Source organism: Salarias fasciatus, chromosome 23 (assembly GCF_902148845.1).
Source record: "Salarias fasciatus chromosome 23, fSalaFa1.1, whole genome shotgun sequence".
Taxonomy (NCBI): domain Eukaryota; kingdom Metazoa; phylum Chordata; class Actinopteri; order Blenniiformes; family Blenniidae; genus Salarias; species Salarias fasciatus.
In genome coordinates, this window is record NC_043766.1 from 21,717,570 (window position 1) to 21,774,991 (window position 57,422).

General features: G+C 42.0%; 3 protein-coding genes across 5 annotated transcripts in view; all 3 read left to right on the top strand.

Moving 5' to 3' along the window:
- The window catches only part of pias4a (protein inhibitor of activated STAT, 4a), an 18,109-nt gene extending 12,855 nt beyond the window's left edge, over window positions 1-5,254 (top strand). Inside the window, exons 10-11 of the mRNA XM_030083488.1 lie at window positions 447-592; window positions 1,729-5,254. Coding sequence (XP_029939348.1) covers window positions 447-592; window positions 1,729-1,991 — 409 coding nt within the window. The 3' untranslated portion in view covers window positions 1,992-5,254. The remainder of the gene's footprint in view (window positions 1-446; window positions 593-1,728) is intronic.
- Window positions 5,255-8,851: 3,597 nt separating this feature from the next.
- map2k2a (mitogen-activated protein kinase kinase 2a) lies at window positions 8,852-25,563 on the top strand. The gene is made up of 11 exons (XM_030083111.1): window positions 8,852-9,501; window positions 9,672-9,882; window positions 15,523-15,669; window positions 15,835-15,912; window positions 16,549-16,600; window positions 19,616-19,740; window positions 20,320-20,533; window positions 20,717-20,781; window positions 20,870-20,931; window positions 21,534-21,579; window positions 21,686-25,563. Exons 1-11 carry the CDS (start codon window positions 9,413-9,415, stop codon window positions 21,794-21,796), a joined length of 1,200 nt encoding a protein of 399 aa, XP_029938971.1. The 5' UTR covers window positions 8,852-9,412; the 3' UTR covers window positions 21,797-25,563.
- Window positions 25,564-29,116: 3,553 nt separating this feature from the next.
- Window positions 29,117-49,840, top strand: zbtb7a (zinc finger and BTB domain containing 7a). 3 transcript variants are annotated; one of them, XM_030082671.1, is made up of 4 exons: window positions 29,117-29,260; window positions 38,475-39,038; window positions 39,732-40,624; window positions 42,663-49,840. In XM_030082671.1, the coding sequence occupies exons 2-4, from the start codon at window positions 38,553-38,555 to the stop codon at window positions 43,096-43,098; spliced, it is 1,815 nt and encodes a 604-aa protein (XP_029938531.1). In that variant the 5' UTR covers window positions 29,117-29,260; window positions 38,475-38,552; the 3' UTR covers window positions 43,099-49,840. The 3 variants fall into 3 exon arrangements, with proteins under 3 accessions (XP_029938531.1, XP_029938532.1, XP_029938529.1); XM_030082672.1 differs by lacking the exon at window positions 29,117-29,260 and adding an exon at window positions 30,411-30,515; XM_030082669.1 differs by lacking the exon at window positions 29,117-29,260 and adding an exon at window positions 35,318-35,456.
- The last annotated feature ends 7,582 nt before the right edge of the window (window positions 49,841-57,422 follow it).

Sequence of the window (57,422 nt, forward strand, 5' to 3'; positions counted from 1 at the left end):
AGTATAGTTTATCCATTTTTGTTTACAAAAGGTTGCACATGATAATGGTTGTAATTTGCATGCCAGGCCACTAGCTGGCAGTACGTCTTGTAATACCAACACGTGCAGACACAGTATAATGTAAACAGTCAAGCTGATTTTAGCTTTGATCTGGCAGTGCATGTCCATTATGGACTATTTTCATCCACAAGGTTTGTGTGTCTGTCGTTTGAAAATTCTGTACAAATGTCTCAGCTATGGCCTTATTTTCACAGAGACTGAAAGCAATTGTGCTGCGTTTTGGCTGCGAGGGGTTTTTGCGTCCTTTAAAGTCTGCCTTGTGTGAAAATCCCCTCTTCAATCATCATTTTTATAATGTACCAAAATATAAAAGTACAGAAGTGCCCAAAATGAGCTGTGCAAGATCTTGTCTGCTGTGTTCACCTAACCAGTGGTGTTTGTTTTAGTCTCTTAAGTGAGATTCTGACGGAGACAAATGAAGACATCGAGGAGATTGAGTACTTGACTGACGGCTCCTGGCGACCTGTCAAAGAGGAGAAGGAACGTGAAAGAGAACGCAGCACCACACCGGAGTTTCCTCTTGTCGATATATGTAAGTTATAGTGTTTTTGTTTTTTTTGTTTTTTTTGTTTCTTTTTTGGTTCCCTGAAGGTGTCTGGCGGTCTGTTACCTTTTAAACACGTCATGTTCATCGCTGTGTTGCTGGCAGAAACTATACTTTACATATTTGCCACGAGTACAGCTTCTCTCCTGTTTGCAGCATATATTAGAGGTTGGTTCCCGGGACTCCGGCAGTATGATAATTCATTCATGCCAGTTTTTCCAGGCATATCACACGTTTGTTCACATTAACTTGTAAAATACACAGTAATATTAGGAAAGCTGCTAGATATTCTGAATTGGTCATCTTGGTCAAAGGGTCTCGACCACCTGTTGAGAGTAAGAGGGGACAAACATTGATACTGTCAGAATGTGCGGCTTCTGTACCTGGCCTGAATGCAGGAACAGAGGCATAGTGGTTCACTCCTCCACTTTATGGTGCAAAGTAAAGGTTAAAGACAGAATGCTACAGGAAATAAACTGAATTTAATGCCACCCGATTATGGTACGTTTGATTGTATTTGAGAAAAATATTACACCCTGAAAAGTTTCCATACTGCCAGAATTTTTTTTTTTCCAGAAAGTTGTTTATGTTTGTTCAACATCTTCAAGCCAAACTTCTAACTTGATGCCTAATCTTAAACACGTTCTGCGGTCCTCTTTCAGCCTCCCTCCACTTATCAAATTCATTCAGTTCTGTTTTTGGGGATCTTCTACAGTGGGGTTTTTTTTTTTTTTTTTTTTTTTTTTTCTCTTACATTGGACATTCATGAAGCTCACCAGTGGACAGCAAAGCAACAGTCCCCCACCTAAAATTTTATATTTTCATTTGAAGTTTTTGCTTCGTGGCTGTTGTGAGTTCATTGAAAAATTGTCAACTGGAAAACAAGAAGAAAAAAAAAGGCTACACAAAAAGACTAATGCTTTTTTTTTTTTTTTTCCTTTATTTTAAACTTTTAATTGAGTCTTTGGAAATTAAAACACAATGCAGAATGGGACAATGCATGAAACAGTAATGCCCAAAATATAATTAAGTATTGTCCATTCACAAAGCGCGACACTGGACATTGATAAAGTGATTGTTTTTCATTACTTCTGGAAACTGAAGGTGTCCTTTTCCCTCTGCAGGCAGTCCTGAAGCTAATGGCCACTCTCCAGCCCACAGCAGCTCCAGTCTGACGGGCAAATCTGGAAGCAGTTCTGTGGGGACAACGGGAGGCGGCGTAGTGGTAGACCTGACACTTGACTCCTCTTCTGAGGATGACGAGGAGGAGGAGGACGAGGAGGAGATCAGGGGTGCGACAGGAGGAGATGGTGAGGACAGCACCGGCAGTGCCACCCCAAAGAGGCGCAGATCCAACCATGACAAGGACCTGCTCACAGTCTACTGACCCCGCTGTATGTCCCCTCATAGACTGACACAAACACACAGAGACAGGGGGCTTAAAACTTGAGGAAAAGATCACAGTCATCCACTAAATGCAACAACCTGACTTCATGCCCCGGAAATTCAGAGCCTTTTTAGAAGCTCTGGGTTATCGCCTGATGATAATACAACACCCAATCGATCACTGTTAGTCAGTCTTGAGTCTCAAGTGACTTTTCTTTGCTGTACACCACTGGAAGTAACTGTTTTTTTGGCCACTCATCACCAGACAGTGAATATCTGTACATCCTTCAACTACAAAGACTGAATGGATTGGCACCGAACAACCACCACCACCACCTCTGCTCCTCTCTTTTCAGACTAATCCAGCTCTACCACCCTGTCTCCTTCTACGTGTTTTGGAATTACTGGCTCTTTTAGCCATGGGACTCCATTGTTTGCATCTCTTGATTATGGTCTCATCTGTGATGACTAGGCAATTTGTTATGGAGGCTTTGCAGTTTTGAAGGTTTAAGTGGAAATAGAAATATTTTGGGGGGGGGACAAGGCAGACATACTATTGATTGCAAATTTAAATCCCCTCTATTGTGCTATTTGCTCACACGCGTAAGGGTGAAAGGCTGTTTTCAGGTTTTTACTGATGACATGGCAGCACACAATACAGGCCTCAAAGTGTAATGCTTTCCATTTCATTTTGTCCTTTTGATAAAGAGAACCTACCTCAGTCATACAAACTTAGCAGACCGATCAGAGTTGCTTTGAATAGACGTTGGAGACAGAAGAACAGAGATTTCTTAGCCATTTTCACACGGGAGACGGCGTTTTCCTGAATTCCATTGCGTCAACTAAATCCTCAGTCAGAAGTGAGCTAGTTTGTGGATAACAGACATAATTGTGGGCGTGAGTGATGCATAAGCTTGTGGTGTTTCTCAGTGTATTACGATCTTTTCTGATGGGAATCATTTTGGCTCTTACGACAGAGTTTCACTGAGCTAACTGTAGGGCAAACGGAGACCTCTTCTTCAGCGAGCAGGAAATGAGTTTGAGGTTTTGGTGCCTTTTGTTGAGTGGTGAAGACCAGTTAGTTTTATTTTCATTTCATTTTTAGCTGATGTGTGAGTGAGATTTATATTTCATTCATGACATGAAAGCTTTTCCAGTCACAATTTAGACAAATAATATTCATGTTCTGTCATTCCTTGATCCGATGCTGTTGTGTCCAGCTTTTGCAGCATATTTATTTATTTGCTTCACATGTACTTCTCGGTTGTTTGTGGTAAGTCTTCAAAATCTGTCTGTAGTCCTGTACGGACCGTAGCTGTTGATTTGCGGATATCAGGGCACTTCTGCTGCTGGGACTTGGGTGTTTAGATACAAGTTTTGGCTCAACTATTTTTGAACGCTGCTTTCCTTTCCCCCTGAATTGAACCATCCTCGGTCAAAGCACCATTCAAAATATTCTGCTGTGCAGCACATTTAACCCAACAAAATCTAATTAGGTATTTGTAAGGCCAACCCTTCTGAGTTGTCAAGAATTATTTTGCCAGTAGTCCCGTCTGGAACAAGCAGCGCTTCGCCATCCAGCGGCCCCTCTCAGGCTCTTCTCATTGAAGATAAAGTCGCATCGTTTTTGCTGGGAAGGAGGTGAACTGAAAGTCACTACTTGCAGTGTAGGCTATGAAATAACATCGAATCAAACTTTATTCATTAAGCAGTTTTCGTATTAAAAAAAAACCCCACACACAACAAATTTTCCACTGCATCTACACTATAGTATTGTCAGTATGTGATGGCTGCTTGTCATATGGGGACATCAGACTGGATCTGCAAGCCTTAGGCCTTCAGGCTTCAGCATTTGTTTGATAACAAAAATTTTGCAATAACTGTTTGCACTTGATCGATATTTCAATAGAATCCCATGACCCTTTTTTCAATTTGAAAGCCCTCCACTAGTGAGTATTAATACATTCTGCACATCTTTTGTGTGGGCCTGTTGCACCTGGAGGGCAATGTGGAGGATTTTTTTTTTTTTTTCCCAATGACGTAAACATTTCTTTTCTGGTTGGGGATTAATCAGGACAGATTCTGGTTTTCATGTGCTCTGCTTTGAGACAATTAAAGATTAGAGTTAAAGATTCATGTTGGGCTTCAGATTAACAAATGCATCCACTGTTAGGGCTTAAGATTGACAAGCTGGGTTAAGTCAGATATTGTCTTCCATTTTTCAGCTTTTTTTTAATTTTTTTTTTACAACTTGAAGTGATACAGATTTAAACAATGGTATAAAACATTGGCAATCTGCTCAGAACTGATTCAAGTTCAGCCAGTGGTACACTGGTTTGTCCCAGGAAAGAATGTTTATCTCCCGAAATTAAAAACTCGCTAATGTTTATTTTTTTTTTTAGAACTTACATGCCACCTGCATTTAACAAGGCAAATTTTTTTTGTAAGTAACTTCTATATGTATAAATAATTATTTGGAATAGCTCTTTAAATGATTTCCCTATACCTCCCTTATGGGTTTAAGAGCAGAGCTGGTGGAACTGAGCCAGCATGTGCAGGATGTGTCAGGCACTAGAGAGAGCTGAAGGCATGGATTTATTTTTGTAGTGGCATCTTTTTCCCACTCTCACACAATGGAGAAAGTAGCATTAGCAGAGAAATACAATTTGTTATTTTGGAGAGGTGGGTATTTTGTTTTTGTGTATGTCTATTAAATATTTTTTGAGCCTTGAACTGTGTGACGTGTGGGTTGTTGCATCCTGTACCTAATGCGCAGAGCTTGGGACACATTTTAACCCTCTATGGTATGACAACACACTTTTTTCGGCCTGGTTGAATAATGCCACATAAAGAGAGAGGAAAGAACATAGAGAACCAACAGATTGCTTTAATTTCAAACATGACTTTAAGGAAGCCATATTGGAACCTTTTTATTCAGACTCTTTCAATGTCGAACACTTTTGTTCCACTAATTGCGCCTGAAAAGTTTCATTTCAACAGGAAAAGAAATATCCATTACTGTGTGTAAAGCATGATTGGTAGATTTTTTTCATTACTTTTATTTGCTTATAAAATAATTTAAACATTTTAAAAAATGCAGCAGTGCACCTTTATGGAATCACCAAGACAGCATGCAACTTTGGTAGTGTGCATCATTGTATATAAAACCTTTAAAAAAAAAAAAAAAAAAAAGTCATGGCATTCATATTCTTTTAGTCTTCACAATTCTAAGAAAAGACAGTTCTATTAATGCCCATGTATTGGTAGTAATGATTGCATATTAAAACCACTATTGTGACCCACAGGAAAAATTATTTTGACCAAAACAGCCCAGTTCTGCATGAGAATAGCAGCCTACGATAAAGGTGATTAAATAAATAAGCTAAATATCTAACTATCTAATACTTACTTTCTTTTTTTCCGGAAAAAAAAATCTCACTTTTACATACTAGAGACTAACGATTGGTCATGCCTAACAATGACAGACAGCACAAAGGTCAGTACAGCAGGCTTAAATTTGAAGATGAAGTGGCGATTTTGTCTATGCAACGAGAGGAAGGTTCTATGGAAAAGGGGTAGACTTTCAAATGAGGGAGATCTCTCTGAAGAGATGCGCAGAGGCCCAACTTGAAACGTTCCACACTGACTCCCATGAAAAGTGAGCAGAAAAACCAAAAAGACTGCAATGCGTGTCAAGTATAAACACACTGACAGGACACGTGAAATGAAGTTAAATAGAATTGAAAAACACCTTACATTGATGCTAGTTTCTTGTTTTGCAAACGGTTTGTCTTTGTTTTGATATTGGATGATTCTGGGTTGTTCCACAGTGGATCAATGTTGTCTGAATGCAACATTCAGACAAGCCTTTTTAAAAAGGCTGCTTTTTTAATGTTTTTTACATTTAAAATGAGATGTATTGTAACCTGCTGAAGCTACTAAATATTTTACTCATGTTTATGAGATAAACGATGTTAAAATTTGAGGAAAACTTTTCTTATTCAATCATCCATTATGTTATAGTGTTACCTACAGGCAACAGACCTCAAAAAGTTCCACAAAGAATATCTATAAAACTCATCCAGTTTGTGTTAGATTATTAAAAAAAAAACACTCCAAATATGTTATTTCCTGATTAGCATCATAATGTGTACCATAGAGGGTTAAGCCTGTTGAGGGCGAAACTGTAAAATTAAGAATCATCATATTCTAACTGCTGTTATTGACGTGTGGAATTAATAAAAGTCAGTTTGTTTAAAAAGTTTTGCTTGGCTCGACATGTTGTCATTTTGTATGCACCTTGCCAGTTTGGCAGGTGTGTTTCTGAGAGCATCCCATCTTCTTTTTTATATTAAGTTGACGCTTTCCATTGCATAATTAATCCTTGGTCTGAAAGCAAATGTACCAAACCAACTTAGCTTCTTCGTCTTGGTTGTTACTTGTCAATGTTGCCACAGCAGAGTGTCACATGTGTGTAAATCACATCTCAGGTGATCCGTTTATGAAGTGAAGGACGTGAAGATGGTGGTTCAAACTACTGAAGATCGGTAGAAATGTTTGTCAGTACGTGAGCTGAGGACCAAGGAATTGATTAAAAAATACTTTTTCATTCTTTTCTTATTTTGAAACCAGATTACCAATACAAATGTTTATTAAAGTATGAAAAGATCTCCTGTGGCACTCATTGTTTAAAAACTGTTGACTCAAAATACCTGTTTCCACAAAAGGTTTATTTCTGAAGTGTTTCAGATCTGCTTGTAACAAGGACAATTTGATATATTTATAAATTGGGTGATGCTTTCCATGCAAGAGAAAAAAATGTTTTCCAACACATCCATTTATCAGTATACAGTGTCCACAATAGATTAAAAGAAGGAAGAGGAAAATGGTTTTAAAAGATGAGAGAGGGGTCACACTAAGGACCAAGGATTTAAAAGTGTGTTGAGTGAGATATTCGTGATGTGCAGAAGTGGAGAACAAGTGAACTATACACAAAAACTCTACACAGACTTGAACTGCAGATCCTCTTGCTGTGAGATGAAAATGCAAACTGCTACCGTGTGACTCATCTGTTGTTTTATTTACATGTGAAATATTTGGTTAAACTGAATCAACCATTAAAAAAAATATTTCTTTTTGCTTGCTGTGTCCTTTTGTATGTTGTACTTGTTTTCTTCAAGAACCCTTGTCTGGACGGATGTCTGCTCATCATACCACCCTTTGACACTATACTATAACACTTTTTATTTTCTTAAAGGTGTGACATATTCAGATGTGTTGATTTCAACATAGTGGGATGTGGGTTGGTGTTTCCTTCAGTACCTTCTTTTTGCCAGTGGATGGCAGTGATGCACTGTGCTGCAGAGGCTGGACGAGCTGGAGTTAAACTGGGCTCGTACTTCATTAAAAGCAGCATACCTGAGGTGTTACCACAGACTGCAGATGTCGTACAACCCCTTGTGAGTTTTCTGCATATCTCGTATCAACTTGTCAGACAGTCTCGCGCTATTTAAGAGGGGCTCTCACTGTGGGTGTCATGTTAGGGTTGCCAGGTATGTGGAACTGGGCTACTTTTAAAGAACTGCTGTGGATTATCCTTAATTTTTTGACATGTTAGACCTGTAAAGACCTTTCTTGTATGCATGTTTCATGAGTGATATTTATTAATAAATGGTCACACCTAGCTTGTGAGCTTGACTATCTCAGAAAGAGAGAACGAAATAGATTGATTGATTTGGACCTGCTTGACATAACTGTTGGGGAAATCTGTTCCGCACTGGGCAATGATAATGTTGTCCGTCTTCTATGCTGCTTTATCCTGTGCAAGGTCACAGACTGCTGGAGGCGATCAGAGCTCATAATGGGCAAGGGCAGGTTTCACCATGAACATGTCGCCTTTCACCACAGGCCAAAAACACAGAGACAGACAATCACAGGCTCACACCTATAGGGAAATTTAATTTCACCAATTAGCCTCACATGCATGCTTTTGATCCATGGGAGGAAACTGGAGTACCCAGAGGAAACTTGTGCAAGTAGGGAAAACATGCAAACTCCTCTGTTAGAGTTCATGACCTCTGTCAGGTGAGAGCACTAACCACTGCTACACATTAGAGCCCTAATAGTGTCATATTGTTATTGATTTCATTCCTTAACATCATCTTTAAATGACATCCAGAGTAGTCTCAAAAGATTACCCCAAATCTTTAAACAACCGTACTCCTCAAAACAGACCCAGACTCAGACACCTACCTGAGACGGGCTTTTTAAACTGCCTGTGGATGCTGTAAAATAAACTTGGATTGTGAACTTCAATTAAACTCCTTAGGATTCTCCAGACAAGAGCACTACTCTTCATCCCCTTTGCTCTTAATGTAAGACAATCCTTTATTTGTCTCACAATGGAGAAATTTGCATTGTTGCTGTAGCTGGACAGAAGAGTGATGGATAATACGTCAAAAGAATATGAACAATCAGCATTCGATGATAACAATAACAATAACAATAACAATAACAATAACAATAACAATAGCATGAAAACAAAATAACAATGAAAATAGTTTACTTGTTTGCACTGTGATGTTGGTAATATACCAGAGATCGTGTGATTCATTGTGTCAAATTATCCAGGTCTGTATAGACAGAAACTATTTAAAATAGGCTTTGCTTCTTCAATTCAAACTTGGATTCTTTAAAGCTGAAACTAACGGATTCTGAAAACAGACTTTAAATCCAGCATCACTCCTCATGTGTGCGGGTGATTGTTTTTTTTTTTCTTCTTTTTTTTTTCTTTTTTCTTCCTTTGCCGTACTTTTGCCAGTCGGATCTGGCAACCCGGTGTCACACTCGGGTTCTGATGCTGCAGGCAGCTGCTGCTTCCTGTACTGAAGAGCCAGAGCCTTCTTTCAGCCCCACACCCTGAACCGACACACGGAGGCTTTCACCGAGCGGACTGTGAGGGAAGCCGGGCCTGTCACTGCCCCGCTGGAGGAGACGGTGTGGTACGGAGGAAGCAGCGGCGAGTGGCCGCACTTTGAGGCTCAGAGACAATTTTTCACAAAGCTGACGCTAGCTGCTGGTGGCTAGGTGGCTAATCGCTAGTAGCAGCAGGTAGACACGCCAGACACAGAGGGTTAATGGAAGGGTCTTTACTGCAAATCTCATAGATGTACCGGAGAAACGACTTGGCGCTGGCGGGTCACGTTGTTTTACCTGTTACACACTGTGTTGAATGAGCTGATTTGACATGCTACCCAAAGTGTAATAACTTTGCTAACGTTAGCTAGCCCAGAGACCTGCCACCAGGAGCTGATTTCAGACGTTTGTGGGGGGAAACAGAGAGGAACGGATTGAAGTAGTACCTGCCGAACCTGCCACAGATCAGTGCTTTCGGACAGAAAGTCGGATAGAGTAGTTGCAGAAATGCCTCCAAAAAGAAAGCCCGTTCCCCTCAACATTAAGCCCATTGGGGAGGGACAGGCCACTTCAAACACCATTGATGCTTCGTCTGAGTAAGTAACATCTTCACTTCAGATTAATGAACCTGTCACTGTCTGTTCACTGACACCGCATCACCTTAATCATGTGCGCTCCCATGTGAGAGCAGACATCAAATGACACCCAAATAAAACGTTTCATCTGTCGAACAGTCACTTTTGAACCATCTGTGCCTTCCCACCAGAGCCAACCTCGAGGCCTTACAAAAGAAACTGGGTGAGCTGGACCTGGACGAGCAGCAGAGGAAACGACTAGAAGCTTTCCTCACCCAGAAAGCTCAGGTCGGGGAGCTGAAGGAGGAGGATTTTGACCCCATATGTGAGCTGGGTGCCGGAAATGGTGGGGTGGTCAACAAAGTCAGCCACAAACCCTCGGGCTTGGTCATGGCTCGAAAGGTAACCATTAGCTTGTCTTGTTTTGGTTTTAGTGCGGATGAAACTGTTTTTTTTCCTCATCAATTAAAGAGTGTATAGTTTAGATCAGTGGTTTCCAACCTGGGATGCCTGAGTTCACTTGATTGCAGGGACCTGAGATATTGTCTCCTCTGAGGTGCAAAATTAGATTTGTTGAAGAAAACCATAATAACACACTTAACAGTGGAGCAGACCTGCAGTACCATGCATTGTTTTTATTTTGATTGCCCCTGTGCATATTTTGTGTTGCTTGTGGCAGTTTTACGCTGTGTGATTTTGGCTGGCTCAGACAAAGACATTTAAATCTGTGGTCCTGTGCAGTGAGAGGAGTTTGGGAACGAGCTGTGTCACAGTCCTGCGTCTAAAGGCTGCCTGAGATGTCAGAAACTTTGCTATGCCACACAGTGAGACTGCTGCTGGAAGCCATAGCTGTAATTATTCAGTAAATGACAGGCAAAGGGACACCAGCACGATTGTTATCAGAATCCCATGAAGCTTCACCACTGCTTCATTATCCTTGTGCTTCCATGCAGAGTTTCTTTATGTATGTATATGCTGCTAGAGCAATGGCAGCAGCGCAGTGCTGTTGGGTTTGCTTACTTCCTGAGGCCACCGGTCGTGCTTGTAGATGTTATACAAGATGCTGTTGCTGTTCCTGCTTATTGAAGTATGTTGCAACTGTTGTCCGTTCCAGTTAGGCGGAAGGAGCGGCATCGTGAGGTAAAAATTTTAAATCCTCAAATTTATAAATTTAGTCATGCGTTGTTAATTGATGCATTTTTTAAAACCATGCCAAATCTTAAAATTTTAAAAGTAGATAAACATTTTGACTGATGTAAATGTAATGAAGACAACATAAAATATAAAGCAATAGAACCAATCATGTAAATTATTGCCTTTCTATGTATATTAATACTTCAGAAAGCATTTTTTTTTTTCAGAATTGCAGCCCTGGCTTGCGTTTCTTGTTTGAACACAGATCGCCACAGATTTCTGAGAAATTTCTTGTAAGCTTGACTAAAACCATAATTTGTTGTGTAATGTACTATTTTAAAGAATATTGCTTGAGTTTATATTGCTTGAGTATTGAGTTTCAATACACGGGAGTTAGCAGCTGAACAGCTGCTGGTCAAACAGTTTTAGGCCCTGTTTATATGACAATGATCAACTGGTAGTGTCATCTTTTCATTTTAAAAAGGTTTAATGTTTAGACTGCGACATTTTTCCTGTACACACAGACATGCTGAAAATGCTGAATGTCACGTCACTAGTTGGTGTTGTACTTTTGGACTACAGCAACCCAATTAGTCGAGCAGAGAACAGTAACCTGCACAAATTCAAGCAACTTTGAAACTTTGTTTCTTCTTCTTATTGGTCTACTCCATATCGGGTGTATTTACATTTTATTGAACAAGCACTTTTAAATTCAAAAGTGAGCAACACATGAACACAAACACTCTGGACTCCTTTACTGTTGATCAACGTGCACGAAAACTATCGGCTGCAACCATAATTTGTCCGTGAGATAGCACTTGTCTTGTTTACATAGAGACAGAAACGTTGCATTCTGGAAGCAACTTTCAAAAAGTGTAGTTCTCAGTGAATGGAAATGGTATTGCCGAGTAAGTAAACAGCCAAAACGCAACTAAAATTTATTTCTGTGCGCGTCTCTGAGGGTAGGAGGCTTTTCCTTCTTGTTTTCTGTCATTGTGCTCAGATCTGTTAAACATATGGTCCGTGGGCCAAACCAAGGACACCAGAGGGTCCAGTTTGGCCTATGCATATACTTGGGAACATTGTTACATTTGTAGTTGCAGCAGGATTACAAAAAGAGCTTTCACTGTATTTTTGCACCAGGATGCAAAATTCAAAATTGGCAAGTTGTTGAAATAGTTTATATTTTGAAAATATTACATTTTTCATGCATGTATTCCTTTTATTTGCATTTAAACATTTGGTTTTATGGATGTTTGTGCATCATTGTGCTGTCATGTCAATGGTTAGGCCCAATCCAATTTCTCCCTGAACTGAAGTGACGGAGTTGACTTAAGCACACAAACATATATTTTTTTAATGCTACTTTAAAAGACCATTTTTCTGGAAAATCCACGTTTTTTCTGTTCTGCTGTTGGTTAATAAAAGTGCCTGTGTTGAAGTTTGTTAGCGACTTTGACCCTGCATTGTATTTTTTGTTAGGGTCATTTCAGCCATCCCTCTCCTGTACGTATGCACACACTGTTTAGCATCATATTGCTTCTCTGATTGGCATCCTGAATTGTAATGAATTGTAACCATAGCATTGTCACCAACTTTAAGCTGTTTATTAGTCTGACAAAAAAAATCTTCAATTTATTAATATCCTCACACTGATCTCTATGAATTTAAGAGTAGTTTTATCCACGATCTTGCTTTTGGTTGCTACTTGCTTCAGCTAAGTTCTGCATTGGACTTTTTTTCAAGGTAAGCAACAAACGGTACTGTTACGTTATGGTACAGACGGAGAGAAAAAATATTCAAACTCTTCAGATTAGACAAAAAATAGAAATCAATGCTATTCTGTCACACTTCTAGAAAGTAAGTTGGTGTTAAAAATTTTAATGTTTGTATATTACACATGCCGTAACATTAGCTTTCAATTACTGTTGTAGTTTTCCTGAATTGTACTGACCTAAATTGGTGAGGCAGCCGGAGACCTTGTGGCCAGTTTGCAGCTGGGTTGTTGCTCGTGATGCTGAGTAAGAAAGCTTTTCATTTTTATTTGGTTGACAGCGGTTCATGTATGACGGTGTACTATAGTTTCCTCCAGTTATGCGTCTGGGTCTGACTTTGGCTCAAACATGTCGGGCTGCTGTGTTGTTTTCAGTCCCACACCTATATTTTCCCCACTGAAACATGGTGACTGACATTGAACAGTGAAGGTTTTCTTGCACCACTACACTCACCGACAGAGGAGGGCGAGACAAGCTGTTCCTTATTTACATTCAACATAACCTGCAGTCCAACACGTCAGCCTAAGGAGGGTTTGATGTGACATGGTGAAATGTTGCTGTTGAGATTGATACTGGTTGGTGTTTTGGTACATTTTAATGCTAACATTCCACGGACTGCAGTGGCTATTGGAGAGGATTAAAAAAAGCACAACAGTTTGCCTTCAGTAGCGACAACATGCACTTCTCACAATAAGTTAGAGATGGTTGGCTGTTAGGTGAGATTTATGGAAAATGTAAAAAAAAATAAAGTTCACGCTCCACTGATAATATATCATTGAAGTAAAGCATTCAAATAAAAGCATGCCATGATGCTTTTCTCATCTCAGTCTCTTTATTGAAACAAAAGCCAACAGTCATGTTGGTTTACCTTAGCATAAAGAATACTAAGGTCTCAGTAACTTCCCGTGTGCCCTTGAGCATTGATTAGAGCTTGACTATGTCGTCTCATGCTGTTCTCAAGTGGACTTATATGCCTGCTGAGGCACAGCGTCCCTCTCTCCTTGTATTGTGGCCCTCAGGTCCTTGAGGTTGCGGGGCACAGAGTGAGAGCGTCTCCACAGTGACTCGGCTGATTCCAGAGGTTTTCTCCGGGATTCAGGTCTGGAGAAACTGCAGGCTTCTTCATGTGAGGCGCTTCGGTCTCCAGCAGCCGTGTCTTTAATGATGTGACCTGGATGAGCTGCAGTGTCGTCCATGAAGATGAAATTAGGCCTGTGTTCATGCAGGGGGCCCTGACTGGATGCAGGGGGGCCTCGACACTGTTCCATTCAGTTCTGTGTTACGAGACAGCCCCGCCCAAACCGTAACACCATCTGATGCTTCGCGCTCTCCTTCATGTCTGCTGCACTGTTGGCGCCCGACGTTGATCAGAGAACAGCACCGAGGCCCACTGGTCCCTCGCACAGCGTCGGTGTTCCCTGGACCATCGAGTCCATGACGTCTGGTCAGGCACCCTTGTAGGTCGTCCCGCTGACCACGCTGATGGAAACGGTTTCCAGTGGCCTGATGGGAGTTTCTGAAATATGCCTGGAGTTGAGTGTAATTCATCGTCTGGGTCTGCAGGACTCTGTTCACAAGGAAACGGGTTTCAGTGCGATGTGGCCAGAGACCCTTCCAGTGTCTGTTTCTCTGTTCAGCCTGCTGACGACTCTCGGCTCAGCGGCCTCTCTCTGTCTGAGAACATCCTGTTTTCTCAGTGTTGGACTCATGATGTCAAAATGTGAACAGCTTGAAGAGGAGGACGGTTTTAATACCAGTTCATACTGATACCAGTCGATTCATGGATCAAACACCTGTTGTGAGTTTTTGCTGTGAAGCTTCTTGTTGGAGAACAGCGAGTTGTGGATAAAGTACTGAAACACTGAACTGTTGGACCTGAACGTTCAGGAGAGTCGAGAAGGTCACATTGAGGTCACCTGGAAAGGTTGTAGGGCATTTCATCCTGAAGTTTCACCCGAAAGATCAATATCTCTCACTTTCAATGAGTAATGTGTGTGTGTGTGTGGGGGGGGGGGTAAAAGTAGAATTATTGTAAGTAGAGGCTTTGCTGAAATGAAAAATCTGCAAAAATGCTTTCTGCTGCATGACTTCAAGTTCTGTTTTTTTTAACACAGCCATGCATCCATCTCTTTTCATTTTTGTTTTTTTTTTGTTTTTTTTGTTTGTTTTTTATTCTTGTGCCTGAAATACACTGACAGATTTACAGACTAAACAAAGACAAAGTTAGCAAACTTGTTTTGACACTGGAGTGAGAAGAGTACAAATGTTTATGGTGAAATGTGGTAAAGTATGAAATTACTACCCGAAGAACAGACACCTGAAAACTTGAAAGTGAAGTACAGTAATAAAGAAAACGTACTATTTTTTCCACCTCCACTAATCTAAACTCACCGGTACTCACTACAAGTACAGGAAAAGGTGTAAATAGGAACTTTGAGGACGGTCATTTATTTTCCCACCAGCACTTTGACAATAAGAGGTTTCGCTATGCCATAATTTTGTTTTGAGTACAGCTTGGAGCCTTACATTGCTTTGATCCCCACTGGAAAATGTGAATAGCTATTGAATTCACTGCATTTATCGTCTAAAGCTGGACAGTAATGTAATGTAATTCATCGTAAAATACGAAGAAGAAAAAAATCAGTGAAATGCCAACAAAAATGTCAAGTATTTCACCTGTAATTTGATTATTAGAAAGTGTTGAAAAGCTTTTTTTTTTACACTGTTCATTTTGTTATAAACTTTAATACTGTCACATATGTGCAATAATTTGCCATTAGGAAGCTTTGCTTAGTGTTTTCCTTGTTTTTCACTGAACAGTTCTCTCCGTGGTTATTGTTAGGACTCTGTACAGACGCTGCTGTTGTAGCTCTCACAAGCTGAAGCTTGTATGCTGTGAATTCTTTGAGTGTGTGCTGACCTGCCGGTTGATTTGGTACTCACGGTTTGGCAGATTATGGGAAGCCGTCTTGAAATGTGGGTGCTTGCCTTTGCGTGTGCAGATCGACCCGTGCGCTCAGACATTCCCAGCATTATGCTGAGGGACGCCGGGCCATCCCATATTGAATTTGTACCTTGATATATTGTAGTGTCAGTTAATGATATAAATGCATCTCACTTCTTGCTTCCTCAGTTGATCCACCTGGAAATTAAACCTGCCATCAGAAACCAGATTATCAGGGAACTGCAAGTGCTGCACGAATGCAACTCACCCTACATTGTGGGTTTCTACGGGGCATTTTACAGCGATGGCGAGATCAGCATCTGTATGGAGCATATGGTGAGAGACTGCCGACACGATCCGCATCCCAGGAACACAGAATTGATGTACTTTCAAATAAGTAAATTGTCTTTGATTGATAACAAAAAGTGCTTCAATTAAAAGCTTAGAAGATGCAGGTGTATGTCTATGCCAGCGTTAATATGAGCAATCTTGTTTCTTCAGGACGGCGGATCCTTGGACCAGGTTCTCAGGGAAGCTCGAAGAATCCCAGAAGAAATCTTGGGGAAAGTTAGCATAGCTGTATGTAGATTACTTATGCTTCCTTTGGCACAGTCATTCCTGTTTTCCTTTTCTTTTCTTTCGAGATATTTTCTTTCTCCAAACAGAACCACAGACATGAAGATATGCATGTCCTTTGCACAAATTGCTCTTCATGGGTTTTTCTCGCTCTCTCTCTCTCGCTCGCTCTCCCTCCCTCATCCCCCCTCTCTCTGCCCCTCTGCATGTGTGTGTGTGTCCTACAAGTTGTGTCCTGTTCTGTCTTCTATCAGAAACAGCACACTTTTTCTACACAACTCAGACCCCTGCATCAGTGTCATGGTAAAATTGATGTGTGTAAATGGACATCACAAAAACTTTAAACTTTGAGAAGTTGCCTTTTTACATGGTTTAATAAAGACTGTGCAACTTCCACCTATTTCTGATTCATTAAACATTAACTGATATATTTCATGCCTTTTTGGTTCAAAATTGTAGCTTAAAAGTGAGGAAATAAAAAATAAGTAAATATTTATGTCAGATATTTTTTATCAGAGGTCATAAATATCACTTTTAGAAAATTTATGATGCTCAAAGTTTTTTTTTCCCCCTGTGTTAATTTAATTTTGAAATGCAACTTTGTTGAATTGTTTTGAAAAATTTGCCTCATGTGTGCAGGTGTTGCGAGGACTAGCCTATCTGCGGGAGAAGCACCAAATCATGCACAGAGGTAACTACATTCTCCTCTCTTGCTTGACTATTTGCTTGATTGCTGTCAATCTCTTCCCCAGTTATGCAGTTTCATGGTTTGGTATGCATGGTCTTGGTTTGGAGTTCGCTACGTTGGTAAATCACAGCAGCGAGGTCGGCTGTGCCATTCCTACTGCACCTCAGCTATTGGACACAGTGAGGAAGGCATTTCAGAGTAGGGCTGAGCAGTTAATCAGATTCAAAGTCAAATCACAATGTGACACATTCACTATGCAAATATAGAAACAGCTTTTATCTTTTGAGTGATTAAATATTTTAACCATTTTATTGAGTGCTTTTTTTTTTGTAATTGCTAACCATTCGTCCGCCATAGCCCAAGCCACATGTGTGTCTGCCCACATTCTGTAGAGCTCTGTGAGTAATAAAGGCATCTGCAGGCCGTGTAGTGGAGTTGTTGATGAAACAACAGCATCCGCCTGCTTACCAGGACACCGACCGTGTTTACGTCAATGAAATGGAGTTTTTGCAAACTGGAGTGAGAGCAAAACTAAACTGTGGGCCGCATAAAAGCAATAGACTGCAGATCAAATGCTCCACATGCTGCAGGTTTGAGCTGAGAAGACTCCCATGAGCAATGCAGATGACTTTATACATGCACAGCTCACTTCAACACAAAATAATATTGATGTATTGATTGATGTGTCATTTTCAGGCTTTAATTGCTCAGAACAATCAAGCCATTTAAAAGAAACAATATTTCTGATCTGTAATCTGACCGTGACACTCATGTCCAACAGTCATGGAAACATTTGTTAAATCTGAGGTTTTTGACATTTTTCCGTCGGATCCACTTGAAATTGCTCACAGTACCTCTACCAGCTTCATTTCAGTCCCTCGCACTCGTTCATTCAGATTTGAACATTTTTCATGTTGTTTCCCTCTATATATGCTGCATCACTGTCTTCAGAGCTTGACCACATTCGCCACAAAGCAAGCCATTGTTTGATAATGCCATGAGTTCCCAATCATACAGATTTGCTGCATGAAGCATAAAGGGCTTTGTTAGAATCATTATCTCTGCATTCAGACAAAGTCGCACCACAGCAAGGCGAAGGCAGATGCATTTTTCACAGTACGGTCGAGAGGAATCGCAAATGTGTTGTTGTGAAAAGCACTGGCAACGGGATCGGTCTGTCATGTGTATAGGACAGGACAGTAAAGTTTGACAGCGCTACAGGGTCGGTGGTACTCCAGGACAGAGTAGTGTGTGAGCTCAGGTGGTAATTACACCCCCTCAGATGTGATTACAGGGCAGCCGCGCCCTGCTGACCCCTCCTTCCACGTTACACTACATCATTCTCCCACTCTTGGATGCCATCTTTTTCTCAGTCACTCGTCACATGTCCTTGGTCCATAGGAGGGGGACAGACACCGCAAAGGACATATTGCAGTGCTGAGTTTCGCTCCATGCTTTTTCAGGATGTTTTTTGGCGATGAATTGAATGTGGAGGACAGATTCTGTTTGTAGTCATGGCTCAGCTAGGACGATGTAGATGCTATCTGCACGACTTGTATCCCTCTCTGGAGAGACATGAACACTGTTGGCCTTGTCAAAATATTTGCCTCAAAATAATTCTATATTGAAATTAAGATTTTCATTACACGTCTTTTGCACACACTTTATTGAATCTCATACACGCACCTCATCTATGGTACTGTGCAAAAACCTCAAGATGTTCAGAATGATTCTTGGACTTGGAATACGACACCGACCAAACACCGTCATGAACCCTAATTCTCTCAGTAATCATGTTAATTTGTTAAAGCAGCTATATAGCTTGCATTAGATGAGTACCAGAGGTGCAGCTCACAATGTGCTGGAGCAGTGCATTGGAGCCTTTTTTATCTCACACACAAGACAAATACGAACAGATCTGTCGATTATAACTAACTTTAGTACATCGGAGCGTTCCCATGACTGACCCCTGCTGCTCTGATTTTAGGTCTCTCCTGGTTTTCACAATCTTTGTTTTATTGGAGCATGCAAGACTGTACGCCGAGTTATTTCCTTCCTCCCCATTCTTATAAAAAAACATCTTTGGGTTCCAAATTATAACTGTAACCATTATTAAAGAAAGAAAAGTATAGAGAGGTGATGCTCTGTCACTGCAGTAACACTGAACAAATACATGCAAGTCTTTAACTGTTAAGCGATGTTGCCTCCAAAAGTAGGTAAGGGAAACTATGTGTCCATCCATTCTGGTGCAGGACAATAATCCCCAGCAGCCACAGCCAGGATCAAAATAAACAAGAGATGATCTTAACCACATACGCTTAGTTGGACGTTTTCAATCATAAACAGTGACAACTCATGCATGTCAGTATATTACAACTTTCCTTAATTCAATGCATATTTTGTATTTTTCAGCTTGTTTTGTTTTTACAAGGTTGACGTTTGTTTTTTATTAAACAGGAGTGCTACATAAAAGAATTTCCTACCGCAAAGCACTCAAACTAGCGGATATCGGGAATGTTTCTGTTATTGTTGTGTATTTTTGTATTGTTAATATAGATGGAGCCATGTTGTTCAATTTTATCCACTATTCATGAAATATGTCACCCTTTAACCTTAGAAGGACCAGTCTCTCCCTCAGATAAATCTCATGGGCAATTTTCGGCTGTTCTTGTTTCAGAGCATTTGCATTAAGCCAGGTTCTACATACTTGGTGCTAAAAGACAGATTTGGAGCTAGTCTGCTTCTTCCATCATGATTACATCCTGAGATTTTACAATATGCACCACAGAGAAGTTGTTTGGAATTTCATGTCAACCAATAACTTTTAATATTTATTACATTTTTTGACAAATGTCTGTTTGCTGCTTCTTCAGATATCGTTTTCTGTTGTTGCAGCAGTTGGTTGTGAAATTTGCAGCAGCGTGTTTACTCAGTTTGAAAGTCAGACGGAGTGCAGAGTGACAAGTTTGCCTGACAAAATAACGTACGTTTCGTATCCGTGTCACTTCGGCCTTATAGATGTCAAACCCTCCAACATCCTGGTCAATTCTCGCGGGGAGATCAAGCTGTGTGACTTCGGTGTTAGTGGCCAGCTCATAGATTCCATGGCCAACTCCTTTGTTGGAACACGCTCTTACATGTCGGTGAGTCAGCTCTGCACGCCCGCGCCCCCACCCCTTTCCCTCTGGCCCTATCCCCACTTTCCTTCTCTACTTTTCTCTCGTGGCTGTTGTTCACCGGTCCCGCCCTCCCCCTTCTCTTCCTCTGGCCCTCCCTCACTCCTCTGCCAAGAGCCCGAGAGCTGTGCCCAGGACCGAACTGTGCTCGCTCTTTTCGTCCTTCTTTCCTGACGCTCCTAGACACCTGGTGGGCGCAGAGCTAAAAGCTACTTCTCTGTCCTATCATATTCACATCCTTTGCCTACGAAGTGCCACTGGAGCAAAGATATACACACACACACACACACACACACACGCACACACACCTGTCCTTGCTCATCCTTTGAACTACTACAGTCCAAAGCTGCTCCTCTCTCCCTGCCAAACCCACCCATCCTCTGTCCTTTTGCCCTAACCACTCCCACCTCTCCTTGCCACAACACCGCCCCTCTTTTCCTCTACTTCCTCTGCTTTCTCTGCCCAGCCCTGTGCTGGACCCTCGGCCCTGCCTGGTGTCTTGGCTCTACCTGCTCCCTGTGACGTAGTTTGTGTGTTTCTCAACAGCCGGAGAGACTGCAGGGCACTCACTACTCTGTGCAGTCTGACGTGTGGAGTATGGGTCTGTCCCTGGTGGAGCTGGCGATTGGCCGCTACCCCATCCCCCCACCAGACACCAAAGAGCTGGAAGCGATCTTCGGACGGGGCATAATGGACGGGGGAGAGGGAGAACCTCACACCAATATGCAGAGGCCAAGACCACCTGGCAGGCCCATGAGCGGTACAAAAAGCAAAAAATATTTACAAACGTCTCTTTAGAATAACACCAAGTCTGCAGTGAAACTTTTACATTTGTACTTTTTGGATGAAACTTTTCTGGTATATTTGGAGATTTAAAAACTCACTGACCGCCTGATATTAATTCTTACGTGTACTCAAAAAGCAATTTTTTTTTTTTCCACAGGACATGGGATGGACAGTCGACCTGCTATGGCCATCTTCGAGCTTTTGGACTACATTGTGAATGAGGTATAAAAAAGAACTGTTTGAAACAGAACCCACAATGGCCCTTTTAATTTGTTTTAATTTTCATCTTCAATTCTCCTGTCCCCTTCAGCCACCCCCTAAACTGCCTCATGGTGTCTTCACCAGTGACTTTCAAGACTTTGTGACAAAAAGGTGAGGATTGAAAATCTTGTTGCCAAAAGGAATAAAAAAGTGCTTTCGTTTTCTATAAGGAATTGTGAGTTTGCTGAGTTAGCTCATGGATGCAGCAAAAGCCTCGTCGCGTTGTGTCATTCTGGTGTGTCGAGACATGAATGTAGCAGCTGATTTGCACACCATTCCCATTTGTGTTTGCAACATCCACCTGAAGGATCCACATTACTCATTCAAAAATAAACAACAAAACATAGATTGTAATAAAAGTTTTGGATTTGTCTGAAGTTAAAATAGGCTGCACTCACCTCTCTAAAGTGTAAAAATGTGACTAGTGACAACTTGAAACTTTCATTGCCATTTATGAGATGGTACTTCGACATATTCATCCAAACTGCATAAAGACTGATTTCCATAAGGCCTGAAGACAAAATCCAGTGTGGGCCTGTCTGAAACTGAGATGTGAAGGTGAACTCAGAGCAGTTGGAAAACATCTGCTGCACATACATTGTGCCGTAAATTGAATGGCAGAAATCCAAAGAAGGTAACAGTGAGCGAATGGGGATACTAATAAGAAAAGCAGAGGTGTTTCATTAACCTTTTTTTTATTATCGTGTCTGCAGTTTGATTAAAAACCCAGCTGAGAGGGCCGATCTGAAGATGCTTATGGTGAGTACCTGAAAGTACATTTTACTTTGTCAATTTGATCCCTGTGTTGCATTTTCTTTGCTGTTTAAAATGCTTGCAAAAGCAGTAACCTTTTGGTTCCCTTCAGAGTCACACATTCATCAAGCGATCAGAAGTGGAGGAAGTGGACTTTGCCGGCTGGTTGTGCAAAACGATGGGCCTCAACCAACCCAGTACTCCCACTCGTGGCACAGAGTGATCGACGCTCCACGCCCCACCCATGCTGCCGTTGATACATTTCTGGGTCTCTTTCTGCACACACACACACACACACACACGCACCGTACATGCATGTACGCAAGACATCACACTTACTGGCACCTTCTTTCATCTTGCTCTTGGTTAAAACAGTTTTGCTTCCCCCTTCCAGCCCCCTATGTATTTCTTCACCAGCAGCAGAGCCCATTGAGTCATTGTACTGTAATACCACAGCTTCACCATGTCAGTGTCAAGAGCTCAGTTTTCCACACTGCTACAGGGGATATAAAGCACTGAAGGGCTGCCTGTGTGTCAGCTGAATTTGCATTGACAAACTTCTTTTGTATTGTTGAACATTCTGTATTAATATTTTCTATGGCAACAGTTGTGGGACTGTATTTTGATAATTAACCTGCTGCATAGTTTTGTTGGGGAGAAAATAACAGGGAATCCAAATATTATCTACTCACAAGCTCTGAATGTGTTTGTTTGAAGGTAAATGCAATTAGTTTGATTTAAAATCATGTTTGCAGTTACCTTCAATATAACAATCAAAATTTTGGAATAGAGTGCAGAACAGATGAAAGAGTAAAAAGTCATTTGATTTTTTTTTTTTTTTTTTTGAGTGGGGGGAGCAGAGCGATCTCAAGATCACCTTGTGAACAGTGTCACAAACCAAAGAGGGTACTCACGACTACTACAGTTTTTGATTGGTTGCTCATCTTTTTTTTACTGATATAACATCCATGGATAGTACTTTGAATGTTTTTGAGTTTTCCCTAAGTGATTTACACCAGGAGTTTTCAAAGTATGGAAGAGTGAGCCCCCCCCCCCCCCCCCCCCCCCCCGAGGGAGCACAATGCCTGCCGCACCCCCCCCACGCACACATGCGCACACTTATCACCGTGTACTCCATTTTTTTTCTCCATTCTTTTATACTTGGTGTCACTGGATGAATCTGTTTATTTTGAGGATTTAAACAATGGTATAACAGCCCTCCAGTCCATGTAGCCTGTGTAGTTGCCGTGGCAGTTCGCTGAAATCCCTGTTAGGTCTATAAAATTCGCGGTATGATCTGTGGCAACTGCCACTCCGTGTTGCCACTGCCACAATTTGCACCGCCGCAAATTTTTCATACCGCACCTCCCCTGAATTGCTCTGGCGCCCCCCAGGGGAGGTGCACCTCCCACTTTGAAAACTGCCGATCTACACAGTGATTGTGTTCACATTGTTTTGTCTGTGTCAAAGGAACTAAACTGATGAAGCCACTTGGATGATGGGTCAAGACATACAGTTGTGTTCAAATTACTGGGGATAAATAAATGGGATTAAGGTCTGTGGATTGGCTTGGCCGCTTCATAGCTTCAGTATCTTTCGCCCTGGAATCAAGATGCTGCTCACTTTTTGTTGTGTTTGGAAACACTCACTTTAAGGGCATTTCCTTAGGCAACATGATCTCTTCCAGTATTTTGATATGTGCAAACCAATCCATCGTCCCTGCTGCATGATAAATAAGATGGACACTATAGCAAGAGAAACATCACAGGCTTCTTTTCTTTCCTTTCCTTTTTTTTGAAACAGTTGCACTTTGCAGAGGCTTATTGTTGATAGATTAGCTCCACCCAGCCGTCTTCTGTCACAGTACTCAGTCTTTGATGGCTCTATAGCTGATCATTGGCTGAGTCTGTCCGTTCTGGCTAATCTTTGATCCATGTGACTGTTGGTTAGGTTTGTGCCGATGTCAGATATTCATACTTCAGTTATGGCAGATTGCCAATATTGCTATAAAAACAGTTTATAATTGTAAATCAGAAATCAAAATACCTTGACAAGGTTCTGTAACATAAATCATTTTCAACTCACATCTGTGAAATAGGCTGAAACTGTAATCTCACTAAAATCTTAGAACAGATGCTGCAGTCAGTGTACATTTTCCCAAAGTTAAATTGTGATATTAAAGTAAATGTCCAAACACTGAAACAATATTTTGAGAACACAACCGTAAAAAAACACTTGTATACAAGTTTGTTTTTTGTCGTTTTTTTGTTTTTTGCAAAGTACAAACCAACACAAGTCTTGTAATCTCGCGTCATGAAGTACCTCAATCAGAAATATCAGAACAATGACTGAAATGTAACTTGTTTTTGCACATTTCCCAACTTAAATCAACTTTAAACCACACACAAAACCATGACTAGAAGAAAATAGATATTGACTGGGGAAATTGGACCTATACCAGTATTTGAAAGAAAAAAAAAAAGACTGATCTCAAAGCTGATGTATCATGCATTCCTATTGGTGCTCTTTTTTTCCCCCCATCGCTCTGGCTTTGCTTTCCATTTTAAAGCACTGGAGCTTATTTTACTCAAGCAGCCTATCATTTTCTTCACTTCTCAGTCTGTTTTCCCCTCTGCAATCAATGTTGAAATCAAAGCCTGCTGTTCTTGTGAACAATCTCTGGAACGAAGCATATTTCTGAGATCTTCAGAGAGGGATACTTGGACTACATGTGCTGGCTTCATCTTTAAATAAGGGCCACCAGATTGAAAGCTGTTTTTTTTTTTTTTTCTCCACAGAATGAGTGGCCCTCTAACCGAAAACCACATTGCTGTTAGAATGAACATGCCCCTTGAAATGTATTAATTACAGAGTCAGGAGAATGCATATCATGAATGTTGGGTTTGTTGCTTTTCAATTACTTTAATACATCCACTCGTGAATTATTTGCTATGTAGTAATATAATTTCTATCAAAACCATCGATGGCGATTATCTTGTTGGACTGCAATTATTTTGAACACAACTGTATGAGCAGGTCCAGTTGACCTTTATTCAATTGTTTTGAGATGCCTCCTGCCTAGACGGTTGAGAATATGCATAGACGTTGTTTTGTCTACATTTCAGTTCACATCCCACACTGTATGTCTCACATGGGAAGAGACTATATGCTGTGGAGGCCTGATATATACCAGAATGTCTCTATTGACCATGAGAAAATGATCAAAATGTATTCATGGGATGATATAGCATGATTTATTATCTTTCTAATGTTTGTGGGTTTCTTCTTTTTTTTGTTTTGTTTTGTTTTGTTTCTGAAGATCATAATAGAGACAATTAGCTGGTATTTTTTATCATAAGCCTGAATCTCTGCAATGTTATAAAAATTTCAATCACTATCTAATTTGATTTAATTTTTTTCTTTATTTGTTGTTGGTCTGTATTTTCCTTGACGTGTGTTTGGTTATAATTTCACCCTACTGCTACATGTGGTGCTCTAAGCTTTCTGTTGGGACACAACCAACCTAGAGTCTTGCTTTGGGAAAAGAAGTGGGTTAAAATATTTCAAATACTTTTTCTTGTGTTATAACCCAGTGATTTTCCTAAAAGTACAAATCGGGTTCAAGCAGAACTTCGGACCTCTTGAGCTGTACAAACAGAAGATTTTAACCCAGGTCAGTGTTGGTCACATGGTGGTGGTGGTGGTGTAAATTGCTAGCCTGCCGTCTTGCTAGAGCTCTTGTATTTTCTCTGCTTATGGCTGCCCTTTCTTATTTCCCCAATATGTGCATTCTTTGAGAGCAAAATGAATGCATTGTCACTTGTATGTGTACAAAGCTATAAATTACAGGAGTACTATTTTGCAGTCTTAATTTACAAATTTTTGATTTATGTAAATGACAAGAAGAGTCATGTTATAATATAAAATTTTGTGTTCGATATGGTTTTGATGTATAAAGAAAGATAAAAATAAAACTTATTTGTGAATGTACTTCAAGTTGTGTATTTTGTCATTGCAGGTATAACAATCTTCATCTCATATCTAATTGCTACTCAACATACTCTTGATGGGGGTAAAAGCATACATTTAAGAGGGATTGTACAAGGTAATTGAGATGAAATTAGACATGTTTGTGAATCACTGAGGTTATCCATGGAGATGGGATGTCACCAAATGTTTTCATTGGGAATTTGTATAATATGACAACACTAGTTTGGACATTTACTTTCAGCAATGCATGATTATTTTCTTGTATGCTTCAGATTTGGTCAGTACAGTAAACAATCTCTTTGCTTCAGTACCATGAATTTTTAAAAGCGAAGGTGCAAATCGTACTGAAAGTGTGATCCAGTGCAACTATTGTGCTCTTTCAAAACATGCTCCAGTCACAAGCCATTCAAAGTGTTAGTTACACACTGACTACACTGTCAAAAGCAGCTTTTATGATTTGATGTATGTGGATAAACTTTGTGCAAATAATATTGACTTACATTGTCACATTTAAAGATAAAAACTACAACTCTTCTACTCTCACTGTGATAGAGGGATTTATTTTCAAATAAGCAGTACATCATTATACATTCTTTACTGTGGTTGTTAAGCAAAAAAAAAAAAAAAAAAAAAACACAACAAAGTAAAAGAATGGTCTATATTGATTCAATTCCATTCCCTCCTACAAAAAAGTCAGTAATGTTTGTTTTAATGGCTTCATTAATATTTTTATCCTAAACATTTATTCATTTTTTTCTGAATTTTTTCTCAGAAAGTGGGAAACGCCTTGAGCCACATTTTGAAGACCTGTGGCATATGACAATTTGTTTAATAAAATCACATGAAAATGATTATAAAAAAAATTCTATATTTTTTTACTTTTTGTCTGTTTGCTACGGATGCTGCTGCAACACCAGAATTTCCCAGTTTGGGATTAATAAAGTAACTCTACTCTGTACTCTAAATGATGAATTTTTCTGTTATTTTTAAATGCTGTTCACCTCTGACAGGTTAACTGTATCACTCTCTCTGTCTCTCTCTCTCTCTCATATATGTCTTTTTCTTCTTAAACACTTTGCACCTTTTGTTCCGTTTCGCCATTGCATCATCGCGTATTGAACGTGCAGGTATTTCCTGCGTTCTGATTGGCTGACAGTTAAAGCGGACTTACATCATTCAGAGTTCAAGTCAGGTAGCCCACGAAGACCGTATTTAACACCTTATTGTCCTTAACAAGGTGAGTAATATGAGAAATTGTGAGCTGAATATGTACAATTCTCTGAAACAGAAATCAGTTTTCTGACAACACGTGCGACTGTTTAGCTTGATGCTAAAACTGACCAACTAACCTTTACTAGTTACTTTTAGGTTGTAGTCTCTCTCAGTTATTCGGTGTTAAATGGTCTCGTGTTGCTCTAGTGCCGACAAACTCGTTACTGTTGAGAAATATGAAAACATTTAAAGCCTGCTTTCTAGAGAAACTTCTCATGAATCCTGAACTCGCTCTGTATTCTCTACAGACACATGAAATATGTATGATTGTAAAAAATAAATGCAGCTAACAAGTTACTCCTGACAACCAGGTGTTTCTATTTGCAGACTTTTTTTTTTCAAATGATTAGTTATTTTTTGTTAATATGAAGTTTGTTATTACTCTTACGTTTTTAATGTCAAGCAATCTGCAAGTACACTGGTTAAAGTTATGACTTGGAGAAATGTGTCTCTTGTTTTAGCACAACCAACCAAACACCTTCTGTGTATTCAAAATGGGCAGTAAAGTAATCAGCAGGTTATCTGTGTGACCTCTTGAACTTTCTTCCATACATTTCTGACTGGCTGCTCATCAGAGGATCGATCCTGTCTTCAGAAATAAAGGTGGATGTAAAAAATTATGAATGATAACACAAGAAAACAGCATTCCCTTCAGCAAACATTTTATTAGGTGCAGCACAGAAGTTGAAAGAGGAAAAAAAATGGGAGTAAGTGTGTGTGCATGAATTAGTATGAGCTTGCAGCCTTACAGTTCTGTAAAAATGTAAGCCTTCAGTGGCAGACACATTTTCACACTTTTTCCTAAATACACCACTCATTTATATAAGCATCTCATGGTCATGGTATGATGGTATGATGTTTGTTGGCTGTTTTTTTTTTTTTTTTTCAAAAGAAAAATCATTCAGACAGTAATGACAACTGCAGATCTGATGTGGGATGGCTGGCATTGGAGAAGACCAGTTTATATTGGACCGAGAGGCGACATGGCTATAAAAACGTCTGACATCAGCTCAGACTGCTCCCGACTGAGAACTACTCACTTTAACTGAGGGTAATTATTGCAACATTGAATAGAAGGCAACTTGTGTAAATGTCATGTACTCACACTCACACACACACACACACACACACACACACACACACACACATATTCTTTTTTTTCTCTCAGTTGGGCTAAAACATCCACCTGTATCCTCTTCATTTCACTTAGCAAATTACAGCACATGATGACATCAAACACTTACAATTCCTGTGTTTTTCTGAAGTTTCAAAGCTGCCTTTTCTCTAGTGAGTCTGATGCAGGTAAAATGCTGATCTGCTCAACAGTGCCCTCTAGGCAGACGGCTTGCTGCTGCGTCTCTTGGGTTAAGTAGCCCTCATTTGCCCCGCGTCTTTGTCTGTGAGGTGCCTGGGTCATCGTCAAGCCTCGCTACACTGTGGGATTCCTGTGAGACTGAAAGCAAGAGACACCTTTTTGCACACAGCAACGAAATATAAAGGCTGTCTTCTCTTGTGAATGAGAGTTTGCGTTAGTGACAGGTGTGTGGGGAGGGTTTATGGAACAACACAGCTATTAGACATCTCTTATTCTCCATGCCACTCTGTGGCACAATGGCTGGCTTGCGCTCACTGAGAGGGTGTATTGGTGGGCGGTTGGGAGTGGCGCAACATCAAGTATGTGCAGTATAAAATTTACATGTGGGAAAAGTGCCATTCTGCACAGCCACTTTTCGCCTTAGTAATGTCTCCTCTGATGCCTCACCTGTTGGAGCTTGGCAGGTATTATGTACAGAGAGTGTGTATCAAGGGGGTTGCTGGCAGCCCCTACTGTATGTGCAGGAATGTGCCAAGACTTGCTTTTGGGGTGGGACACCATGACCTCAGGCAGTATGGGTGGGTGCGACTCAACTTGCATAGAAAAGGAGAGGAGCAAGAAGAGATGAGGCGGGTGAGGATACACGAGCCTCTCCGCTCGTTTTAAAATTGAAACTACACTTTTCAAGTCTTCATTGAGGAAAGACTGGGTGATGTTAACTGTGAAACTCTTCAGCAGAAAAGCCCGGGTTAATGAGCTGTGTCGCTTCTGATTGACCTAATGGTTTTGCCTACTGCCCCTTTTTTATTGGACAGGAATGTCCATTTTTACTTTTTACATCACAGAAGAGCGAGGGAGAGGACACTGAGAGGGGGGGAATGCTGTTTCTTTAAGAGAGAGAGAGAGTGAGTGAGAGAGAGAGAGAAAGGGAGGGACCTCTTTGCCCTCCAGAAACCAGGAAGGGAATTGAGTTGATCTGCTGCTGCTTGGTTAGCGCATACGGGGCTTTAAGCTGCACAACAGTGAGAGGGAGAGAGAGAGAGAGCTCCGGAGAGGAGGAGAGGAGAGGGCTGAGCTAACCCACAACAAGCACCACCACGGCCATCGCAGGTGAGCTAAAGGCACCCATGCCATCCTCCCTTCTGTCTGCCCTGGGCCTGTCGAAGAGAGCAGAGCAGGGCAGAGGAGGAGAGGAGGGAGGAATGAAGGAGGGGGCCAGAAAGGAGAGTAGGGTGGGGGGGTTGGCCGGAGAGGAGAGGTGGGTCGCAGCAGCAGTCCCTAGTCAAGGTTCCTCTTTTTTTTTTTAATCCTCCTAAAGTACTTCCTCTGTGCTGCTCTGTACCTCTGGGGAATCTTGAGATAAAGTTTATAGGATGTGTTCAAGGCATTAACTTTTCAGGCAGGTGGAAGCACTTAGAGGAGGAGGGAGCAGGGAAAGGAGGAGGCGGCAGCGACAGAGGGGCGGGGGGGTTCTTGAGAGAGAGGGTGGGGGGTACTGATCAAGGAGAAGGTAGACCCAAAAAGATCATGATTGGAGACGGTTCCAGCAATGGCAACAACTTTCTTTGGGACAGTGGAGCAGTCCAGTGCAGGGGAGGTTATGCGCTGTGTGCACAGGGCATGTTGTGGTGGCAATACACTGTTTCAAAGAGGAGTAAGTCACAATTTAGGTCAGGAGTTTTCAGTGTGTCTGAAATGTCACTTGAGTGTGTGGTGATGAAATAATCCACCTTTAATGCTTCAATAAAGCTGTGACATCTGAGTGTGAAATGTGTTTTTTATTTATTTTTTGGTTGCAAAGCTCTGCCCTGTTTGATGGCTGGTCTGTACTTTAATACCTGGCAGCCTGCTAGCAACATACTGTAGTGTATAATTCAGCCCTGAGTGCTTACGTTAGAGCAGCCTTGGAGATAGTGGGGGTGGTGTGGGGCAGTGGGAACTGGGATTCGTAGTCTGCAGTGGGGGCTATAAACAGGTCAAATGGGGTTTCAGAACTATATATCCCAGAGTGCCTTGCCCTTGGCCATCCAGGAAAGGGAACAGCCGCCAGCCTATCCTAGCAAGGAGGTGTGGTGAGTGAGCTGCTGTCAAGCCAATGAGAGAAGGGGATGCGGAGCTGAGTTGTGGGCTGAAAATAGAGGGGGTGGGGTGGAGGTGGTGTGGTTGTGGTGGTGGTGGAGGGGCAGGGGGTGGGGGGTAGGTGTCTGTTTGTGTGGGATCAGGCAAGGGCTTGCCTGTATGACTAGGTCCACTCACAAGTTTCCTGTCTGGTAATGCTCTAGCCCTGCCCAGAGACGGAGGCAGCAGAGCTGGCCGGCAGGCAGGGGAGGCAGATAGGGCCCGGGAAACATTTTCTGCCTATTTGGTAAGCACTACAAGACAGCCACATACTCACACACTCTTGAGTCTTCCAACTGTTAGACCAAGAGAAGGCAGGAAAGCAGAGGAAATAAAAACACATGCATGTTATGAGTGGAGGAGAGTGATAAAGCAGGGGCTTGATGGAGTTCATAGTTCTTGACCCACTTGCAGATGAAAGAGCGAATAGCAAATAGGTCAGAGCTGAGTGCAAGGTGCTGCACATTGTTCTGGTCAGGGAAATTGTCGCAAAGTTGGTATTTACATTGTGCTAACATTTTATCTCTCTGCTTTTATGCTTTTGTGCACTGTGCCATCTTGCTTCACACTGTTCTTTTGACGCTTTCCTCTACTTCAGTGATTAAATGGCACTGCAACTATTATTAGTAGAGTATAACATGAAGACAGTTGCACATCCTGTAGTGCTGCTTCTTTAGTGGTGTTGAAGTAACTCCACACAAACCACCACATCAGATGTTTGCTAGACTGCGGCCGGGCAATCATGCTGATAGCTGACAGTGTGCAGGTGAGGTGTTGAGTAATAGTTTGGTTAGTGACATCTCTCCTTGCTGACGGGCATGATATGTGACACATCTCGTGACAACTGAGTTTCACTGTCAGGTGAAGTCGGCTAAGCTAGTTCTGGGCAATGATAGGAGAAATGTAGGCTCTAGTAACTTTGTGCAATGTTCTGAGGGTCTTGCTGATCGATTGTAGTTGTCCTCAGACAACGGTCCATCTCATGACTTTGTTTTCTTTAAGTCCACTCGCCAGCATCTTGTTAAAAGCTGATTCTAATCTCGCCAGCCATGTAATGCTTGGCTGTAGCCCGTGGTTTGAAGCCTCTACACCAGTCCTGACTGCCTTGCTCGATAACCAGATGCATATTTTTTGGCTGTGCATACTTGTTGAACCCGTTTTTAAACGTGTGGGCACGGAGAGGGTACAGAAAGCGCGCACTGCATGAAGACGCCCAAGTGCTGGGAAGGTTTGTGGAATGCCTCTCAAAAGACAGGAGAAGACAAGCTTGATGGCAGCTTTTATTCAGTTTGATGTCACAAAACTATTAGGTACAGCAAGTGTTGCCGTGATGCTGCCTGCTTAGGTAGCACTGTGAGTGAAAAGTATAGTTATTTCAAGTAAATTCCTGCTAGAGGTTAAACTAGGACGCCATATGTGTTTGTATGCGAGAGTGTGTGCTGCGTGCACGCATGCGCGTGCGTCTGTGTTACCAACAATAGACTCCAGGGGAATTGCAGGGGACTTCGGTGGCTGTGGGCAGGTCCAAGACACCACCCATCAATTTGGCGGTGAGGCTGAATACAGTTTGATATTCCTGTATGTTTGTGCCTACACCACCATGGCCTGAAACTAGCAGGTTCAGACAGACTCAGAAGACAGGTTGCGTGATGTCGCCGTGGCAGTTTGAGGCTTTATTTTAGGGTGAAATGTTGGCCGTGTACGGTATATGATATGTAACCTTCATTATGTTTGCTCCGAGTTTTATTCATGTGGTTAGATGATCTACTGGTGCAGCCACGGTGAGTTTTGTTGTGTGTGTTTTTAACTGAGCAGCATCATTACTTCGCAGCTCCTCTGACATTTCTCTTTAGCTTCCATTGTATAGGTTTGATCATTTTTCTGCAGTTTGAATTGTTTCATCAGCCTCTTCCTTCGTGAATGGCTTCACTTCCCCCTAATGTTTGGTTCCCCTGGTCAGCTGCTTAGTATACCACAGCTTCCAGCCTGGCTAGACAGACAGACCCCTCTCTGTTGTTTTTCTGTTGTTGTGCTAAAGTCTAGGGGGAGTAAAGGGGCTTCTTCTGTTCTCCTCTAGGACATTTATTATGGAGAGGCCAACACAACCTGATCAAATTAGTAGGGGGAGACGAAGAGGCTAGGATGTTTTTCGAAATTGGGGTAAAGATAGATTTAAATTTTCACACTTTCGAGCAGGTATGGTGTAGTAAATTCCGTGCTTTAATATAATGTAAGCACCACATCAGTTAAATATTGCAAGCTTTTATCACCAGTGTAAATATTGGAGACCATAACATATTTTCAGTAAGTTAGAAAAGCCAGCTGATCACAAGGGAATATGACCAATCTGATGGTGTGTGTGTCAGTTCAGAAAATTGAACCGAAATAGAAAAGATGGATGGATTAATTCAAAGGAGAACGAGACTGAGGAGGGTGGGTGGGTCCATGCTGCTTTGCCTCCTCAGCAATGGAAAGGGGAAGTGGGCGATGTGGTGGACACTGTGCAATGCAGAGTCTGAGACAGAGACTGAGCAATGATGAGATGAGAACGACAGATCAGAGGAATAGAGAGACGGAGGTGGGTGGGGGTTGGGGGTCAGACTGTAGGGACAGAGAGATCGAGCAAGCAGAGAACTGGTCATCTGATAACAGAGCGGGTTCTGTTACACGCCTGCCACAGACTCACAGGAAGTCCTCTTTCCCCGATGGACTGCGCATGCACCGAGTGGTGCATCCAGGGTACATCAGGCCCACACACTGACCAAGTGGCCAGTTCAAGCCATGCCGCACCGTGCCGCTCATTGGGTGTCGCGATGTTTCCGAACACATGTGTTAATTTTTCTTTTTTTTTTTGCACTTCCTGGTTAGCAGCATGGCAGTACATGGCACAACACAATACTCAAAGTAAAAGGAACTGAGTGTGTGAATGTGGTTTCATGACAGTACAGCTTGAAAAAGCAAGTGTCCCAAAACACGTGTTCACTCACACCGATTCAAAAAAATTAATCGGGCAGATGAAGTTGTAGCTCATTCTTCTTTATCAAGTTGAACCTCTACATATAAAAAAAAAAAATTGAATTTAAGGAAATTAATAATTCACTTGATTAATTCACAGCATGATAGCTTTTGTCTTCTCTGAATGACCTGATAGATGGATAGATGGATATAATACAGTTTTCACATTTAGTGAAAGACGTTAAAGAATTTTGAAATCATTTGAGTATAATGATGTTATCAAATGTAATAAACTAAGATGAAATCAGTAGTGTAATAAAAACATTTAAAGCTCTAAAATAAGAATAGAATGCTGTTATTATGCTAATTTTCAGATAGTTTAGATTATCCATACTGAACTCGGGTACATCGTTGTTTTTTTTTTTTTTTTTTTTTTTTTTTTTGTTTTGTTTTGTTTTGTTTTTTTTTGTTTTGTTTTTTTCGTTTTTGGCTCGTCTGGAGACTTGCATAAGTCTTACTGATATAACACATACCATCAAAAAACTAAATGCAATAGTGGGGGAAAGTGTGAGTAATGAGTAGCAGTAACTCAGTTTCTTTTTCAGCACAAAATTTACTGTAAGGGCATCATATAACTCCCTGCTCACCTAAACTTTGCCCAACTTGTGGGTGATTACCTTTCCTCTTATTGTAGCAGGTTACACCAGGTAACTGAATGAGATCGCTTAAGTTTATCATTGACATCTGAGCTGGATTCCGAGGCCACCATGTGCTCAGGAGTTATGAGTGAGCTTTTAAGTTTAACACCCTGCCTCGCCCACTACCTTTTCACTGGCTTTGTGTCTGTGTTTTGGCAGTGCTTCCTTGTTAGTTTCTCGTGAATGCTGCCAGGCTACCACCGGCCCTACGCAACTTTTAGTTTTATCTGTCACTTGCCGTCTTCCTGCCTTGCTCCAAATATGACCAATCAGTTTTCCTTCCTACACTGGCAGCGATGAGTCACTTAGCCGTGGCACTTTGTCAAAATCCACTTTTCCTTGGAACTGCCACCCCCTCCCCATTTCAATTATCTTGCAGCGTCCAACCTTGAACCTACATGACCTAAGTGAAGTGATTCCTGTGCAGCCTGGTGTGCTCGACTGTCAAGAAGGCAGTTGAGTTAAGTTCAGGAAATGAGGACAATGGGGGGTGGGGGGTAAAGAAATTATGATGGAAGGCCAGACAGGTTGCTGCTTTGTTCCCATCTCCCTGTATTTAAGTTTTAAATGGTTAAAGCATATTGTCTTGGCAAAAGCTGGGAACCCTTCACAAAGTACTTGTTTTGAAATAACTTCTCTGTATCTATTTCTTGCGACTACAGCAGTTTTTGTTCAGGAGACCAATTTTTCAGTCCGTTTTGTTCAAAATGCTTTTTTTTTTTTTTTTTTTTAACTGAAGTTGCTTTTGGGGTTTCAAATTTAATTTCAAAGTGAAGACAAACTTACAAAGTTTTTTTTTCAAAAGTTTTTACTGAGAAACTGAGAAATAAGCACAAAATAAAGGATGTTTCCTTTATAAAACTTCAGGTCCAAATGTCTTTTCTTTATACACAGCTTTTTTTTTCCCCCTGTATCAGTCTCCTTATGGAGTGTAAGCAGAACTCCATATGTCATTATGTTGAAAACATCAAAGGTCACTTAAGGTGAACAGTTTGTTCAGTTGTATATAGGAATGACTACCACGAGTCAAAGCAAAGAGGGAGATACTCCGAGAGTGGACATTCTGCAGACTACTCAGAAATGATGCAGTTCCCAAATAAAACCCCACTTTTACTGACTACCAACACTAGAGCTTCTAGTCATGTGTTTGTCTTTGAATGACAAGCAAATCTGCTACAGATGTCCCGGCGCAGATACTAACGCATGCCCCGCGCACTCAACAGATATAACAGCAAAACACAAACTGCTTCATAGTAGACTGTTGGGTAGATAAATGGGAGGAAGAAGAAGCACATTACGGATAGGATGAAGGTGATGAGGGCGGGGATGGGATGGGTAGGTCTTGTGTTAAAGCAGTTTGACTTGCAAAGCAGGCCTGGGTGCTCATGGAGTAAGCTCTGAGAGCAAGCCCTTCCCTGGAAGTGGAGCGCCGGGGACACGGACAGCTGCTTTGTGCTGGGCTGCAGGCCTTGTCACCCACAGGCATGAATTAGTGATAAGGAATGTTTCAAGCCATGAGGAGGTGTCAGGATCAGGTTTGTTGCACTGTTTCCTCTTTCTTAGTGTTCTTTGCGGGTTTATTCGGGGACAGGTGACTCCTGCATGCAGAGCTGTGCCTCTATGCTTTCTTGGCACTGAATCAACTTTGTGTCTGTGTGTTAGTTTGTGTGTGCACATGTGTGTTTGTGTGTTTTATCTCCTCTCAGCTCAGCGTCTTTACCCCACAAAGCCGTGACCTTAGGTCAACTCTGTATGTACGGGGCATAACATGCTACGCGGTCTTGCAACAAAGACCGGTCTCCGGCAGGTGCAGTGGATGTCTGCGTTAGATAAAAGCAGGTTGGCTCAGGTCTGGATGGGCTCACAGAGATCTATTTCCACCTGTGAAGGACATGACCGGTAGCCATGTGGTTGCCCTTTCTCTTGCTCTTCCTACCATCTCACTGAGCTCTCGGCCCCTCTCTCCCTCCTGCATTGTCTCCCTTCGTCTTTGTCTCTCTTCCCTCTTTTGGCATATTCAGATGAGGAGTGGGATAACAAAATTTGCCCGCACCATGTCTGACAGTGTGTTTGCGACAGTGCTTTGTTCAAGATGTTTGCCCTGTTTGTAGTTTGTGCGGCTGGTGGCCTGTCAAAAATTGTATTGAGTTTGAAGCAAGTACAATCAGGAACAAGTGAAGTTAAGTGTTGAATTTTCAGTCTCAATCAAACACGAATCTATGTGACCAGATGTACTTCAGTGAGCTTTATTTTCTTTTTGTAAATGTACCTAAATTAAACACGTAGACCTCTCATTAGCACTAAACACGCTAAAACAAACATTGCGCTTCAGTTTCCCACCAGACTGCCGCGACACAGAAATTTCTCTATATTGTGACCTGTGGGACGAAGATACATGTCATAAATATCTGGGTGCGGAGGCAGACAGGCACATTTCTTTTTTTTTTGTTGGGGTGGGCGAACATCGAAGAGAAGAGGAGAAGTGAACAGGTGTGAAAGAGGAGAGGCAGCCAGGTTTGGCAGGTTTGGTATTAAGGTGTAGTGTACAAGCATACCACAAGGCTTGATCTGAAGGAATGTCATTTGAACGCCTGGCGCTTGCAGAGAGCAACACGTTCAACCCATCCCTGCCTCCCCTGAGCCTCGCCCCCTGCTGGGTCTCCCTGGCAGATGGAGAAGGAAGGGGAGGAGGGTGTTGATGTCCTATATGTGTGTTTATGAGCGTGTGTGCTTTGTGTGTTATTGATATCTCCGTGATGTTACAGCCTTTGCTGTTGTGAGTGTGCGAACAGAGAAATCGAGGATGGCTTGTTCTGCCGAAACCCCCCTCCCACTGTGCAGGCTTCAGTCGATCATTTTAATCTCCCCCCCACACGTGAGCAAGGGGACAGGCCTTTTCTGAAACTTGGCACACAGTGCAGGGTGGGGTAACCAGCTCAGACCGGATTGACAACCTCCCTTTTTAATACTGTTCCCTCGCAGCTTGTTGCGTGTCCTCTTCCTCCTCCTGTAGAGTTTTTTCCACAGGGTCTGCTCTGGCAGCCCCCACTCCTCCCTCCAGTCCCCCTCCTCCTCTCTCGCTTCTCTCCCTGCCTCTCAACTGATACAGTGTGCATAGGCTGCGCAACCCAGCTCCCAGCATGCACTCTGATCCCCACAACCCTCTGCCTATCTGTCCTCCATGACCTCACGCCTGATTCCTTGCACGGGTGCATGCACACGCCCACCGTTGTAGGCATACGAGGAGACGGCCACCCGGCCACCTGCACATGTATGTGCTGAATAAACATCTTCAGTTAGTCATTCACACATTCATGGTGTTTTTTGCCAGAAAAAGACTAAGTTTTTTTAGGTTACTATTTATCTGGGACATCAGAATTTTGTGCAGGTCAGCATCTTTCTACATTATAATCGGTCTTTATTTACACCTGTGTTGTCAATGTAGTGGTTTAAATATCAGATCTCAGTGGAGTTAATGAGGATCTGTCATTGCTTTATACCTTCTCACCACTTAATTGAGACGCTGTCAGGACTTTTGATTTCAGTTGAAAGGTTATGAATTGTTCAATTTCTTGTATTGACTAATGTATGCTTTCAGCACTCCTCATCTAAATTTTACACGCAGCAATAAACTTATTAAAATAGAAAAAGTTAATCTATATGTTAGTGGCCCGTGAAGCATTAAAGCATTTGTCATGTTGAAGTGGATCGTTTTTGGCTATTGCTATTTTGTCATAGTAAATCATTTGTTCTTTTGTAATGAAAGGATATACTGTATATCAATGGAACTTTGAGTGTGTTTTGTTGTAAAAAATAAAATCAGTTATTGAATAACAATGAGACCTAAAAGCATTTTTATTATAATTTTAATGAGTGACAGAGACAGTTTGAGCATAATTTAAACAAAGTTAAACTAAATATGGAAAAACTAATGGTTCAGTTTGCAGTTTTTTTTACTGTTTTACATCAGTCTCAACTTGTCATAGGTTTATCTCTTTGCATTTGTAATTCTTGGAATTACTTTTTATACAAGAAATCATATTCCTTTGTAAACTTGAATGTTGATTGTCAGAGCAGTTTTGTCCAATACTCAACTACACCAGCTTACATTTTTCAAAACACACCTCAAAATATATACCTCAGAGTATTTGTCTTCCTCGTTCTGATCTCCTGTACGCTGTTACACAACCACAAAACTTTCCTTACTGGGGGTGGGTCTCGCTCAGTCGGTAGAGTGGGTTGTCTCCTGTTAGGAAGGTTGCAGGTTCGATCTTCGATAAATAGAAGTGTCATTTAGCCGCCTCCATCGCTGTGTCAACGTGTGTGAATTGGTGAATGTGACAACACTGTAAAGCTTTGGGGGCTGATCAGTCAATGGAACAAGTTCTGTATATATTTACCGTATATTGAACGTCTTCCATAAACAAATTTTGATTCACTTGAATGAATTTTATTCCTCTGACTTGTTTGTACACATGTAAGAAAGTATCTTAAATGACCCCCTCTCCTTCTTTGTTGTTCCCTTTCTCCCCATTCCTCTCTTCTCCCCTCAGGTAGGCAGACTGACAGACGTCAGGACGGATACACGGGTGGGGGCTGTGCTCGGCGGCTCGGCGGCAGGCTGGTGGAAGATGTCGTCAGGAGCCGGTGGGAGGGGCGGAAGGCGGCTCAGGGGAACAGCTAGCAGTGGGGGTGGAGGTGGGAGAGGAGGGGCCGGGGAAGCAGAGGAGGGTCCTGTGGGGATCCCCTTCCCTGAACACAGCGCCGACATCCTGGGGAGCCTGAACAAGCAGCGCCTCAGTGGACTGCTGTGCGATGTGCTCCTGGTCTCCCAAGAAAGGGAGTTCCCGGCTCACCGCTCCGTCCTGGCCTCCTGCAGCTCGTACTTCCATAAGCTTTTCACTTCGGGAGCTGCTGCCGACCAACAGAACATCTACAACATCGACTTTGTGGCAGCAGAGGCCCTGGGAGCATTGCTGGACTTTGCCTACACGGCCACTTTAACAGTCAGTCACAGCAGTGTGGCTGATATCCTTGATGCTGCACGCCTCCTGGAAATCTCACCTGTCCATGAAGTCTGTACACACCTGCTGGACACCAAAGTGCTCTCCCCGCCGGTACAAGACCTTTACAAACCTACCTGTGTTTAAAGTCAGATATCAAACTGCATCTGAGCAGAGCGATTCGTGTTGAGTAGTAATGCTGTGCAACGGCAATGCTTTATTTGATATGTTTTTCTGGATCAGTCATGTAGGGGTGGGGCTGTTCCTTCATCATACCATTTACTTTATCAAATTGTCACCATAGACAAGCTTACATCATGGCCTTTATCAATGTCACTAACTATGCCAAACACACTCACAACGTTGGGGTTAGTTCAACACTTACTCATGCTGAGCCAACAGCACTTGTGGAGGGAGAGCATGCTCTTTCACACAATACAGATAAAGCACAAACCAGCTAGACTTGAAAATGATATAGTGTATCACTATGCTTCTTGTCATGTGATAATCACAGCTACAATTCACTTTGACATGTGAAAACCTTTACATGCTCCAGGGTGATTAATGCCAAATGGTTCCACTAATAGTTATCCACATTGGCCTGTCTGTGATTTTACACACAAGCACTCCAGTACTGATTTTTTTTTTAAGTGATATGCGTTGCCTTAGTTGTTTCCTCTTCCTGACATGCATGCATGATTGTACTATTATGCTCGGTTAACACTTAGAGTGCAGGTCTTTCTGTCACGTGACTGAGAAATATTTGCTCTTTCATTCACTGTTTTGTTTGTTGTTGTTTTTCAATAGGCGGGCTGTGAGCGACGGGATGAAGAGGTAGATGAGGAGGGAAAAGGCAGAGGAGTTCGAGAGCAGGGGAACCGGGCGCGGGCCCGGGAGTACCTGGAGTACTTCCAGAGAGGGGCGCACTTCAGCAGCAGCTGCAGCACGCCAGAGCTCAGGGATCTGCCCACACACCTGCACTTTAACCATGGCAATGGGGGCGTCCCCAGCAATGGGGCTCCCGCTGGCCCTGGTGAGTACTACTCCCCCCTGGCCCTTGCTTTGTCCCAAGCCACTACCCAAGAACCAGAGGAAGAAGACGAGGATGAAGATGAAGATGAGGATGGCGAGGCGGCGGCGCAGGGCAACGGTGCAGGCCTGGGGACACCATACTACCCTCCGTCTCAAAACGGGCACTTCTACCTGCCTTCTGAGTCGAGGTTGGGTCAGGAGACAGAAGTGGAGGACAGTGGTAGGGAAGCCATGGCGAGGGAGCGGGGTTCAGCCAGCGCCCTCCTACAGCAGATGATGGACTCCATTGAGAGGCAGAAGGAGCGTGCAATGACCGGGGAGGAACCAGGAGATGGGGACGACCCCGACATGGAATTTTACTTGAATTACTTTAGCAGCACACAGCATGAGGATCCAGCTTCTGCTGCTGTGACACAGGGAGTGCCGTCGCTCTGGTTACCACGAGGCACCACAGGCCAAGAAAGAGTAGCAGGAGAGAGGGGGGTTGGAGAGCGAGCTAGTGGCGGTGGAGGAGCTGGAGGAGAGAGGAAGATGCGCTCTAAGGCCTTCCAGAAGTGCCCCATATGCTCCAAGGTCATTCAAGGAGCAGGCAAGCTACCCCGCCACATCAGAACGCACACGGGAGAGAAACCCTATGAGTGCGCCATCTGCAAAGTGCGCTTTACCAGGTAAGCCCAATTAATGAAGTGACTAACTCATGTCACATGTACTAATAGTCTTGGTCTTGGCACAGTAGACAAACAGCCCAGCAGTGGGAAACACGGCAAAGCCAAGTGCAGGAGTATTAGCACTAACCAACTTAGCTTTGTATTACGAGGCTGAACAGTTTGTGAATCTAAATGTTTACTTTGATCTCGGACAGATTGAGTACTGACCGGTTTTTTTATGTTCCACAAATCCTAATCACCCTGGCATGTAAGGTATTGCAGCACTGAGAGAGGGGCTGGATGGTTATAAAGGTCTGTTTTATTGTGACACCCTTCATAGCAAAGTCCTGGAATTTTAACATAGGGGTCCTATAAAAGAAGGCTGTGCCATGGTAGTGTTATCTAGTGTGAGGCTGCTATAAAATGCTGTTCTGATACAGAGGGGGATTACAGGTCCTGGATGGTGCTCTGTGTGCACCAATGCAGCAGTGTGAACTTTTGATCTCTGGTTATGTTGATTATTGCCCATGGCAGAGTAGTTACACCACCCCCTCCTCTCTCTGTCACTCCTTTACTTCTCTAATGAAATCTGCCATGTGCTACTCAGATAAATGTGACGAGTCAAGAGAGGGGGACTTCAGAATGCACACGGTTTCCACGTATTTGAGGCCTGCCGCTTCCTTGAAATAATTCCTTTAATTAATTAATCAGTCGACTTGAGCTGGAAATAGATGCAGTAGGCCAGAAATACCCAGAACCTCTGCTGGCATGGCAGGCAGGGAAGACCAATCTGAATTTACCTTCCAGCTAAATTCGACTGGCAGTGGGAAGGGGCCATTGTAATCTTAATCCTGTTTGATCAGGGTTAAGAGTGTGCCTCTCACAGTAATAAATCACTCCTGTCCTTTAAATAATTCACCCCTGTCATTGTGACACTTTGCTGCAAGGCAGCTTGAGTCTTTTCATGCTTGTGTTTGTATATTTCTCTTGACCTTGGTGCATGCTTCATTGTTAATTTTTATATTTAGGACACAAACTACGCTGACCTGGTAGGGTGGCACTGGTTTATTTGTGTGCTTATATGACAGATAATCCACTTACCCACATATACACACACACACATGCTTGTGTTTGTGTGTTCGAATAGAGTTGGGTTAACAACACTTGTTTGCTTAGAAGACCTCTGCCCTGAGTACTGAAGAGATAGACCATTTAAGAGATAGCAAGGGCTAAAGGGGGGAGGTAAGGACAAGAGTCAGATGAGGGCCTAGGCAGCCTGATCAAGTGTAGTGGGCAGTACATCTTTGCAAATTAAAAGGAAAAAAAAAATTGAAAGTAATGAGATGATATCAGATTTGAAGAAGTTTAAGCCTGCTTTTGGAATTGCAGGTTAGTGTCCTGTGTATAAATTGTTGGGAGTTATGTTTTCTGGGCTAGCAATTTGATTTTCTGTGGTGTGACACGTATTGCTATGCAAAATTTTATCAATGCTAGTTATGAAAATAGCTGTTCAGGTGAAGGGTCATTTATTGTTTTAGTAGTAGCCAACTATAAACGTAAAATGTTCAAATTTAGTTTGAAATTTTAAACTGCAGAGGTTTTTCAAGAGCTGATTTTTTTTTTCTTCACATTAAAGAAGACAAATGGATTCGTAGTTTGTTTTACAACTTGTGTTTTCCGCAAACGTCTGACAATGGAAAACTGACACATTGAACATTGAGCCCGTTGTTGACTCTTGTCTGCAACTGCTGAGATAGAAATGTAAAGTGTGTGGCTCCTCCCTTGTTGACTGGCCACATCATGGACAGGGTTGGAAGACATCCAAAAGATAGCTGTTTTAAGAGAAAATAAAACAATCTAAGTTACATTAAGTTGTTGCGCATATCTATGAACATATTGATGAAGCTTTTCAAGTAATAATGTAATTGTTTATGACACAAAAACATTAATCCTTTTCATTTGAGTGCATTCAAATGCGTGTGTCCTATCTAATCCTTAAATGCTTGTCATTTGCTGTGAAATTGTTTGTGATGTCGTTTATTATTTCTGTCCCTTTCAGGCAAGACAAGCTCAAGGTTCATATGCGGAAACATACAGGAGAGAAGCCTTACCTGTGCACACAGTGTGGAGCAGCGTTTGCTCACAACTACGACCTGAAGAACCACATGCGTGTACACACTGGCCTGCGCCCCTATCAGTGCTCAAGCTGCTTTAAGACGTTTGTGCGCTCGGATCACCTGCACCGCCACCTCAAGAAAGATGGCTGCAACGGTATCCCCTCTCGTCGAGGCCGAAAACCTCGGGTGAGAGAGCCTGGGCTTCTGGAGCCCCCACTGGGCTTGTTGAGCCCCGGCTCCGAAACAGGCATGGGGCCTCGTACCATCAAGGGACGGCGGCGCTCTGATGCAAACTTAGCAGCGGAGGTAGAGGGTGCTGCTGAAGCACATGCACAGAGTCCTCAGCTGCAGGAGCTGGCAGGGGAGCCAGGGCCCTGATACTACAGGGGTGACAAGGACACTGCTGGACACTGTAGTCACTCTGCACCGCCTGTGAGACAGGTCTGTGAACAGAGGAGGAAAAAAAACATGCAAAGGCAATTTAGAAAAAAAAAAAACAACAAAACAACTAACTATTCCTCTATAAACCAAATCAGGGTGTCACAAAAATCTAATCTTTATATTTCTTTCTCCTATTACTTTAAGAAATGGAGTAGACTTGCAAGCACTTGAGTTGTTTTATTTGTTAAAGAGCAAAGAACGCTTCAAATCATGCACCCATGACGTCCACTTTCTGGGCCATTTGTTTCTTTGTAATATTTGGGGTTTTATACATTGGCATATGTGCTTAGGCAAATGTATGATAGATAGAAAGAAACTCTGAGCAACTATGCAGTTAATTTAGATTTTTATTGGTTTTGTCCTCACAGCCTTCAAGCTCTGAGAAAGGTGTCTGTCAAGCACCTTCTGGCTGCTGTACGGGTGAAGCGAGGACAAATCCTCCCAGTGAAAACAACTCTTTTTCTATTCTTTTGCAGTCTGAAATGTACAGTTACCATAGAAACAACAATATGGCATATGCAAGAAAAACTCACCACAGTTTTGATGCAACAGTTTTCTCTCTCTAAATGTTCCAGAAAGAATCAGGCAAGGGTTTGATTGAAGTGTTACTTACTCTATAAAATGAATTTTAGGAATCTATGGTTTGTCTTATTGAACAACAAATTTGCAATGAGTCGAATCCACTTTATTGGGGGCTCACCAATTGCAGGACTAGGGAATATGAGGGGTGAAGGGTTTGTGTTTTTAAAGCACTACCATTGTCAATGTATCTGTTGGCTTTACTACGTTGCCTCTTATCCCTCACAACCCTGCAATGTCAGCATATTTGTTTTTCCTATTTGATTTTGTCTTAATTTTTTTGTCGTTCCTATTTGTTGACTGCTTTGGGTACTTGACACTTTATAATTGTATACATGTATATACAGCAGGTGGTGATATGACATTGGACCCCTCTTAATGCTGAGGTGTACTTACCAATCGCGTTTTTTCCTCTTAGGCTTGATGTCATATTTCTCACAGAGTGAAGCTCATGGGTGAACGAAACAAACTGTATGAATGTTCAACGTCAAAAAAAAAAAGAAACATTGTGTCACCCATTTGTCCTAAACTTAACACTTGACATGTATAGTTCCTGCCCAAAGGATGAGGAGGTCGAATGAATGAATGTGCTTAACTTTTGTGCAGTTTTTCGGAATCTGTCCTTGTGTGACAAGGCGCGGGTAGCATTTAACCAACCGCAGGTTAAAGGATTGGCAGGGAGCCCAAGTGAGAGAGTGACAAACAGTACGACGGAGAGATAGATGAGCACCTTTTTTTCTATGTTTGCACAGCTTTACTAAAGATATCCAACAGAAAGAGAGCGAGAGAAGGAGAGGTATATATAAAGGAAGTGGGTTGGTGTTGTGGAGGTTTGTGGATCAAGCTTATTCCAATCTTTTTGCCCTAGGGACCACACAACCGTACGGTAACCTGTATGATGAAGAGAGCAATAAATACCTGTCCAAATTGGGAGGCCAAATAGGAGCGCAGCTGCAGCTGGTTGATGGGGGAGGGGAACGAGGGGAAGGGGAGGGGGATCTCACAATGTCTGTTGCATTCCAAAAAATAATCTCCCCCAGCTCAGCCACGTTTCCAGGCAGGAGGGGATCAAATCAGGCCTTTTCTCTCCCTCTCTCTCCCCCTGTGTAGTCCTCTAATGCCCCCGAACCAGCCTGGAGGGGATATTATTATATTAGAGCCTGGTGTTACTGTGGAGAGGACGCCTGGTGCTGGCAGTTTAGTGTGCAAAAGTGTTTACATGTACGTGTGTTTGCGTGCATATGTGTGCGTGGCAGCCAGGGTCCCTCTGGCCACATCATCAGTGTGTGAGTCAGCCACAGCCTGTTCAAACATGCACCCTGAGCTGACAGCCCTAGTGCACTTTCTCTCTCACACGCACACACACACACACACACACACACACCCTCAGACTTGCTGGGTCCAGGTATCCTCTAGAGAAGGGGGAAAACACCAGATCTGACATATCGGTTTCAGTTTTGTCCGTGACTCCGTACATCTGAATATTTCAGTCTTAAATTATTCATGTAATGTTAATAATCTCTAAATGCAATGTTATTTTCCATACAACTACATTCAGCATTTAAGACAAGAGACGATGCGTGAGATGCAGAAATCCCCTTTCATCAGCCCGCAATTTTTTTTTTTTTTTGCAGTAGTGCTGTAGATGAGCTATCAATCATTTAGCACCTTAATTGGATCGAAGCAGGTTATGAATGCACTTTGTTACTGAGATGGGCACTTTTGTCAACAAAACGGGTACTATGAAACAAACCAGTTGCAATTGAGATCATTCCATTTAATTTCAGTCCACAGTGGAGATGTTGACCTCCTTCTCTGGTTTTGTTCAGGTTTTGACGACAAGCTGCCAAAAAATTAAGCAAAAAACTTCATAGGTAATCAAACGAGTAATATACGAGTTTAAATCTCTGCAGGAGAGGCCTATAAGCATGTTGGGTTTTGTGACCTAAACTAAAAAAAAAATAATAATAATCAATCCATGTAACTGAAAGCACTTGAAATTAGCTGTAAAAAGAAATCTAGTGATTGTCTTTGTGTCTTAATGTAAAGTAATGGGTTAGAAGGCAGAGGCATACAAAGAAGAGAGGGCACTGTGTGTGCGAATGGATGGATGCTTTTTTTGGGGGGGAGGTGGGGGGGGGCATATGTGCACAAGCATGCACTGCTGGCTGGCAGGTTGGAGGGTCTTAGGACTACTCTGGATAAACAAACTTTGTGTCTGGCCCATCTGTTCACCAGCTACTCTCATAACTACACGTGTTCTCAGAGGAACTACAGTTATAACAGGTCCGTGCTACCGCTGGAGCAAAAATACCATATTGTAAAACAACCCATTGGACAGTTGCTTGTTTACTTCATAGCGCTCTTGGTGCACATTTGCATCACTCTTTGTTTACCCTTGTTGGTCATTGTCAGGGCTGGCAAGGTCTTGAGAGTTTCAGTTTCTATTTTTGCTTCTTCGTTATGATAAAGATGGGGTTTATTATTGCACAGTTTGACTCCTACAGACAGACCAGTGTATGCTGGGTAATATAATGTCTACTCAGTTTGTGTACAGTGGTACTTGGCTTCAATTGCTTACACCCACTTTGTCTTTTGGCAGAATTTTACCTGTCGAACCTGAGAGCCATCTTATACTTAAATCTTAATATATTTCCCCAAATGTCTTATGTTGTGTGTTGATTAACCAAAGCTTTTTGGCCTCCATTAAGTCTGTTGTCGACTAGATATATGGAAAGTACATGTATAATTCATCCAGACTGGGCCTCCATGACTAAGCCACACACAGGTGCCCTCCTCTCAAATACATATGCAGAAATGTGTGTGGGATCGTACAAATATTTACTTGAGTTTTGCTTTCTCTCACTATTTGTGTCCTTGTGAGGAATGAAATCAGAGGTCTAAGGATGTGTAGCTTCTACACCTGCTTTTCTTAAAATGATGTGTTGTGCTACAGCTGTTTTTTTCCATGGCTGTGTGTGTGTGTGTGTGTGTGTGTGCATGTGTGCGTGCATGTTTGGGGGGCTGGGCTTATGTTTTTGGGATGCTGTGCCAGGTGGGTGGGGTAAATGGGTGCTTGGGGGGGGGGGGGTTATGGATAAAAGCCTGATAGCACTGGAAATGGTGCTTTAGCTGAGAGAGCAAAAGTTTGCACTAATGTTAATTGTCCTTGTCCTGCTTATTAAGGACAGGAGACCTCAGAAAGGCCGGCGAGTTTTCATGAGCACAGAGCTAATACTCAATGGTCTCAAGAGTCCATCCATCCCCTCCATAGAAATAATCATGTATAGTGTATTAAGGAATACAGACGTCCAGCAACAACAAATACCAAAGGAGAAAAAAAAAAACATGGCTTTCATTCAAGTCACTGGGCATTGTAAGCTACTAATTTAATGTTGGATTAATGGAGTTTTACTATTTGAACTGAAGGCTCTTGAAAAGAGATTCCGGATGTACTTTGTAATGGAAGTAAACTATATTTGCTCTTTACAATAAGAAATAATCCATGAATAAGACATTTAGACAAACAGCAATGCATTTGATATTTGACTGTCTTGATCTGATGATGGAGATGTATTGTGTGAAGTTGCCAGAGATGATGATTCCAGTTTTTTTTTTCCTTAAAGTCAAACATGAGAGCTCCCTCTTGTGTTAAGTTCACTGATGAATAATGATGAAACATGATGTTGCTTTGAAACACTGTTCTCTGATCACTGCTGAATTGGATGATTTCAGTTTTTCTGCAAACTGAATCTAAATGTTCTCTTATTGTAACAGACTCTATTGTGGCCTTGTCTGGGTGTAGCACTAAGCTTGTTGTGTTGTATGTCTTTCAGTCAGTCATATTGTACAGTTTGGGGCTGAGGCTCACTTACACCAGGTGCACAATGCAGCATCGAGGGCCACAGCGTGCCTTACGTGGAACGGGACTGACAAAAACCTTTTTTAAACTATTAGTGCATGTTTTACCACATTTTGGTCCAAATTGCTGTTTGGCTTTGTACTAAAATAATCTTTTGCAAGTTTTACTTGAACAAATAATTTAACAAAATTTTTATTAGAGCTGTGTCTCTATCGACCTCCATGGATCCGCAGTTGGTGTGTCCCCAGCCTCAGCCCCAGACCAACATTACTCTGACACAGGCTACACTGAGACAGACAGATCAAATAGACCTTGATATGTTCTTTTCCTTTGCTATTATTAAAAGAAAATTTGCTGAATCTATCCGAGAAGGCCATAAAACAAAGACAAGAACAACTATGATAGCAATGATAACTGTAAATAATCAAACCAAGCAGGACGGGGTGACTGTTACTATGGTGACTTGTGGCAGCAGAAACGGGGACTGATTGCTTTGCTTTTGTCATTTTGCTGCACACCTGATTTTTTTTTGTGTTTTCCATCAGGCTGTTGATGCACAGCAAGCTGAGCGCAGCATATGCAGTACGGCACTATGCGCAGCGTGGCTCTGGCACTTGCACAGACAGCCCTGGGTCCTTCAGAGAGGCTGGCTGCTGTCTGTTGGCTGCTCTCAGCCAAGAGGGGACAGTTTGCACTTGGAGTCTTTCTCAGTCTCTGGGGATGCAAAGGCTGGCATACAGCGCGTAGGATTAAATACGGGTGGCAGGCCGAATGTTGTTTTCAGGGGTGAGTTTGTGAAGCCCAGGTGATGGACTGTTTGCTGAGAAATGGCTCAGCATTGCTCTTTCAAGCTGTTAGGAATTGCATGGCCACAATAAGAAATGTACCACAAAGGAGGTCGCCACAGATTTCACATTGGGGAATTACAACAATGAGAATGTTGCTGATCTCTTTTGTCTCTATGTAAGTAATACTCAGGTGGAAAATACACTGCTATGCATTAGGTTTCCGTGTCTGCTCGGGTTATGGTATGTCTAATCACCCTCCATGTTACTTATGTCTCCTTTTTCATTCATGTTCATACCAATATCCAACATAATAATTCCCAGAAAGATAAAAACACGAACAGCTCCCATTGTTAAGTGGCTGTGACCAACCTATTTCTCCATCTAATATTGATCCAGAGAATTGTTTGTTGGAGGGAGGGAAGCCACCTGGGAATTGGTGTTATTAGTCAGACTGTAAAATTCTTTGAAAAGAGAGGGGTTTGGAAACGCACAGGGGAGGAAAGGGTGGGTTTCGTGTTCTCCTACTTTCTTCTCCCATTGCTCTCCCTCTCTCTGGACTTAAAGCATACATCTTTGCTGTCGACTGGCCTTTGATCAAAGATCACACACCCTCAGCAGGGGAATCGACGAGAGAGAGAGAGAGAGAGAGAGGAGAGATCGGAAGAGGTGTGGAGGATAAGATCGTTGCAGTCTGTAGTCACCTCAACCAATTTAGGATACATTCCATAACTTCATACTGTGATTCCCACTTTGGAGTTTTTTGGCAGGTGTGATGGACATGAGAGTGAGACAGCAGGAAGAAATGATTAACATTTTATAATGAGCTGTTTCAAAATGCTGTCTGTCTCACCTCACCATACCACTACTGTATGGCAGACATACATGTAGATTGACCGCTCAAAAGGCCCCTTGTTGTAGCGCTATCAAACTGCCTTTTTCAGCTTCTGCGATTGTAAGAAAAGCACTTTGCGAAAGGCCATCCTGTATTTTGTGTGCTTTTATTTCATGGTTATCAATATTGTTATTATCTTGTTGTCCCTGTCTTTTTTTTGTTTTCTCAATGCAAATGATTATTTAAAATAATAAGGATATATGATGAAAAAAAAAAAGAGAAAACTTGAATATTTGGTATCAAGATTGAAGATGCTCCAGCTGCCACCCCATCTGTACACAACGAAATGCATCTCTGTTAAAATACCACCACCCTACCTGTTATGCAGCTTATTGCATCGTCACACAGTGATAATTTCGGGTGGGTGTACGGACTTCCCTCATACTTGCGTTCACTGTCTCGGATCTTGTTGGGAGAAAGGTCATTTGATCTCATTTCTGGAGACTCTTTTTCTTGAAAAAGAAACCTGTATAACAGTTGCAAAGCTTTCTGAGAAGGCTAGCTGTGCTGAATGTTAAACATGCAGTGTTGTATCTACTGCAGAATCTGTCTGCAAAACACCCTGTCTGTGTGCGTGAAGGCTGGATCTGGTATCCATACAGAACTTCAGAGACGGACAAAACGGCCGAATGACCATCATTTATATTTGCAAATCAGTAGAGAAATACGTTTTGGCCTTAACATCCATGTCAGATCAGATCATTACTGCGATAGATTGGAAAGAATAATATTGATGACCATAAGCATTAAATAAACGTATCGTTCCATAAATGACTTGGGAGAGAAGAAATAGGCTACTATTTATAGATTGAATTGTAACTGTGATTATTTTGATTCTTTTACAGAAGGTGTTTTTTTTTGGTTTTTTTTTTTTTTTTGTTTGGATGTAATCTTTAAAGTGGCAGAACATGACCCAGTTCTAAAAATCTGGAAGTTTAAAGAAGTTAAATCTGCCCTGAATCACTCCAGGCAAACAGCCGCTGCTACACATCTCTCTGCGTATTTACACGTCCATTGGCGATGCTCAGTTGTCCACACCCCACTCTGTGTGTCCTAAAGGCAGAGTACCTGCTTACTATTACTGGGTGAATGGACTGGGAGTATCACAGAGTGCAGCAGACAGTGTTTTTCACTCACGACCTATGTGATTCAGTGTAGTTTTGCTTCATAAAGATCTACATTTACAGATTTTTTTTTGTTTTGTTTTTTTTACTTTGAGTAGAAGTCTTGTCAGTCCATAGCTGCAGGGGGGAATATTGGTGATTTATTTTTAAAAAACAATTTGCACTTATGGCGACGAGAAGAAATTGTATTGTATATGAGACCACTAAATCCACACAGTCTAAACCATATAATTCCATTTTGTGTCTTTTTTTTTTTTTTTTTTTTCTTCATTTTTTAATATATCCAAAAAATGTCTGGCATCTGGTTGTCTGGTTTAAAGAATATAAATCTTTCTATTAAAAAACAATGGTTGCAAAGCTTTGTTCGACTGTTTGTTCCAATGCTTCACATCACAAAATGTGTTCCGTGGCTCTTCTGGAGGGTGCTAGTAGGTTTCAGGGTTTAGGCTTCAAAAGTTGATTTTATCACCTTTTGATTTTAAAAATAAATTAATACAGAAAGAAACTTAATATTTTAACAGTTTTAGGATAAACACATTTTTATAAATTGATCCATTGTAGGGGGGTGGGTGGGGGGGTGATATGAGGAAACAGACTATGTTCCTAAGCTATTGGTGTAAAAGTAACAGAAGCATTTATTAAGTTCCCAAGTTTTTAAGATATGCATCAAACTACCTCAAGAAGAGTTATCCTATTGTCAGTGGGTTCCTACAGCCATTAAAAACACAGTTGAATCCACACTTCTCTGCAGCAGAAAAATTCATGCTCTCAATTGAGCCTTAATGCACAACATTTCCTATCAAATTTTTCACAGGGACATGCGTTTGCCTTATGAGGATCTAATGCACTACACACGCCAATAAAAACAATCAGTTCCACAAACTTACCAGAAGAGGGCAGTATTATCTCTATTATCGATAAATGGACGCAAGGCTCCTGATGCTCCGCCATGCATCACTGCTGTCTCTCATTGGCGATAACTGACATTTGCCTGACAGGACAGCACTTAGTGCACATTTTTCCAGAGTTTAGACACAGCAATATATGAAAGGTTTTAAACTCATGAGATGTAGATATTAAGATGCATTACAAAAAAAATTACAATTGCAAATCTAAAAATATAAATTAAAAAAAAAGAAAAAAAGAAGAGCTCAAGTTTTGTGTGTAAATATCATTGTTCAAGGGAGACCATCTCTATTACTTCAGCTTTGTACAAGGGGTCCATGGGCTGAATTGAACCACAGGCTTGTTGTCACCCTGTCTTCCTGTTTGTCTGAGTCTGTCTCCCTGAGGCAATCCTGTGGGGTGGCAGAGGTCATGGAATAGCTCATTAACCCCACCCTGACAGCCCACACATTGCTGCAGTCCTCGGGTCCTGGCTGTGTGCACACGCTCATTTTTTTAATGCTCCACTAATAGCAGTTAAGTCGACTTAAGCCAACTCTGTTAGGAGCATGCTCCCGGGGACGCATCATGAGAAAATGTATGTGTCTTACATGTTGCATATAGCCTCACTACATGTAATTACTGCTTTGTTCACCTTTAAAAATACACACCTATTTCATGTATATGTATTCACTGTATGAAAGCTTTTTAACTCACCTTCTGCTGAAACATTAATCCATTTGTCACAGTTACAAGAACACTACATCCATTCTGAGTTATATGTGTGAATGTAAGGTGTTTCAATAAGTCATGCTGAACCTGTTGGCCAGATGTCCCAGGACTTCTAGTCATTAATTGTTATGTTTGTAAGATATCTAAAAACGCAGTGGGATATGGTGTTATTTTCCATGCTCAGACATTATCGTTGCAGACAAAACATATTGGATAAGATGAACAGCAGCACTTCAGGGGCCAGGAGATGCCTGGGAGCTGTTGTCTGGCGTCTCTAGTGGTATTATTCCCTCAGTTCGTGCATATAAACGGAGAGCTTGTGTGTGTGTGTGTGTGTGTGTGTGTGTGTGTGTGTGTGTGTGTGTGTGTGTGTGTGTGTGTGTGTGTGTGTAGTCATTTCTCTGCAACTGTTTCTGTTTACATGTTTGTCTATATGCTTATGCACAGTGGTGTGGTTTTATAACCTTGCCTGCTCGCGTACATGTGCATGCATACTGTCGTCATTAAGTCTCACACTAAATGAGCCTCTTGCTGCCCTTCCAGTGAGCTCTTGGAGAGAGGCTGCTATGTAAAGGGAAACAGCGACGCACACGCAGACACACATACACACACGCACATTTTCTAGCCTCATTTCACCAGTACACACCTTTCTCCAGGGATATAAAACGCCCCTGCTTCGGCACACTGTGGGACATGAGTTTCATCCAAACTAGCTGCCGTCCTCAATAAAAACCACGTGAGCAATCTCTGCAGTATAGATTTCCAGTTTGTGGTGGAGTATATTTTGTTCAAATCAGGTGTTTGAACGGCTCAATATGACAATAATTAGGCAGTGCAGAAGACATGTGTTCTTTCTTATGTTGATAAGGGACGTTGACCTTTAACCTGTGCACCCCTGTCGTATCCCCACCAACACCACACCCACCCGTCCCATATGCCCTCAGCTAGCACCCCCTCTACTTGCTCTGTCCAGCTCCCATCAGGAAGGATAGAGAGGGAAGGGGGGGTGGATTGGACAGGCTTGGAGCCTTGCCTCTGGCCATCTCTCCTCCTCCCCAGAGAACAGAGGACTGAGGTGCCTTTAAACCACTGCGGCAAAAACCCTACCAAAACCCTGCAGTCATTAATATGCAAAAATGCAAATGAGAAGGTAATTAAGAGCTGGAGCTCTCTGGAGGCTCTTTGATTGCTAATGAATTCTAATCTGCAAAGAAAGGGGGGAGGGGAGGAGAAAAAGAGATGAAAGAAATTGAGAAAACAACGAAAAAGAGAAGGCTCAACCTGAATTTTCTATATCCATAAGTTTTCATATCAAATTGTCCTTTCATTTACCTGTGAGTTTTAATCCCAACTACTGGCTCACTTTTTTAAGGAAATCACTTGATGACGGCTATATATGAAGAGTTTGGGAATATTTCGGGGAATATACATGTTTAATGGACAGCCTTTCAAAACACATCTATATGACGGTACAGGGATGATTTGATAGACTTTCCAGCAAAACAGGCATGCTAATAAGATTCTTTTAATGATGTGAGCATCAATGGACAGAGACTGTGCTTGTAATAGACACAGTGCAGTCATCCTGTAGATATAGCTAATTAGAAGGGAACATGACAGGCAGACACGTCTGACCAGCGGCTACCAAAGAAAATAGAAGGTCAGATATCTCAACCACAGTTCGCTCTTCGCTGCAGTAGCAGCTGTGAGCTGAAGTAAAGGAGATGTCATTTCATCACTTTTGTGAGCCATAACACATCCCCACTTCCACTCTAACTCATTCGCTCTGTCACTCACACACATACACACACAAACATGCACATGCACACACTGCTGTTATTGTTGTTGCAGTGCTCCCACGACACCAACAATCTCTTCTTCCCTCCCCCACACGGGCTCACATCTATCTCCCTTTCACTCCCTCTCTTCCCCCTCCTGTCCTGAGCAGCCCCGACATGCCTACTTCAATTGATTTAGAGTCAATTCAGCTTCTGATCTGATTGTTATCATGTGACTTTTCACACACCTCCTTCTCAATATATGACTACTGTATTATTTTCAGAGTGGGGCTGGAGGTTTTTTCTTCGACTTAGGCAGCCTCACTCCTCTTTACTTTGCACTTTTTTCTGTTCGCTCTCTTCTTTCCTTCTTTTTTCTCTTTAAGTTTCTTACCTTCCTATTCATCTCTAGCCCTTTTCTTAAAATCAACCGTCACCTCCGTCTCCTATCTGCAGTGTTTTTCCCCCCTCATCTGCACAGTCTGGTAGCTGTGGGTCTCTCAATTGCCCAGCTTTGTAAACAGGAAGCTGGTGTTCTGTTCACTGTACCTGAAGCGTGGGTGGCAGAACAGGGGTACCCATACAACTGCACAATAATGGGAATCCAAGATGGCGGTGGGGGTGGGGGGGGGCATAAAATCACCAGAGAGAACAGAGGAAGCAGCATCCAGGGAAGCCATTGTCAAATGAGAGCAGACAAGAACCAAAAAAAGATTGTTGATTTTGTTTTTCCTTTAGTAAATAGATTGTTGATTTGCTTTTGTGTTTGTTTGTGGGTATTGGATCCTTTCTAGAACTGCAGAGTTTGGGAGGATTAATGTCATGGACAATCCCTCAAACTCATTTTCTTTGTAACTGTGGAGCTCTGTGGGAATTACAGTTTGAGGATAAGGGAGGAAGACATTGCATTTTCTGCTGACCATGGTCCCTGTTTGGAATTGAAACAGCTTCCTTTAAATGTGGCTGTTTGGACACTTGTTTTAATTCAGAAATATGTGTTGTCCCTGCTTGTTCCAAAACAACTGTCCTATCAGAGCAACAAGATAGCATGGCCATGGGAATTATTGCCCTTTATAACTTGCTTTCTCCACTCACCACGCATTTTTTTACTGTTGTTTAACATGTTGGAGGTCGGTTTGAGTTTGGGTGTTTTTCTGCCAGGCGAGCCGTAATAGGGGGAAGAAGCTTGACGGGAGTCAGTTTATCATGAGCACAGAGAGCACAACAGATAGATTCCTCCTGTCTCCTCCCCTTCAGCACAGATAGACTTGGAGCATGGGCACTCAGCCAACACTATCAATCTATCCGCTCCTACCCCCAGCCTCTAACTCTTATTGGAGGACCGCTTCCAAAGGGGCAAGAAAGCATGAATCATAGCCCAGCTATGAGAAGCTGTTATGCCTCTAAATACACGTGTTTGGGGTTCAAAATCACTCTGTCGCTTCACCATTAATGACAGCCGTGCAAGTGATTGTCACAGCCGGTAACAAAGTTGTAGCATTTAGGAGGGGCTGAGGCTGTTCAGGGAGAGGGATTGTTGGTCTTGGCCTAGTTTTCTTGTCTGATCAGAAACCTGTGCACCTCTGCCCTTCCCCCACCCAAACCTAAGCCTCTACTATTACAGGCTGTGAGGGGCTCAGTATGGAGCGAGGTGAGCAGCTTGCCTCACTGCTGAGATCTGTGTGCGTTACGCATGCTGCCTATACTGTATGTTTACGAGTTTATCCTTGTGTGAGATATAACCTGGCGATGTTGTTTTGGCCCACAGGACTGGCTTCCTGTGAGCTATGACACTGTGGGAAAGGCTGCGATTTGATTGGAGGGTTACAGCAGCTAGAATCAAAGGTGACATATGTCATACATCTTCACTATGATGCAGGATTGCCCTCTTTGTTTGTTCTCTGCAAATCACTTTTGATTAAAAAAAAATCCAAAGAGGATTAAGTAATTAGTGCACATTATTACACATTATTACACACTGTTATTTCTTATGTGAATTTGTGTAATTCAAAATACTTGTACATAGATGGAATAGTTCATTAATATGCACAAATATATGACCGATTAGCACCAATGTGCCAAACATATGCTAATTTTCCATGTGCATCTGTCGTTAATTACAGATATGAAGCTGGGAATGGCTCGGAGGAATCAACGAGGGCATGTGTGACAGCATCCCTCCCCATTCTGCCTTTAACCATCCATTGTACTGTGAATGTATGCTGAGATTATGGATGACATATTTGTGGGTTTGCTTGGTCCTTTCTCTATAATGACAACTGTAAGATTTTAGGCGACCATGTGGCTGATTACCCACAGTTAAAATAGATGATGAAACCTAATTTTGGAGTAAAAATTTAGCTTTGTGAGGTTGCTATCTGTTGTTTTACGTCTGTATCAATGATTAAAATGAGCCAAATTTTGAGCTGCAATGCAATGGGTTTCACATATTCCAGGCTGCACTCATTATTCTGTACAAGCTGGACATAAAATTGGACTCTCGGTATTAAAAATTACAAATTCACCCAGCTACTGCCCTTAGAGATGGTAGTAACACTCTGCTCTGCTTGCCATTGTGAATTTGAAGTATACTTCAAGTAGTCCAGGAAAGATTCGTTTTTGAAATACGTTTTATCGTCAGCTTTGTTTATCAGTCTTCAGCTGCTTGTTATACAACTAATTTCTGTTTAACCATGTGTCACTCGTTAGATGCACTCTGTGTTCATTAAGGTGAAGATCCTCAGTTTATGTTTTTTTTTATTCTTTTTCTACCGCCCCCTCCCTCTCTTCAGCCTGGCTGCCCTTGTACATGCTCTCCATGTCAGACCCAGCTGTTACTACAAACTACTTGGAGGGCTTACAAGCCTCATTGCTAATACTGACAACAGCACTATTCTTACTCAAGGCCTAACGTCTACTGGAAAAAAGCGAGAATGAGAGATTTTCTCTGACTCCACTTGAAATTCATTTCCCCAAACAGATGTTTCCATCTGTTCAAATCTAATCTTTTGATTAATACATTCTTCAATGAACAGACTCCAAATAGGTGTTTGACAAATAACTCAAGATGTCCTTTCTTTAATAGCTGTGATTTTTTTTTTTTTTTTTTTTGCCTCCTGGTGTTGTCAGTATTGTCTAATTTTTCTGTGTCTGTGTTAGCGTGAGTACCTGTGCGTATGTGTGACCAAACGTGAATGTGTGCCTGGTATGTTTGTGAAGGTATTTATGGCCCATATGTGTGTTTGTTCCGAGCTGTAACCCCATTGCATTCCTAAGACGGTCCATGAGACTAATTAATGTTCTGTGCCCAGGCTTTTCTTTTACCCAGGGGACACCGGATGGATTATTTACCTATATGTCCTATTGACAGCAAATCCCCCATCCCACTGCTAACCTCTCTGTTCACAGACATCATGGGGCTTTAGGCTGAATAATAACACAGCGAAGTTGGGCAGAATTAGCATTTACCATGTTTTTTTTTTTTCTTTTGGGGTAATAACTCACACCCAAGGAATGGGCATCTTGCCCACACAGTGATTCAACTGATAGCCTGTTTGAGTCACTGTAGCCTTTATAGTAGCTCATAGTGAAAACAGTTTGCTGAATAAATCTTCATATACT

What these genes read in the sequence shown, in the direction of transcription:
- zbtb7a (XM_030082669.1), top strand. Translation starts at nt 35,424, where the DNA reads ATGTTTCAAGCCATGAGGAGGTGTCAGGATCAG. An exon ending in CCAAAGTGCTCTCCCCGCCG is followed by an intron (nt 39,039 to 39,731) that starts GTACAAGACCTT and finishes GTTTTTCAATAG; the next exon opens with GCGGGCTGTGAGCGACGGGA. An exon ending in TGCAAAGTGCGCTTTACCAG is followed by an intron (nt 40,625 to 42,662) that starts GTAAGCCCAATT and finishes TGTCCCTTTCAG; the next exon opens with GCAAGACAAGCTCAAGGTTC.
- map2k2a (XM_030083111.1), top strand. Translation starts at nt 9,413, where the DNA reads ATGCCTCCAAAAAGAAAGCCCGTTCCCCTCAACATTAAGCCCATTGGG. An exon ending in GAACACGCTCTTACATGTCG is followed by an intron (nt 19,741 to 20,319) that starts GTGAGTCAGCTC and finishes GTTTCTCAACAG; the next exon opens with CCGGAGAGACTGCAGGGCAC. An exon ending in ACCTGGCAGGCCCATGAGCG is followed by an intron (nt 20,534 to 20,716) that starts GTACAAAAAGCA and finishes TTTTTTCCACAG; the next exon opens with GACATGGGATGGACAGTCGA.